We start from the raw sequence: 72,089 nt of genomic DNA, 5'->3' as shown, positions 1-72,089 counted from the left end.
TGTTCTTCACTTAAATTTGTTTGAGCTATCAAGAGCAACATATGAAATTAGTCCCAAAGTGATAGATATTCAATAGGGATATAATAAAAACTTTCATGAAGATCGTTGCAAAAAATAAACTTGATTCTTTGTAATAGTTTTGAGATATGATGATAGTGATATGTGAGTCATGTTGATGAGTAATTATGCTTTAGTAAGAATATTGGTGTTAAGGTTTGTGATTCCCTATGCAAGCACGAAAGTCAATAGCTATGCAATGAAATTACATCCTACTTATGCTGCATTATTCGGTGTTAGTTATGCTTAATACTCGCTTATGAGATTTTTCGTTTCTTGGTTGGATTCTTCCCAATATTTTGCTAGCCTTCATTTGCACTAAGTATGATCACTACTTGTGCATACAAAATCCTTTAAACTAGTTTTTGCCACATGAGTCCACTATACCTACCTATATGCGGTATTCTTTTACCATGCCATCTCTAAATTTCAAAATAAATTTCTCTTTTGTCTTCTCGTGCCGCTCATGAAACGGTAGGGGTGGCTGATATATTTCCATGCTAGATATGTTATTCTCAAGATGAGTGTTTATTCACTTGTCATTGCACGAGAGTATGACAAAGGTATTAGGGGTGCCCAGTCCTGAAATGAAAAATGAATTTACTTTATGTTGCAAATAATAAATTCCTTGGAGAGTGTTGGTATGGAAGGCACCCGTGGATACGGTTAGCCATGGAAAGTGAAAGTATGGTGGAAAAAGGAATGAACTTTATTTTCTCTTTGGGAACCGCCTATGATATATCTAGCATGGAAATTATTGGGAACTACTCGATCGTTTTCGTTGACGGGAAAATCACGCCACCCAAAATTCTTTATCTCAATCTTTATTACTTTGAGCTCTGGCACCTCTACAAATCCTTACTTCCGTCCACGAAGGGCCTTTCTATTTACTTTATGAAATTTTTATTTTACTTGAGTCTCCATCTTCTCTTATAAAGCACCACCTAAGGGGCACTATGATCGTGCTTGAGCATTGGGTGTAGCTAATATGCGAGTGTGTTTCATGAATGGATCAATGATTGAGCATAATGGGCTAGGAATAACTTGCTTTAGTGTTGATATTTTGAAAGACATGGTTGCTTGTTGATATGCTTGAGTATTAAACTCTTCATGTCAAAACTAGACTATTTCTTTGAACCATATAAAAGTCCAAATGTCCATGATACAAAGAAAAGAAAATGTGATGAACATGTTAGGCAGCATTCCACATCAAAAATTCTGTTTTTATCATTTAACTACTCGAGGACGAGCAGGAATTAAGCTTGGGGATGTTGATACATCTCCAACGTATCTATAAGTTTTTAGTGTTCCATGCTGTTATATTATCATTCTTGGATGTTCTAGAATCATTTCATAGCAACTTTATATCGTTTTTCGGGACTAACCTATTGACATAGTGCCAAGTGTCAGTTGTTATTTTCTGCTTGTTTTTTACATCGCAGGAAATCGATATCAAACAGAGTCCAAAAGCAACGAAACTTTTTGTGGATTTTTTTGGACCAGAAGACATCCAGTGGGCCAAAGAAGTATCGAAGAGGGGGCCCGAGGTGAGCACAAGACACCAGGGCACGCCTGGGGGCCCAGGTGCACCCTGATGGGGTGTGCCCACCTCGGTGACCTCCCGCACCACCTCTTTGCTCTATAAATACCCCAATATTCCAGAAACCCTAGGGGAGTCGATGAAAATCAATTCCAGCCACCGCAAGTTCCAAAACCACCAGGTCCAATCTAGACACCATCATAGAGGGGTTCATCATCCTCATTGGTGCCTCTCCAATGATACATGAGTAGTTCATTGTAGACCTACGAGTCCATATTTAGTAGCTAGATGGCTTCCTCTCTCTCTCTCTCTCTCTCTCTCTCTCTCGATTCTAAATACAATGGTTTCTTGGAGATCTATTTGAAGTAACTCTTTTTGTAGTGTGTTTGTTGGGATCCGATGAACTTTGAGTTTATGATCAGATCTATGTTTTTATCCATGAACGTTATTTGAGTCTTTTGGTCTCTTATATGCATGATTACTTATAGCCTTGTATTACTTCTTTGAATCTCTGGTTTAGTTAGGCCAACTAGATCGATTTTTCTTGCCATGGGAAGAGGTGCTTTGTGATGGGTTCGATCTTACGGTGCTTGATCCCAGTGATAGAAGGGCAACCAACATGTATGTATCGTTGCTATTAAGGATAACAAGATGTGGTCTATTTCTACATAAATAGATCTTGTCCACATCATGTCATCATTCTTATTGCATTACTCCGTTCCTCCATGAACTTAATACACTAGATGCATGCTGGATAGCGGTCGATGTGTGGAGTAATAGTAGTAGATGCAGGCAGGAGTCGGTCTACTAATCTTGGACGTGATGCCTATATAATGATCATTGCCTGGATATCGTCATGATTATTTGAAGTTCTATCAATTGCCCAACAGTAAATTTTTTACCCATTGTATGCTATTTTTCTCGAGAGAGGCCACTAGTGAAATCTACAGCCTCCGGGACTCTTCTTTATTATACTTGCCTTCAAGATCTATTTCTATTTGCTTTTATTTTCCGATCTTTTAATACAAAAATACTTTTGCTGTAATTTTTAGTTATTTATTTTATCTTGCGTTCCCGCGAGATCTATTTATCCAATCTACTACAATTTTACCTATCTTTTTACCCGTGAGGGATTGACAACCCCTCTCTTACGTCGGGTTGCAAGTATTTTTTCTTTGTGTACAGGTGCTATTTATGTGGTGTTGCGTGGTTCTCCTACTGGTTCGATAACCTTGGTCTCATAACTAAGGGAAATACCTACCATTGCTGTGTTGCATCATCCCTTCCTCTTTGGGGAAATACCGATGTAGTTCAAGCAAACATCAACAAGCGAGGTCTAAGCTTGGGGGAGTTGATACGTTAATTTTTCATGATGATTTTATATTGATATTTGTTGCATTATGGGCTGTTATTACACATTATAGCACAATACTTATGCCTTTTCTCTCTTATTCTACAAGGTTTACATGAAGAGAGAGAATGCCGGCAGCTGGAATTCTGTGCTGGAAAAGGAGCAAATATTATAGACCTATTATGCACAACTCCAAAAGTCCTGAAACTTCACGGAGAGTCATTTTGGAATTAATAAAAAATATTGGGTGAAGAAAGCACCAGAGGGGGGACACCTGCCATCCACAAGGGTGGAGGGTGCGCCCTACCCCCCTGGGTGCGCTCCCCTACTGTGTGGGCCACCTGGCAGGCCCCCGATGCCCATCTTCTGCTATATGGTGTGTTTTGAACTAGAAAAATTCAGAAGGAAGCTTTTGGGACGAAGTGCCGCCGAATCGAGGCGGAACCTGGGTAGAACCAATGTAGGGCTCCTGCTTAGCTGTTCTGTCGGGGAAACTTCCCTCTGGGAGGAGGAAATCGGAGCCATCGCCATCACCAACAATCCTCTCATCGAGAAGGGATCAATCTCCATCAACATCTTCACCAGCACCATCTCCTCTCAAACCCTAGTTCATTTGTTGTATCTAATCATTGTCTCAAAAGCTCAGATTGGTACCTATGGGTTGCTAGTAGTGTTGATTACTCCTTGTAGTTGATGCTAGTTGGTTTATTCGGTGGAAGTTCATATGTTCAGATCCTTGATGATAATTAATACTCCTCTGATTATGAACATGAATATGCTTTGTGAGTAGTTATGTTTGTTCCTCAAGACATGGGAGAAATCTTGTTATAAGTAATCAGGTGAATTTGGTATTTGTTCGATATTTTGATGAGATGTATGTTGTCTTTCCTCTAGTGGTGTTATCTGAATGTCGACTACATGACACTTCACCGTGATTTGGGCCTAGGGGAAGGCATTGGGAAGTAATAAGTAGATTGATGACCCACAAGTATATGGGGTCAATTGTAGCCTTTTCGATAAGTAAGAGTGTCGAACCCAACGAGGAGCAGAAGGAAATGACAAGTGGTTTTCAGCAAGGTATTGTCTGCAAGTGCTAAAATTGTAAGTAGCGGAGTAGTTTGATAGCAAGATAATTTGTAACGAGCAAGTAATGATAGTAGTAACAAAAGTGCAGCAAGGTAACCCAATCCTTTTGATGAAAAGGACATACCAAAACGGTCTCTTATGATAAGCAAAGTGTTCTTGAGGGTACACGGGAATTTCATCTAGTCACTTTCATCATGTTGGCTTAATTCGTGCTCACTACTTTGATAATTTGGTATGTGGGTGGACCGGTGCTTAGGTGTTGTTCTTAATTGAACAAACATCCTACTTTTGATTAACCCTCTCGCAAGCATCTGCAACTACGAGAAAAGTATTAAGAATAAATTCTAACCATACCATTAAACTTTTGGATCCAATCGGTCCCTTACGGAATAGTTCATAAACTAGGGTTTAAGCTTCGATCACTCTCGCAACCCACCATCTAATAACTACTCCACAATGAATTCCCTTAGGCCCAAATATGGTGAAGTGTCATGTAGTTGACGTTCACATGACACCACTAAGAGAATAGACAACATACATATCATCAAAATATTGAACACATATCAAGTTCACATGATTACTTGCAACATGATTTCTCCCATGACCTCACAAACAAAAGTAACTACTCACAAATGATAATCATGCTCAAGATCAAAGGGGTATTAAATAGCATAATGGATCTGAACATATAATCTTCCACCAAATAAACCATATAGTAATCAACTACAAGATGTAATCAACACTACTAGTCACCCACAAGCACCAATCTATAGTTTTGGTACGAAGATTGAACACAAGAGATGAATTAGGGTTTGAGAGGAGTTGGTGTTGTTGAAGATGTTGATGAAGATAACTCTTCCCAAGATGGGAGAGTTGTTGGTGATGATGATGACGATGATTTCCCCCTCCGGGAGGGAAGTTCCCCCGGCGGAATCGCTCTGCCGGAGGGTAAAAGTGCTCCTGCCCAAGTTCCGTCTCGAGGCAACGGCGCTTCGTCCAGAAAGTCCTCTCCTAATTTTTTCTATGTAAAAATGACTTATATACCAGAATATGGGCATCAGAGGTGGGCCGAGGAGGGCAGCACCCACCAGGGCGTGCCTGGGCCTCCTGGCGCGCACAGGTGGGTTGTGCCCACCTGGTGGCCCCCCTCTGGTACTTATTTGCTCCACTAATCCTTAAATATTCCATAAAAAATCCTCAGGATGTTTCAGCTCATTTGGGGTTGTGCAGAATAGGTAGCTTGACGTAGCCTTTTCAGGTCCAGATTTCCAGCTGCCAGAATTCTCCCCCTTTGTGCATACCTTGCATATTATGAGAGAAAAGGCATTAGAATTACTCCAAAAGGCATTATCATACAATAAAACAACATAAATAACAGTAGGAAAACATGATGCAAAATGGACGTATCAACTCCCCCAAACTTAGACCTCGCTTGTCCTCAAGCGAAAACCAAAATCAAAAAACATGTCCACATGCTTAGAGAGAGAGGTGTCGACAAAAACAAAAATTCATACATAGCAGCATCATGTAACTTATTATAACAGCAACAAACTTTAACATAATACTTTTATCACAGAACTTGTATCATAGACTTCTCATCAACAAGTGACAATTCATCACAGCATCGAAGTATAAAGCATAAACTCTATTGGAAACCAACAAACTATGTTCTCAGTCAACTTTGCAACTACAATTCATCATCTTTTGAGGAAGGGTCACGTATCGGAGCCTTTAGGCAAGTACACATACTCAACCATCATTTAGTCTTCTATGATTGCTAACACCCACCGCGTACACATGAGCAAAACGTTTCAACCGGACACATAGAAAGATAGGGGCTTATAGTTTCGCCTCCCAACGCACTCACATCATGGGTGATGTCAACAGTAATAACTCATGCTACCCATATTCAACTGGATATATGTGCCTAGATCTTTCCTCACCACATGATGCTTGCAAAAGAAGAAAAATAAAAGGAATAGAGAGAAAAACTTTGACTCTTGCATGAAAGTAAATACATGAAGGTAAGAGATAGGCCCTTCGCAGAGGGAAGCAGAGGTTGCCATGCGATTTTTTTTGTATGCTCAACCCCTTAGTGCAAGAGAACATCACGTTATATTGCCCCTTGTGATGGCAACCTTTATTATGCATATGTCGCTTTTATTCTTCACCATCACAAATTCATACAACACTCAATTTTCCCTTACACTAAATGATCTCACACTTTTAGAAGCAATTTTTATTGCTCTTTTTTGCACCGATGACAACTTACTTGAAGGATCTTACTCAATCCATAGGTAGGTATGGTGGACTCTCAAACAAGATTTGGGTTTAAGGGTTTTGGATGCACAAGTAGTATCTCTACTTAGTGCGGAGTTTTTGGCTGGCAAGATAGGGGCAAGCACCACATGTTTAAGGATCTATGACAATATAACTTCTATGTGAATATGAACAAACATAAATCATTAAGTTCTCTTCCTTGTCTCACGTCAACAATTTTGGCATATAATATTTTGATGGGTGATCACAATCATAAAAGATTTCCATGATAGTATATTTATATGTGAATCTTCTCTCCCCTTCTTAATTCTTTCATGAGTTGCAACATTGACCAATGTTATGTTTGTCAATCTACAATAAAATTTTCTACTTATACTTTTCCTTGTGTGATGTAATCACTTACCATAAGATTAGCACATGGTCTTTTGCTTTTATTTCCTTTCTTTTTATTGAAACAAGGGAGTAAATAAGGCAAAGCTCAAACTAAACTTTATTATATATCTCACACACGATTACAAGGATTGATCACTAAGCAAACTCTTGAAAAGAAAGGATCAAACTAAACTTGTATTCATCTAATAACAAAAGATAACCATGGATCAAACTAAGAAAGTAAAGGCAAAAGATAGTGGAGATGATATGATACCGGGGCACCTCCCCAAGCTTGGCAAAAGCCAAGGGGAGTGCCCATACCCGATACTCAGTTTTCTTTTAGTGGTGAAGAAGAAGGTGGTGGTGGTGGTGGTGAAGTAGAAGGTTTCTTGTCCTCGGGTTTCCACGGCAGAGGCTCACCATCATAAGAGGAGGAGTGAGTCTCCCAGATCCTGCAACTGGCAGCCAAACTCATACCTTTAAACCTTGCCTCATATTCAAAGACTTGGCCTTGAAGGTCGTGAATCTAGCTATGGAGGAAGTTGATTTTCTCGTTGAGGGAGAAGATGATGTCCTTTATGGACTTGCCATCCACCTTGAGATCACGGGTATAGCCCGCGATCATGAGGTGATTGGCATTGAGTCCATGTTCCACCATCCCCTTGCACTTGAAGATGTCATGCTCCATAGCTTCAAGCCTGGCCTCCACGGATCCAGTCCCCTTGGGACCTTGCACATTGCAGATGTGCAGCACCCCATCGCGCATCTCGATAGCTTGAGGGTGTTGCATCACCTCCCATAGATATGGGTTGATGACGTGTCGAAGAACTTGTCCTTGGAGGAGCTTGAAGCGGCCATGATGGATTGGATCTGACAGAAAACAACAAGAAAAGAAAACAGGAGATTTCTCCGTGATACGAACGTCAACAGGTTCGGGAGGTATATAAAGATTTGTTTTATCTTGGGGAACAAGCAAAATGGAAGAAAAATGGAGTCCGGAAAGTACCCAAGGTGGGCACAACCCACTTAGGCATGCCAGGCATGCCTGGCGCACCCTGATGTATCGTGCCCACCAGGGTCACTTTCCTGTAAGTTTCTTATTTTCTAATTTTCTAAATATTCCAAAACTAACAAAAAAACATTTTGTTTTATCTTGGGGAACAAGCAAAATGGAAGCAAAATGGAGTCCGGAAAGTACCCAAGGTGGGCACAACCCACTTAGGCATGCCAGGCATGCCTGGCGCACCCTGATGTATCGTGCCCACCAGGGTCACTTTCCTGTAAGTTTCTTATTTACTAATTTTCTAAATATTCCAAAACTAACAAAAAACATATTTTTACGGATTTTTCGGAGTCCGTTTACTTACCGTATCACGCACCTCCCTTTTTTCATGATTCTGGAGTGTTCCAGAAGGTTTCCTTTATGTATTCTTCCGGTGTCAAAGTTTGGATAATATTGCTTTCAACATTAATGGGCGTACCTGAGATATAATGTTTTATTTGTTGCCCATTGACAACCTTCGGGTTAGTACCTTCGGCATTATTTATTTTGATAGCTCCGGACCGATAGACCTCCTCAATGACATAGGGTCCTTCCCATTTGGAGAGGAGTTTTCCTACAAAGAATCTGAAACAAGAGTTGTATAAAAGAACATATTCTCCAACTTTGAACCCACACTTTTGGATTCTTTTGTCATGCCATCTTTTAACTTTTTATTTAAATAGCTTTGCATTTTCATAAGCATGGGTTCTCCATTCATCTAATGAGCTAATACCAAATAGCCTCTTTTCACCAGCAAGTTTGAAATCATAATTGAGTTCTTTAATTTCCCAAAATGCTTTGTGTTCTAACTCAAGAGGTAAATGACAAGCTTTTCCATAAACCATTTTATATGGAGACATACCCATAGGATTTTTATAAGCTGTTCTATAAGCCCAAAGTGCATCATCTAATTTCTTAAACCAATTCTGCTGAGACCTATTGACATTCTTTTGTAAGATTAGTTTTATTTCCCTATTGCTAAGTTCAACTTGACCACTAGACTGAGGATGATACGGTGATGCAATTCTATGGTTAACATCATACTTAGCAAGCATTTTATGGAAAGCACCATGAATAAGGTGTGAACCACCATCAGTCATTAAATATCTAGGGACTCCAAACCTTGGGAAAATAGCTTCCTTAAGCATTTTAATAGAGGTGTTGTGATCAGCACTACTGGTTGGAATAGATTCTACCCACTTAGTAACATAATCAACAGCAACCAAAATATGTGTGTACCCATTAGAGGAAGGAAAAGGTCCCATGAAATCAAATCCCCAAACATCAAATGGTTCAACATCAAGTGAATAATTCATAGGCATTTCTTGACGCTTACCGATATTACCTATTCTTTGACATTCATCACAGGATGAGACAAACTTACGGGCATCTGTGAAGAGATGCCAATAAAAACCAGATTGCAATACCTTATGAGCGGTTCTGTCTCCCGCGTGATGTCCTCCATAAGCTTCAGAGTGACATTTCTGTAGGATTTGTTCCTGTTCATGCTCAGGTACACAACGTCTAATAATACCATCTACTCCTTTATAAATATGCGAGTCATCCAAAAATTAATGTCTTAAATCATAGAAGATTTTTTTCTTTTGTTGGTATGTGAAGCTAGGTGGTATGTATTTAGCAACAATATAATTAGCATAGTCAGCATACCAAGGTGTACTATTAGAAACATTTATTGTAGCTAGTTGTTCATCAGGAAAGCTATCATTAATAGGTTGTGGGTCATCAAGAATATTTTCAAGCCTAGACAAGTCATCAGCTATGGGGTTCTCTGCTCCTTTCCTATCACTATGCAAATCAAATTCTTGTAGCAGAAGAACCCACCTAATGAGTCTAGATTTAGCATCTTTCTTTTCCATAAGATATTTTATAGCAGCATGATCAATGTGAACAATTACTTTAGAATCAACAATGTAATATATGAATTTATCACAAGCAAACACCACTGCTAAGAATTCTTTTTCAGTAGTAGCATAGTTTCGTTGAGCATTGTCTAGAGCTTTACCAGCATAATGAATAACATTCACTTTCTTACCAACTCTTTGTCCTAGAATAGCACCAACACCATAATCACTAGCATCACACATAATCTCAAAAGGCAACTTCCAATCAGGTGGTTGAACAACAGGTGTAGTAATTAAGGTTTTATTTAGTGTTTCAAAGGCTTCCAAACAATCATCACCAAACACAGCGGGAATATCCTTTTGCAAAAGATTCGTAAGAGGCCTAGAAATTTTATAAAATTCTTTGATAAACCTCCTATAGAAACCAGCATGACCAAGGAAACTATGAATAGCTTTGATATCTTTAGTACATAGCATTTCCTCAATTGCATCAACGTTGGCTTGGTCCACCTCAATGCCTCTTTCAAAAAATTTATGGCCCAAAACAATACCTTCATTAACCATAAAGTGGCACTTCTACCAATTCAAGACAAGATTTGTTTGTTCACATATCTGCAAAACTCGATCAAGATTGCTTAAACAATCATCAAAAGACTTCCCATAACCAGAAAAGTCATCCATGAAAACCTCAACAATCTTTTCACAAAAATCAGAGAAGATAGCAGTCATACATCTTTGAAAGGTAGCAGGTGCATTACATAGACCAAAAGGCATATGTCTATAAGCAAAAGTTCCAAAAGGACAACTAAAAGTGGTCTTTTCTTGATCAGTTGTAAAACAGGTATTGTGAAAAACCAGAATATCCATCAATAAAGCAAAAATGTGTGTGCTTAGATAACGTTTGATCAATAAAAGGCAGAGGGTAATGATCTTTTCGAGTTGCTATGTTTAATTTTCTATAATAAATTACCATCCTATAGCATGTGACAATTCTTTGTGGAATGAGCTCATTCTTATCATTAGGAACAACAGTAATACCTCCCTTCTTATGGACACAATGAACAGGACTTACCCATCTACTATCAGCTATAGGATAGATTATACCTGCTTCTAGAAGTTTCAATATTTCCGTTCTTACCACTTCTTTCATCTTCAGATTTAATCGACGTTGGTGATCAACAACGGGTTTAGCATCAGGTGAGTGGGACTAATGCCCTTAAGATCATCAAGAGTATATCCAATAGCAGCTCGGTGCTTCCTTAAAGCTTTCAATAATCTTTCTTCTTCATGTTCTGAAAGGTTAGCACTGATGATAACAAGATATATCTTTTTCTCATCAAGATAAGCATGTTTCAAAGTGTCTGGAAATTGTTTTAATTCAAACATAGGATCACCTTTAGGTGGAGGAGGAACTCCTAGAGTTTCAATAGGCAAATTGTGTTTAAGCAGAGGTTGTTGTTTGAAAAAGATTCTATCTATTTCATTTGTTTCACGCATATGCAAATAATTTTCATGGTCTAGCAAGTATTGTTCCAAAGGATCAGTAGGAGGCACATCAATAGAAGCAAGACCAATAATTTCATCCTTACTAGGCAAATCTTTTTTATGAGGTTGTCTACTAAACTTGGAAAAATTAAATTCATGAAATTCATCACCAAAGCTAACACCGACAGTTTGTTTCTCACAATCTATTTTAGCATTGACGATGTTCAAGAAAGTCTAGCAAAAATAATGGGACAAAAGTCATCTTGTGGGGAGCTAAGAACAAGAAAATCAGTAGGGCATTTTATTTTCCCACACAAGACTTCAGCATCTCTAAGAAACTCAATTGGTGATATAGTATCTCTATTAGCAAGTTTAATAGTGATATCTATGCCTTCTATTTTAGCAAGTGCTATTTCATCCTTAATTTCTTGATATAAGGAAAGAGGAATAGCACTCACACTAGCACTCACATAACCCATGATAATAGTGATCTGCTATCTTAACTGAGACAACAGGCATGGCAACAACTAGTCTATGTTTATCTTTTCCTTCAGGTTTGGCAATTCTAGAAGCTTCATCACAGAAGTAAATGACATGCCCATCAATATTATCAACTAAGATATCTTTAACAATAGCAACACTAGGTTCAACTCTAATTTGTTGAGATGGTTTGAGTGTTCTAACATAGCTTTTGTTAACCACAGTTGAAGCTTTACCATGTTCCTTCATCCTAACAATGAAATGTGGTTTTTCAATATAACTAGTGGGAACAACTGGATCAACATTGTAAATGATAGTTTCTTCTTTAGCTTTTACCACTTATTTAACTTCTTCTTTAATTGGTCGATGATATTTGAACCACTTCTCCTTAGGGAGATCAACATGAGTAGCAAAATATTCACAGAAGGAAGCTACTATCTCAAAGTCAAGTCCATATTTAGTGCTAAACTTTTGAAAAGCATCGGTATTCATAAAAGACTTAACACAATCAAACTTAAGTTCAATACCTAACTCTTTACCTTCTTCGAGTTCCCAATCTTCAGAGTTGCATTTAATTCTTTCTAAAATATCCCACCGGAATTCAATAGTCTTCTTCATAAAAGAACCAATACAAGAAGTATCGAGCATGGATTGATCATTATGAGAAAGCCGAGCATAAATTTTTTGAATAATAATTTCTCTTGAGAGATCATGATTGGGGCATGAATATAACATTGAATTAAGCCTCCTCCAAGCTAGAGCGATACTTTCTCGTTCAAGAGGTCAAAAATTATATATATAATTCCGATAACGATGAACTAGATGCATAGGATATTTTTTTTGACAAAATTCCAATTTCAACCGATTCCAGTTCCAAGATCCAATATCATCGCATAGCCTATACCATGTCAATGCTTTTCCCTTCAAAGATAAAGGGAAAACCTTCTTCTTAGCTTCATCTTTGGGAAAACCTGCAAGCTTAAACAATCCACAAATTTCATCCACATATATCAAGTGCATATCAGGATGTTCGGTTCCATCTCCTGCATAAGGATTAGCTAGCAGTTGTTCTAACATACCTGAAGGAATTTCATATTAAAAAATTTAAGTAGGTGCAGTAGGTTGAGGCGCAACTAATTGTGGTTCTGGTTGAGGTGAAGACCCCGAACAAACCCTCAAAGGACTGTTTTCCATAGTAGCAAGTGACAATAAATTTCAGCACGTAGTAATAATGTTTCCTTGACAATTTTCACTTAGCAAGAGCACTTCACTCCCCGGCAACGGCGCCAGAAAATAGCCTTGATGACCCACAAGTATATGGGGTCAATTTTCGCCTTTTCTATAAGTAAGAGTGTCGAACCCAACGAAGAGCAGAAGGAAATGACAAGTGGTTTTCAGCAAGGAATTGTCTGCAAGTGCTAAAATTATAAGTAGCGGAGTAGATTGATAGCAAGATAATTTGTAACGAGCAAGTAATGATAGTAGTAAAAAAAGTGCAGCAAGGTATCCCAATCCTTTTGAGGCAAAGAAAAGGCCAAAACGGTCTCTTATGATAAGCAAAGTGTTCTTGAGGGTACACGGGAATTTCATCTAGTCACTTTCATCATGTTGGCTTAATTCGTGTTCGCTACTTTGATAATTTGGTATGTGGGTGGACCAGTGCTTAGGTGCTATTCTTACTTGAACAAACCTCCTACTTATGATTAACCCTCTCGCAAGCATCCGCAACTACGAGAAAAGTATTAAGAATAAATTCTAACCATACCATTAAACTTTTGGATCCAATGGGTCCCTTACGGAATAGCGCATGAACTGGGGTTTAAGCTTCTATCACTCTCGCAACCCACCATCTAATAACTACTCCACAATGCATTCCCTTAGGCCCAAATATAGTGAAGTGTCATGTAGTCGATGTTCACATGACACTAGTAAGAGAAAGACAACATACATATCATCAAAATATCGAACACATATCAAGTTCACATGATTACTTGCAACATGATTTCTCCCGTGACCTCAAGAACGAAAGTAACTACTCACAAATGATAATCATGCTCAAGATCAGAGGGGTATTAAATAGCATAATGGATCTGAACATATAATCTTCCACCAAATAAACCATTTAGTAATCAACTACAAGATGTAATCATAACTACTAGTCACCCACAAGCACCAATCTATAGTTTTGGTACAAAGATTGAACACAAGAGATGAACTAGGGTTTGAGAGGAGTTGGTGATGTTGAAGATGTTGACGAAGATAACCCTCCCCAAGATGGGAGAGTTGTTGGTGATGATGATGACGATGATTTCCTCCTCCGGGAGGGAAGGCCCCCCGGCGGAATCGCTCCACCGGAGGGCAAAAAGTGCTCCTGCCCATGTTCCACCTTGAGGCGGCGGCGCTTCCTCCCGAAAGTCCTCTCCTTATTTTTTTTCTAGGTCAAAATGACTTATATACCAAAAGATGGGCACCAAAGGTGGGCCGAGGAGGGCAGCACCCACCAGGGCGCGCCTGGGGCCTCCTGGCGCACCCAGGTGGGTTTTTCCCACCTGGTGGCCCCCTTTGGTACTTATTTCTTCAATAATCATTAAATATTACATAAAAAATCATCGGGAAGTTTCAGCTCATTTGGGGTTGTGCAGAATAGGTAGCTTGACGTAGCCTTTTCAAGTCCAGATTTCCAGCTGCCAGAATTCTCCCCCTTTGTGCATACCTTGCATATTATGAGAGAAAAGGTGTTAGAATTACTCCAAAAAGCATTATTATACAATAAAACAACATAAATAACAGTAGGAAACATGATGCAAAATGGACGTATCATAGATGATGGTTGCTAGAGTGACAGAAGCTTAAACCCTAGTTTATGCGTTGCTTCGTAAGGGGCTGATTTGGATCCATATGTTTCATGCTATTGTTAGATTAATATTAATTCTTATGTTGTACTTGCGGATGCTTGCGAGAGGGGTTAATCATAAGTGGGAGGCTTGTCCAAGGAAGGGCAGCACCCAAGCACCGGTCCACCCACATACGAAATTATCAAAGAACGAACGTGAATCATATGAGCATGATGAAAACTAGCTTGACAATAATTCCCATGTGTCCTCGGGAGCGCTTTGCTTTATATAAGAGTTCGTCCAGGCTTGTCGTTTGCTACAAAAAGGATTGGGCCACCTTGATGCACCTTGTTTACTTTTGTTACTTGTTACCCGTTATGAATTATCTCATCATACAACTATCTGTCACCGATAATTTCAGTGCTTGCAGAGAATACCTTGCTGAAAACCGCTTGTCATTTCCTTCCACTCCTCGTTGGGTTCGACACTCTTACTTATCGGAAGGACTATGATAGATCCCCTATACTTATGGGTCATCACATCTTGGTTCCCTTTAGAGGGCTTCTTCCGTGGTCCTAATTTGGAGTTGTGGAATCCAGCATTCACTGTCGTGTCCTCGCCTTCACTGCCATTGTGACGACGCTTATTTCTATCGTGACGTGGTTTCCCGTTTCCATCCCAGACTTCCGAGGTACCGGGGCCTTCGGGGTTGGTGCTTCGACAAGCCAACCAACTGTCTTATCCCGCGCAATAGCAGGTCATGAATGAGGTAAGAGCCGACATCATCCTCGGCTTGTCTTGGCTGAGCTGTCGGGCTAGCCATTCATCCCGGATGCTGTGTTTGAATGCGACTATAACTTTAGCGTCCGGACAGTCGACGATATGATTCTTTTTGGTTAAAATTTGATTCCAAAATTGTTGGGCTGACTCACCGGGCTGTTGAACCACATGGCTCAGGTCTTTGGCATCCTGAGGCCGAACATAAGTGCCTTGAAAGTTAGCTCGGAAAGCATACTCGAGCTCTTCCCAGCTCCCTATGGTGTTTTTGGGGAGGCTATTTAACCAGTGTCTGGCCAGGCCGTTAATCTTGAATGGTAGTTATTTTATGGCATGGAGGTCACCTCCTCGAGCCATATGAATGTGGAGAAGAAAATCTTCAATCCACACGGCCGGGTCTGTAGTCCCATCGTATTGTTCGATATTTACTGGTTTAAATGTTTCGGGGAACTGGTGCTGCATCACCTCATCTGTAAAGCACATTGGGTGTGTGGCACCCCTAACATGAGCCACGTCGCATCGTAGTTCGGTTTCCATTCAGGGCCGGTGCTGCTCCTGAGCTTTATCGTTTTGGTCGAGCCAGGATCGGTATTCGTCCCTTCTAGCGGGGAGGGTGTCCTTTAGATCTGTAGATGGATCTTGCCTGACCTGTTCTAGCGTCCAGGTTGCTCCATAGGTCATATTTGTATTCTGGCTGCGCCGGCTCCTTCCTCTTCGGTGAGCGGGAGCAGGCGGGTGTTCGGCCTATCCAGCCGGCCTGTCCCGTCCTCGAGGGGGCGATCAGGCTGATCTACCTGAGTATATCTTGGTGTGGGCTCAAGAGCCTCATCATCTGATTATGGCAGTAGTTTGCGCTTAGGGTAGCTTTTGGTTTGCTGCTCATAGTCGTACCCTTCTTCGGCTGCTAGGACTTTTGCCCATCTGTCGTTGAGGTTGTCTTGTTCGGCTTTTATCTCTTGCTACTTCTTCTTCAGGCTTCATGCGGTGGCGATAAGCTGTCGTTTAAACTTCTCTTGGTCGAGTGGGTCCTCGGGAACTATGAAGTCCTCGGCTCCAAGGCTAACCTCCTCTTCAGAGAGGGGAGGTAGTTACTATCCTCGGAGTCATTGAGGTCCTCGGGATTAAACTTATCCTCGCGCTCCTCCGAGTCGGCTGGCTGTTGCTCGAGGGCAGTGGGGTCACCGAGGTCCTCCATATTGTCCGGGGTGTCGTTTTCTCCGGTGCCCGTATTGCTTTCCTTGCCTCGGCACCCCTTGGATCATCGGTGTTGTCTTCGACGTTTGGGCGGCTCCTTGCCGGGCTTGTTGCTATCTCTCCAGGGGTACTTTCATCATTATTAGCACCATCGTTGTTGTCTTTGGGGGGTGTCCACCATGTAAACATCATAGGTGGAGGTGGTCGTCCATTAGATGGTGATGGGAGGGGCAGTATCATCATGGGCCATGGCTTCGACGTCTTCGTCCATGTCTTCGGCATCCTCAAAGGCATAGTCCAGCATGTCAGTTAAGTCTTCGATAGTGGCTACTAAGTGGGTGGTGTGTGGGTTGTAAAATTCCCCGTGGCTCGCCTCAAGGCCCTACCGAGCGTGGATCGAGGATGGGCCATTCGTGATAGTCATCATCTAGATCCGATCTAGTGCCTCGTTTAACAGGGTGAGACTAGCCAAATTGGTACATGAGATTTCTTTGGACTCGACCTCCAGCGTGATGGTGGGGTGAGGGGTGAGTTCGGCTAGGGCTGACTCCCGGTCTTCGGACACTAAAGCTACATCAAGGCTCAAAGCCAGATCCGCGGTAAGGAGGGTGAGTCCGGCCGTGATTGACTCCCGGTCTTCGAACGCATTGGTCGCATCTAGGCTTGAAGCCGGGTGCGAGGTAAGAGCTGATTCAGAGATTGGATCGGGAAGAGGTCCCAAAGTCGATGCTTCAGGGCTTTCGGGCGCCTCGGACAAAGCCGAGAGGCCAGTGAAGATCAGATCACCCCGAGTGTCAGTGACGTACTCAAGGTTACCAAACCTGATCCAGTCCTCAGGGGCGAAGCTGTCGACTTGGTCGAGATGACCGGTCGAGTTGGCGTGTAAAACGATGCTACCGTACGTGAAAAGTTGTCCGGGGACGAAGATGTCCTTGGTGTTGATGCCATCTCCGATGATCAGGTGAGCTATCGATCCTTCAGCGATACAATAGTGGAACTCTCAATGAAAGCACCAATGTCGGTGTCAAAACCGGCGGATCTCGGGTAGGGGGTCCCGAGCTGTGGATCCTGGATCAATGGGGAACAAGGGATGAATGAGACAATGTTTACCCAGGTTCGAGCCATCTCTAAGAGGTAAAACCCTATGTCTTGCTTGATTATATTGAAGTGTATAGGATGATTACAGAGTCGATCTACCGCGATATCAGATGAGCTAAACCCTAGGTGAATAGGATGATGGCCGTTGCCCTAGCTTGTATGGACTAAACCCTCTGGTTTATATAGACACCAGGGGTACTAGGGTTACACGTAGTCGGCTACAAGGAGGGAATAAACATGTCGATCTCTAATATTGACTTGGAGTACACACCAAGGCTTCGAGGATTTCCTATCGGGACACGGAGTCGTCCTATAAATCAGCCTTGTAGTAGTGCAGCCCACTTGTCCGGTCCATAAGAGATAGGCTGGCAGCCCGAGGACCCCCTAGTCGAGGACTCCCTCAACTGGTCCAATCCCAAACACGCTCCACATTAGGAAAATTAAGGTGCCTCTAAAAATGTGGTTCGTCAAAAAGAAAGTGATATTCACTAAAGATAACCTGGCAAAACATCATTGGGAGGGCAGCAAAAGGTGTTGTTTTTGTGATCATGAAGAGTCAATTCAACATCACTTAAACGATTGCTAACGAGACTATGGCGCACAGTACACATGGCCTTTAATGTTAGTCCACCTAGTAGCATTGATACCTTAATTTGGGAATTAGTTAAATGGGCTGGAGCCGAAGAGCATCTCCACTCGTGCCCCCAACAGGCCCCCCAGGGCCACTTTTTCCCCATTGGCGCCAACCCCCCCCCCCTAGGACGCCGGATTCCGCCGATTCGGCCATTTTACGGCCCGGCGGTCCCAGGCCGAACCCAGTGCACTGGGGGCGCTTGGAGTCTCCGACGGAAGGCAAAGCGGCACATGGCCACCACTCTCAGGCAAAAAAAAGTTTTTTGCACGTCCAGATTCGCCCCCCGGGCGCACTATCCCTCATGCCGTCGTGCCGATTCCGGCGCCGCCTACCTGCCCACCACCGCTAGAAAGGCTATTTCCCCGCCGGAAAGAGAGGGTTCGCCGCGGCAGCCTCCATCCTGCTCCTGGGCGAGCTTTCTGACGTTCCAGCTGAGGGAGTCTTGGATTAGGGGGTGTCCGGATGGCCGGACTATGACCTTTGGCCGGACTCCCGGACTATGAAGATACAAGATTGAAGACTTCGTCCCGTGTCCGGATAGGACTTTCCTTGGCGTGGAAGGCAAGCTTGGCGATATGATATGAAGATCTCCTCCCATTGTAACCGACTCTATGTAACCCTAGCCCTCTCCGGTGTCTATATAAACCAGAGAGTTTTAGTCCGTAGGACGAACAACAATCATACCATAGGCTAGCTTCTAGGGTTTAGCCTCTCTGATCTCGTGGTAGATCAACTCTTGTACTATCCATATCATCAATATTAATCAAGCAGGAGTAGGGTTTTACCTCCATCGAGAGGCCCGAACCTGGGTAAAAACATCGTGTCCCTTGTCTCCTGTTACCATCCGCCTAGACGCACAGTTCGGGACCCCCTACCCGAGATCCGCCGGTTTTGACACCGACATTGGTGCTTTCATTGAGAGTTCCTCTGTGTCGTCACCTTTAGGCCCGATGGATTCTTCGATCATCAACCACGACGCGGTCCAGGGTGAGACTTTTCTCCCCGGACAGATCTTCGTATTCGGCGGCTTCGCACTGCGGGCCAATTCGCTTGGCCATCTGGAGCAGATCGAAAGCTATGCCCCTGGCCATCAGGTCAGGTTTGGAAGCTTAAACTACACAGCCGACATCCGCGGGGACTTGATCTTCGACGGATTCGAGCCACGGCCGAGCGCGCCGCACTGTCACGATGGGCATGATCTAGCTCTGCCGCCGGACAGCGCCCAGAGCGCCGCTCAGGTGTCCGCTCCGACCATTAGCTCGGAGCCGACTGCGCCAGTCGAGGACGGACGGTTGGACGCCGCCCCAGGAGCCGCAATCTCTATGGCGATAGAGCCGAATACCAGCCTAGTCCTTTGCGAGGCCTATGACTCCAAGGTGCCGGACTCCTTTCCGGACTCCGAATTTTCCGCACCCCTTCCGATCGAACCCGATTGGGCTCCGATCATGGAGTTCACCGCCGCGGACGTCTTTCAGTACTCGCCCTTTGGCGATATCCTGAATTCACTAAAGTCTCTCTCTTTGTCAGGAGAGCCCTGGCCGGAATATGGTCATCAAGGTTGGGATACGGACGACGAAGAAATTCGAAACCCACCCACCACCCACTTCGTAGCCACTGTCGACGACCTAACCGACATGCTCGACTTCGACTCCGAAGACATCGACGGTATGGACGCCGATGAAGGAGACGACCAAGAACCAGCACCTATAGGGCACTGGAAAGCCACCTCGTCATATGACATATACATGGTGGACACCCCCAAAGCAGGGGATGGCGATGAAAAAATGGAGAACGACCCCTCCAAGAAGCAACCCAAGCGCCGACGTCAGCGCCGCTGCTCTAAATCCCGCCAAAGCAAAAACGGTGAGTCCAGCACTGGAGACAACAACACCCCGGACAGTGCCGAAGACAACCCCCTCCAGCAGGATTCAACGCAGGAAGACAGAGGAGCCAGCCCTCATGAGAGAGCGGCAGACAGGGAGGTCGAGGACGACAATTATATGCCTCCCTCCGAAGACGAGGCAAGCCTCGACGACGACGAATTCGCCGTGCCAGAGGATCCCGTCGAACAAGAGCGTTTCAAACGCAGGCTTATGGCCATGGCAAGCAGCCTCAAGAAAAAACAGCAGCAGCTTAGAGCTGACCAAGACTTGCTAGCCGACAGATGGACTGAAGTCCTGGCGGCCGAAGAGTATAAACTCGAACGCCCCTCCAAGAGCTACCCAAAGCGCAGGCTGCTACCCCAACTAGAGGAGGAAGCAACTAAACCTACATCACCAGCGTACGATGCGCCCGATCGGCCACCCCGTGGCCGCGACAGAGAGGCCTTTCGGCCCTCAACTCAAGCCGCACCCCGGCACCGCTCCAAAAATACCAGAGCACGGGGAAACGCAACAGACCTGCGAGACATATTGGAGGATAAGGCAAGGCAAACAAGATCGATCTACGGATCGCGTGGGCGCCCCACGTCACGTGACGATAACCGTCACGCCGGATATGATAAATACGGCCAGGCCGAACACAACAGACAAAGCTCATCCGAGCTACGTCGCGATATAGCCCAGTACAGGGGCGCCGCACACCCACTATGCTTCACAGACGAAGTAATGGATCATCAAATCCCCGAGGGTTTTAAACCCGTAAACATCGAATCATACGATGGCACAACAGATCCCGCGGTATGGATCGAGGATTATCTCCTTCATATCCACATGGCCCGTGGTGATGATCTACACGCCATCAAATACCTCCCGCTCAAGCTTAAAGGACCAGCTCGGCATTGGCTTAACAGCCTGCCAGCAGAGTCAATTAGTTGCTGGGAGGACCTGGAATCCGCATTCCTTGACAACTTCCAGGGCACTTATGTGCGACCACCAGACGCCGATGACCTAAGCCACATAATCCAGCAGCCAGAGGAATCGGCCAGACAATTCTGGACACGGTTCCTAACCAAGAAAAATCAAATAGTCGACTGTCCGGACGCAGAGGCCCTTGCAGCCTTCAGGCACAACATCCGAGACAAATGGCTTGCCCGGCACCTAGGACAGGAAAAGCCGAAATCTATGGCAGCCCTCACGACACTCATGACCCGCTTTTGCGCGGGAGAAGACAGCTGGCTAGCTCGTAGCAATAACATAACCAAGAGCCCTGGCAATTCGGATACCAAGGACAACAATGGCAGGTCACGTCGCAACAAGCACAAGCGCCGCATTAACGGCGACAATACTGAGGATACGACAGTTAACGCCGGATTCAGAGGCTCTAAACCCAGTCAGCGGAAGAAGCCATTCAAAAGAAACCCTCCGGGCCCATCCAGTTTAGACCGGATACTCGATCGCTCGTGCCAGATACACGGCACCCCCGAACAACCAGCCAACCACACCAACAGGGATTGTTGGGTGTTCAAGCAGGCAGGCAAGTTAAGTGCCGAAACCAGAGACAAGGGGCTGCATAGCGATGACGAGGAGGAGCCCCGGCCGCCGAACAACAGAGGACAGAAGGGCTTCCCCCCGCAAGTGCGGACGGTGAACATGATATACGCAACCCATATCCCCAAAAGGGAGCGGAAGCGTGCTCTCAAGGACGTCTATGCGTTGGAGCCAGTCGCCCCAAAGTTCAACCCATGGTCCTCCTGCCCGATCACTTTTGATCGAAGGGACCACCCCACTAGCATTCGTCACGGCGGATTCGCCGCATTGGTCCTAGACCCAATCATTGACGGATTTCACCTCACTAGAGTCCTCATGGACGGCGGCAGCAGCCTGAACCTGCTTTATCAGGATACAGTGCGAAAAATGGGTATAGATCCCTCAAGGATTAAACCCACAAAGACAACCTTTAAAGGCGTCATACCAGGTGTAGAAGCCAGCTGTACAGGCTCGGTTACACTCGAAGTGGTCTTCGGATCCCCGGATAATTTCCGAAGCGAAGAGTTAATCTTCGACATAGTCCCATTCCGCAGTGGCTATCACGCCCTGCTCGGACGAACCGCATTCGCAAAATTCAATGCGGTGCCGCACTACGCATATCTCAAGCTCAAGATGCCAGGCCCTCGCGGAGTCATTACGGTAAATGGAAACACCGAACGCTCTCTCCGAACGGAGGAGCACACGGCGGCCCTGGCGGCGGAAGTACAAAGTAGCCTCTCAAGGCAATTCTCCAATCCGGGTGTTAAACGTCCGGACAACGTCAAGCGCGCCCGAAGTAACCTACAACAAAACCGGCTGGCACGTTCCGAGCAAGCATAGCAGTGCGGCCCCAACCCCAGCCCTCGCCAGATGGCGATAGCGGTACCACGCGTACATAATTACGCTTTGGAAATACCATGGGCATAAGGGGAGGGGCACAACCACGGCACGCCCAGAATGCGGCTCAACCGCACTAGGGGCTCCCTATTCTGCCGTTTCCTTTTTTATATATACTTTCAGGACCCAACTATCCGGAAGGCCTGTCCGGCAATACACTCGCCGAACACACGATGCAACAGCCAGGGAGAGAACAAGCCACGTCAAATGTCCAGGTGGTCTCTATAACGAGCTAAATACCTGTTTTACTTAAAGTCTCGCAGCTTGCCCCTGGAGGGGGACATGTCAAATAATCCCATCTCTTGCTTATCGCACTATTTGTATCGTTCTGCTTTCATAGCAGCCCTTTTTAATAAACAATACATAGCTCTTATCTATTATTGTATTCATCTATTTTTATACAAATATGTTCAGTCATGACATTATGCAACCGTACACTTTGGTACGGCCAATACACCAGGGGCTTAAGCACCCCATAACACGGTGTGAGAAGACCGAACACTCTCATGAGTGCGGCACCCCGAACTTATAGCACTATATGCATCGGCTCCGAATCATGTCTTGGGTCAATAGTTGGGTTTGCCCGGCTCCCATGTTTTGGTACCTTACGTTCCGCAATGTTGGCTAAGGTAGCGCTGGGAGAACTACTGCGATTGTGCCCCAGTTGAGCTGGGTTAACACCTTAGTAGAGAAAGCTAAAACTGACCGTCATGATAGTGCGAGAGACCGGTCGCTGTTCGCGAGGTTTTTTCGAGTCCCTAAAGACTTATGCCGCTTAGAGCGAGGAGCCGGATTTATCTGGCCTAGGCGTGGATAGCGCCCCGAACTCGGTCTTCCGAATACTAGGGGCTTCGCCGAAATTTAAAATTATAGAATTCTATGGCTAAGTGAGAGTGATAAAGCATTATAAGTCCGATGGCCTTGTTCGTTGTGCTGAGCGCCTTCCTAGATGGACCCAAGAATGGGAACAAGAGCGCTCAGGTTTATCCCGAACACCCCAGCACTCGTGGCATGGGGGTAGAAGCCGACGACTTGCATCTCTCAGATTTGATAAACGGCCGCACAGAAGGTAATATTTTAAATTAACAAGCGTTGCTTAGCGCATATGAACAAAGTTTTCAGCGTACAGGATAACAGATGCGAGTCTACTCAAAAATTACATCTTTGGAGCATTCACCCGCTATAAGGCGGGCACCCTTCAGGACGCCCTCATAATACATCTCGGGCTTGCGATACTCCTTGCCCGGCGGTGGCGCGTCCGTCACAAGCTTCTCGGCGTCCATCTTGCCCCAGTGCACTTTAGCACGGGCAAGGGCCCGACGGGCACCTTTAATACAGACGGAGCGCTTGATGACTTCAATCCATGGACAGGCGTCCACCAGCCGCCACACCAGACCGAAGTAGCTCCTAGGCATAGCTTCTCTAGGCCACAGCCGAACTATGAGGCCCTTCATGGCATGTTCGGCCACCTTGTGAAGCTCGACCAGCTGCTTCAGCTGGTTGCTCAGGGGCACCGGATGTCCGGCCTCAGCATACTGGGACCAGAACACTTTCTCCGTCGAGCTTCCTTCCTCGGCCCGGTAGAATGCGGCGGCATCGGATACACTGCGGGGCAGATCTGCAAATGCTCCTGGAGAGCTCCAGATTCGGGTAAGTAACAGGTAATTTACTTTCACATGCTTGCTTTGCATAAAGAATGCCTTACCCGCCGCAATATTTTTCATCGCCTCAATCTCCTGGAGGGCTTTTTGGGCTTTGGCCTTGGCAGATTTGGCGCTTTCAAGTGACGAGGCAAGCTCGGACTCTCGAGTCTTCGAGTCAAGTTCTAACCTCTCATGTTTTTTCACAAGAGCATCGAGCTCTTTCCGCACCTCCGCCGCCTACGCCTCTTGCTTTTCTCGCTCTGAGCGCTCCATGGCCGCATTGTCTTCGGCCTTGGAAAGTGCTTCCTTCAGGTGCCACCTGAGTTGTGGCCCCTGCAACATTCACGTTGGTCCTGTCATTATTTGCAACCAGGTATTTCTATATACATTTACATACGGTATTACATACCCTCCTTGTCCTCGAGCTGCTTCTTGGAACGGCCGAGCTCGTTCTGGGACCGCTCGAGGTTCTGCTTCAATGCGTCGACCTCTGCAGTCAGTGCGGCAGAGGTCAGCAGCGCAGCCTGCATTCCCATATCGACATATTTATGTTAGACTCCTACGTATATCTTTTTAGATCCTTAGTCCGGCTTTTATTTCGAACGCCGAACTGAGCATTAGGGGCTACTGTCTATGCGGTAACATTTTTATATGTTTTGAATACATACCTCAAAGCCTGTTAGCAGGCTGGTACAGGCTTCTGTCAGCCCGCTCTTGGCGGACCGAACCTTCCGAATCACCGCATGCATAACAGTGCGGTGCTCCTCGTCGATGGAGGCGCCGTTAAGCACCTCCAGCAAATTGTCCGGCGTCTCCGGTTGGACGGAGGCCGCCGGCGTCGTAGGCGTGCCTTTCTTGCGAAGGCGCCGTCTACCGGACTCTAGAACCGTTGTCGGTTCCGGAGCGGTGTCCGGCCCAGGGCCGGACTTAGATCCCTCTGGGGCTTTACCCCCTTTGGGCCTGGAGTCCGGGAGGTCGCCTTGCGGCGCCTCCAGGACCACCTCCTCCTGGTTTAGTCCCTTTTGGGACTCCACCTCGGCGTCGTCCGTAGGGAGAGTGGAGGAGGCCGTCGGAAGTGAAGCGCTATTCATGTCCGACGAATCCAGGGAGCCGCTCGACGAATCGCCGAGCTGAGCCTTGGGCGGACTGCATGATTAAATTCGGCGTCAGAAGGTACCATACATTAGAGGAGCGCCATGAGTTATTCTGGTATCCGGATACTTACGATTTTGCCAGGGGCTTGACCCTGGATGGCCATTCCTCCCCGCCGTCTTCGGCATCGGAGGCGTAGTCCGGCAGAAGGGTCCTCCCCTTTTTGGACCCTCCGGCCTCCCCAGTTGGGGCGGCCTTCCTTTTCTTTCCTCCCCCCGCTGGAGGGGGAGAGGCTTCTTCTTCTTCCTCCTCCTCGTCCTCAGAGGCGGAGGGTGCTTCGGGGTTGTCAGGCGATGAATCCGACACCACCAGGCGCCGGGAACTCTTTCGAGTCCCCGTGGCCTTCTTCTTGGCCTTCTTCTCCGGCACCACGTGAGGTGCCGGAACCAGCAGCTTCGTCAAGCGTGCGTCTGCTGGGCCTTCGGGCAAAGGGGCCGGACAGTCAAACTGTCCGGACGTCCTCTTCCAGTCCTGTCAAAGGAGCAGGAGTTTAGATCCTACATGGAGTCAAACTATGAAAATCAAGTGTCCCGTGGAGGACAAAAAGCAAGCTTACTTCGGTGGCTTGGCGCTTGGCGCAGAATCCGCGATCCTCGGTGACGGGAGGGGAGACCTCGGAGCTCTTGAATAGCACCTTCCAGGCGTCCTCGTGCTTTGTGTCGAAGAGCCGGGACAGAGTCTGGTGCTGGGCCGGGTCGAACTCCCACAAGTTGAAGGCCCGTCGTTGACACGGAAGGATCCGGCGGAAGAGCATGACCTGGACTACGTTAACAAGCTTAACCTTCTTGTTCACCAGGTCTCGGACGCAGGTTTGGAGTCCGGTCACCTCTTCTGGACTACCCCACAATAGGCCCGTCTCTTTCCAAGATGTGAGCCGTGTGGGGATGCCAGATCGGAATTCGGGGGCCGCTGCCCATTCAGGGTCACGCGGCTCGGTGATATAGAACCACCCCGACTGCCACCCTTTGATGGTCTCTACGAAGGCGCCCTCGAGCCATGTAACGTTGGCTATCTTGCCCACCATGGCGCCTCCGCACTCCGCTTGGCGGCCGCCCACGACTTTCGGCTTGACGCTGAAGATCTTCAGCCATAGGCCAAAGTGAGGCTGGATGCGGAGGAAGGCCTCACACACGACGATAAACGCCGAGATGTTGAGGATGAAGTTCGGGGCCAGATCGTGGAAGTCCAGGCCGTAGTAGAACATGAGCCCCCGGACGAACGGGTGAAGAGGAAAGCCCAGTCCGCGGAGGAAATGGGGGAGAAACACGACCCTCTCATGGGGCCCAGGGGTGGGGATGAGTTGCCCCTCATCTGGAAGCCGGTGCGCGATGTCGTCAGACAAGTATCCGGCCTTCCTCAACTTTTTGATTTGCCCCTCCGTGACGGAGGAGGCCATCCATCTACCTCCCGCTCCGGACATGATTGGAGAAAGGTTGAGGTGGGAAGTGCGGACTTGGGCGCTGGAGCTCGAGTGCGCAGGGATGGATAAGCAAAGGAGGAAGAAGGCGTAAATGGAAAGGGTGGATCCTTATCCCCTTATATGGGCGGCCGAAACTATAAGCCCCCACCAGCCTAATAAAACTCGCTTATCTCCCAAGCGCCGCGGTTAATGGCGCGGTTGGGTTACCCACGCCCGTATTGATGAGAATCCCGGAATAAGGGGACACGATCTCTGCTTTGACAAGACGTGCCAAGGAAACCGCCTCACTAAACGCGCTGAGGTGGAACAGTAAAATGATTCGAATAAAGGCTTGGCCGTGGCGTGATGTCACGTTGCGGAATACGTCAGCAGATTAGATTTGTTCAGATATTATTCTCTCTACGGTGGTATGTGGAACTTATTTTGCAGAGCCGGACACTATCCTTGTGTTCAACATCTTCTATGAAGTATTCGGAGGAGGAACCCGCCTTGCAATGCCGAAGACAATTTGCGCGCCGGACTCGTCGTCATTGAAGCCTGGTTCAGGGGCTACTGAGGGAGTCCTGGATTAGGGGGTGTCCGGATGGCCGGACTATGACCTTTGGCCGGACTCCCGGACTATGAAGATACAAGATTGAAGACTTCGTCCCGTGTCCGGATAGGACTTTCCTTGGCGTGGAAGGCAAGCTTGGCGATATGATATGAAGATCTCCTCCCATTGTAACCGACTCTATGTAACCCTAGCCCTCTCCGATGTCTATATAAACCGGAGAGTTTTAGTCCGTAGGACGAACAACAATCATACCATAGGCTAGCTTCTAGGGTTTTGCCTCTCTGATCTCGTGGTAGATCAACTCTTGTACTACCCATATCATCAATATTAATCAAGCAGGAGTAGGGTTTTGCCTCCATCGAGAGGGCCCGAACCTGGGTAAAAACATCGTGTCCCTTGTCTCTTGTTACCATCCGCTTAGACGCACAGTTCGGGACCCCCTACCCAAGATCCGCCGGTTTTGACACCGACACCAACCATGTAGGCGGGGCTACCGGCGGCTGCACGCCTCCCATGCCCGCCAGGTGTTTGATGTTTTGTCTACTGGGCAATGGACTCGGACAACGAGGAAGCGCTCGCGGCGCTGCTGGAGGAGGAAGCCGATGCCGATGCCCAGGACAAAGAGCACTTCATGGTCCTCGCCGCTCTGGCCGGCCTGTTCGCGAGAAATGCAAAGCCGCGGTGAGGTGGCTCGGCGCCGGGCCGGTAGAAGGCAAAGCAGAGGCATTGACTGGAGGGCTGCTACTTGCTATATGCCGACTACTTCGCCGATGCTCCACTGCACGGCGAGAAAGTATTTTGGCACCGTTATCGGATGAGTCGAAAGCTCTTTCTTAGGATTGTGAATTCCATCCGGGAGTTCGATAGCTACTTCAAGTACAAGAAGGATTACGCTGGCACACTTGGATCCACCTCACTCTAGAAGTGCACGACAACTATGAGGATGCTTGCATATGGAGCTCCCGGTGATATACTGGAAGACTATGGACGCATGGCCGAGTCCACCACCAGAGTGTTTGTACAAGTTCTGCAGGGCGGTGGTGGCAGTGTTTGGACCATGATACTTGCAATTACCCAATGTTGAAGACACTTCTCGAAGCCTAGCACAGAATGCAGGAAGAGGATTCCCTGGGATGCTTGGAAGCATCGACTACATGCATTGGGCATGGAAAACTGTCCATTTGCTTGGCAGGGGATGTACAAAGGCGCCAAAGGAGCTTGCAATGTGGTACTTAAGGCAGTGGTCGCACATGACCTCTGGATTTGGCACTCCTTCTTTGATATGCTAGGAACTCACAATGACATCAATGTACTGCAGTGCTCGGATGTCTTTGTCAAGCTTGTTGAAGGTCATGCTCCTCCGTTGAACTTCGAGGTCAATTGGCGCCACTACAACAAGGGATACTACCTAGCAGATGGCATCTATCCGAGATGGTCCATATTTGTGAAGACTATCTCAAACCCTGTGCCAGGAGGCAAGAACTCCTACTTTGCCAAGTGTTAGGAGGCTTGCAGGAAGGATGTCGAGCGGGCATTTGGTGTGCTCCAATGTCGATTTGTTGTTGTGCGGTACCCCACTCCGACCCGGTCAAAAGATCAAATGTGAGAAGTCATGACTTGCTGTGTCATCTTGCATAACATGATCATTGAGAGCGAGTAGGAAGAGCCAGTGTTCGACACTAAACCATATTAAAGGCAAGGTCCTCTTGCCCAAGTTGATCACCAGTTACCGGCAACCTAGGCTACCTTCCTGAATATGCGGCAGGTGGTCCGAGACCCACAGGTGCATCAAGAACTGCAGCACGATCTGGTGGAGCACCTATGGAGGCTCAAGGGCAACACGTAGCTCGACGTGTGATGAAATTAGTTTTTATTTGAGTTCAAATTATGAGTTTGATTTGTTGAACTATTTGTTTGTATTGATTTCTGTGATGAACTATGTGATAAAAATTAGTTAGTGTTGAATTTGTGTCGAAGCACGTCGAATATGGGTCAAAATTGGGCCAATTTACGCCGAAAGTGGGCCGAAATCTGCGGATGGGGGCGACCTTCGGGGGTCGGCTTGGAACCCGAGCCTCCCCCCCCCCCCCCCCCCCCCGCCAATTTTTCCGCCGGTTGGCCCCCAGGTGGTGCTATTTCAAGCCCCTAGGGGGCCGAACGAATGAAGATACTCTAAATTAGCAGCGCATATTCGAGTCGGTGTGTGTGCATTAATTTGGGCCACATGGAACTATCAAAACGACATCATTTTTTACAGACAGAACATTACAATTTTTTTGCAGGTCATGTACAAAGCAACTTCGTAGATTCGTACGTGGTCGTTACTCAGTTGTGCTGAAGTCAAGGGGCATATGGCTTATGAGTGCAACCGTTGGGAGAATTCCTTGGCTCCCACCCCTAGGGTGCTCTTGGTGCTCCGAACTCAGTAGAACATTTTTAAATGTTCACAAAATTCGGGAAAAAATTAGCACATTCACACAACATGTATGTTGTCACAAAATTTGGAATAAAAATTCGAAACATAGCGCGAGAAACATATATGACAAATTCGACAGTAAATAGTACATAACATAAGTTGGGCTTGAGATTTGGCCCATTATCACATTGATATCAAATTTGTTATTTTTGTATCTCGAGCAGTGTTTTGATTTTTGATTTAAAATTTGGTGAAAACATGCATTCATGTTGTGTGAATGTGCTAGATTTTTTTCAAAATTTTATGAACATTTTATATTGTGTGGAGCACTCGGGAGCACTCCAAGGGTGGGAGCATCTGATACATTCCTCACGGGCTACAACCGGTTTGGATGAAGGTCCAACAATAGGATAGTTGTATAGGCATCTCGTCTTATTTTGCCGGTTGTGGGTTTTTTTTTAACAACTCTTTTCGAGTTTTTGCAACGCGCTGCATGCTTACTGGAGACTTCAGTTAATAATATTGTTGCATGTATCATTGTGATGCAAAGGGCGGGGCAATCCTCCTTTTCGAAAAAAAAAGACAATATAAACAGTTTCTTTTTGGGGGCTAACAATATAAACAGTTGAAGTCCTCGGTTATACTACATGTAGATAGACTAGCAGCGATTGTGGTATGTCCGTACCGAGCATGCCTGGAGCAGCTTCTAGCAGTTCAAGGCCGGGAACGAAGCCACGTCGTTGTCGCACCGGCTGCAGAGGAAGACGTGCGGGACTTCCTCCGTGTCCGCGACCCCGGCGCACCGCGTGTGCTGCCATGCCTCGCAGATGTCGCAGCACGCCATGCGCTCGCCGTCGTCGTCGTCCGCGCCACATACGCAGTCTACGACCCTGTCTCCGACGTCGCCGCTCCCCTCGCACACGGCAGCCGCTTTCTTCATCTGGTCGCCCTCCTCGGCCGGTTCCTGCTGCTCGCCGACCACCCCTTCGACCACGACGGTGCTCCCCACGCCGATCAGTCCGAGCGCCGGGCTGGCCTCCAGGCCGGCGCCGATCCCCACGACGCACTCGGCCGTGAAGGTCCTCAGGCTGAGGTACATATCCCTGAACAGCCTCTGCACCTCCCACTTGAGTTCGCCCACGGTGGCATGCGCCGGCACGGTCACCGTCTCGTACGGCGGAACCAGCTCCGGGCTCCCGTTCCTCACGATCAAGGTGCAGCAAAGGCTGATGTAGACATGCCCGACTACGCCACTGTTGGTGGCGTTCATGCCTTCGTGGTAGTCCTTGACGAAGTGTTTGATGTCCAAGATCATTCTTACCGCCACTGGGATCGCGCCGAACGCGCCGGTGGTGAGCGCCTGGCTCGGCTCCTTGAGCACGTGCCTGTACAGGTGCACAAGGTCTCTCATGAGCTGTGCCCTGGTGAGATGGAACCGCACCCTCATCTTGCCGTGGCCTGGCGGCACGCCGGCGCCGCCTCCGACCGCCGCCGGGAGCACGCTGGACACGTCCTCCAGGCAGTACTCAAGCACCTTGGTCACCGGGTTCATGGCGCGCCGCACCACGTAGTTGCCAATGATGTGGTTGCCGAGGGACTTGAGCACGAAGTCGAGGAGGCCCGTGTCGCCGATGTAGGTGCGCGCCGCGTCGCGCACCTCTTGCCGCGTGACCCACCGCGCGGCCGGCGCCTCGGACCGGCGGAGTGCGTCCACGACGGCGCGGGCCGCCATGTCCACGCGCTTGGCCGACCACCGGCACGACGCGTCGGACATGATGCCGCGGTAGTCCATCGCCGTGACGGAGGTGGCCGGCAGGCGGGTCCGGAGCTCGAGCATGAAGCGGAGGAGGTCGCCGAGGTTGAGCAGCTTGTGCCCGCTGATGGCCTGGTACTTGGTGACCACCATGGGGAGCTCCTGGCTGAAGCAGGAGAGGTGCGGCACGAGCACGCAGAGCGGTATGGACTGGAGCGCGTGGAGGGACTGCTGGTACGACTGCAGCGCGACGCCGTAGCTCGGGCGGCCGTACATGTAGCCCCACCGCCCGAACCATGTGTCGCCGTACGCGACGCCGTGCAGCAACCTCAGTACCATGTGCCCTTTCCTCGCCGTGTCCACAAGGCTCACCGTCCTTGCAACACACAACATAGGTTCAGTGAGTGCACGTGAGAACTCATCGCTCGCTCATGCAGAGCATATACACATACGTTTGCGATCGACATATACTACGTACGTACGTTGCAACGTCACAGACATACGTATATACCTTACGTGTAAGGCTGAGCATATGCGGTCCCAGAGGTCCATGATCTGGTGGCCGGAGACGAAGTCGGAGCCGCCATCGAAGCCGTGGAGGGCGACGAGGTGGCCGTAGCCGTTGAGGTGCACGATACCGTGCAGCAGGTGGCCCCTGGAGGTCGCCGTCCCTTTTGACGCCTTCTCGGCGGCGCCGCCACCGTGGCTGATCCCGTAGCACAGCCCGTCGGTCTCCACGGAGGATTCCCTCTTGGGCAGCACGAAGTGAAACCTCTTGCTGCATATCAGGTGCCGGCCCCAACCTGCGACATGGCACGACACACATAGGCGACCGATCATCTCCCCGTGACAGACTGATCGCGTGCGTGCGATGGTTACTCAAAGCCTGTACGTATGTACCGATGACACGGCAGAGGTGGCACTGGCGGTGCGGCGAGGCGGCGACCTCCTCCTCGACGACGAAGAGCCTGACGACGGTCGGGGGGTGGCGGTGCAGCTCGAGCTGGAACGACCAGCACCTGGTCTCGCCCTGGACGCCGGCCTCCAGGTGCGCGAGCCCGAGGAGGGTCCTGACGTTGTCCCGGAACGCGCCGGCGAGCTGCGCCGGGTAGCCGGGCTGGCAGAAGGAGTCGAACCGGAACAGCACCTCGCCGCGCTTCCGCCGCCGCGAGCCCCCCAGGCTGATCACCATCTTAGCAGCCATGTCGTCGCACCCGACCCCTAGAGAAGACAGGTGTTGGCGTGGACTGGACCGCGCCGCACTTTATGGTGCCGATCATGCAGCGGTTCCTTCGGCTCCTTCTCACGCGGTAAGTGCCCGGGATTTAGAAAGCTTCGGCGGTCTGGTGAGACCCGAGCTCTGTAAACAATGGACCATGCATCCTTCTAGACCACTAGACATGGCGCTCATTCACAGCATGGCTCTTGTCTCCTATTGAAACTTTGCACACAGCACCTCGCGTTCTCACATGTAATGCTTAGAAAAAAACTTTGCACGACCATCTTCAGGTTGCCAAAATCACCAGTGGAAATGTTGATGGCGAGGCAAATATTGCAGATATCTTATGTCCTAAGCAAAACTAGCATCTAAACCAGTAATAAGTAGTAGATACTGCTCCGATGAACGCCGCAAGGGGTAAAAAAAACATTGATGATCAGCACAGGGTGCTATATGCAAATGCGATGCAACCATATCATCTGTCTAAGATATATGGATGGCTGGTATAAGCATGAAGTAATGCCAACGAAGTACGCCTTGGCTAACTGAAAGGTAGGGCGCAGTAGTTTAAGATGAGGGGAGCCGTTATTTTACATTGTTTAACCGGGACAGAATGGAATGCATGTTCTACAACTTCGGCACCCCGTGGAAGTGTGAAGTCGATGTATATTCATCCGCAACTACCGCCTTCGGAGAGTAGGTGGCCCAAATGGCTATCGTGAGCTATTTGTCAAGTACTAGTACTACTAATACACAGTTTCAATCCTGACACCATGCTGTTTTTCCTAAGCTTCACAATCAAATTCCCACACATGAAGCAGCTATGGGCCTTCTGAAATTCAAAGCGGTGAAAATGCTGCTGTTCTTATCTGTCCTTGCTACCTACCATCTGCCAATTGCTCTGTTATCTATGCTCTGCAAAAAGCCGCAGAGCTTACCATGGAGTACCGCGACCGGGAATGATCTGCGTGATCAGAATGTACACTATGGAGCTGTAATGGTAGACAAGATCGGAGCACCCAGTTAGGCTTGTCCAGTGATGATTCTGCTCTGGTCATTCTTCAATAGATTCTAGGTAACACGACCGAGTGAGCCGAATCTGTAAGGAAGGCGACGTATGCATCAATGCAGCTGCTGAGACTAAACAAGGAGATAAAGTGAACCTCACCTGAGCAAAAGCGTAGATTGCTTGCACGATCCTAGCATAATCTGTCCCAAGCATTTGGATCACAATATCAGCCAAGAGTGTGCCCCACATTCTGTGTGACAGTCAAGTGTAAGCACAGAACAGTTAGTAGGCGACTTACAGGCAAAATACTCCATGTGCAAAGGGGAATTTAATTTGATCAGATCATGGTGTAAGATAGATATTGACAGGAAGAAAAATAAGGCGGTAACAGCAAGGAAAGGTTTATGAAAATATACTAGAGAATATTAGAATAAACATACATTGGTCCAAGTAAACTCATGAAACTCCTAAGGCCAACATATCTAGATGCTGCACGAGCCAAACCCTGCATACATTCAAGAGGACTGTTAAAACTTGACATCTGTATGTACGATCTTCGACAAAAAAACGTGGGTACAATGCCAATATTGATGTACAAAAGCAGCTGCCTCCTACACACTTCGGGCATACTAGCTCACCGAGGAATAGAATGAAGATAAAAAGATGGTATTACCTGCCTAGCTGCAAGAAAGCCAGCTCTGGATTCAAGGTTAACAGCAGCTAATCGGCCACCCTGGAAAAGGTAAAGACATTACTTCTGGAGGATATTATATTAAGATAGTAGTGAATATCAGTTGTAGCATGCAAACACGTTGGTCTAAATATCAAGCTTTGCCAATGCATTTTCCAGATGGGGAAATAGAACAAGAGCTTATACTAGGCAAACGCAGATATGAAGTTCTATCTATTGCGCTAGCGATGGCCACAACATAATTAGAGATTCAGGAGCAACAAACCAAAAGAATCAATTAAAATAGGTATACCTGCTTAACAAGTTCTTTCTTAATCTCATAATTAGCTGTCTCCATCAGCAGCTTTCCAGATAGTCTCTTGGCTAACTACCATAATGGTAAGTAACATTAATAAACAACGGTGTTGTGAGAACTAGAAGTAGCAGAATTTGATCTTCCAACAAATAAACTGTATTTCATACCGATTCATAGATTGTTTTCACGGTCAATGCACTGCCACCCTTCCATATCAAAGAACAAATGAAATTAGCCAAAGAAGTGAAAGGTCACAAAGAAATGAGAAGAAGTAACCACAAATAACCTTCAAGAATGTACTTTCTAGTCCCTTTGCTCCAATCCTCCAAGCAGCGTCAGTAAGCACCTTCCAGTTGTTTACTTCAATGCTAGGGTTTTCTTTTGGAGATTTCTGCTTATCCCATGGAAATGAAAATGATCCTTTCTGACGGCTAAATGCAGAAACAATTTAGTATTCAAGACCACTAGAGTGGCAAAGAGAGAGTATAGGTCTTAGAAGTTTCAAACACAAAAGAAATTAATGAATATGAAACTGCAATAGTGTCGATTACTAGTTAATAGATTGCAGTGTATATAACTATATATCCGTTTAAAAGGAAACAGATTGCAGCGTATCTAGTTACATAGTTTACAACTATATCCCAGGGAAATTTGTGTTCGGGCATCCTTATACTTCCCAAATTAAATGTATATACCTCGAATATTCATCCAGGAGGTGTAGAAATATTTCTGCCTCCAGGTCTGCACTACATAATTTACTGGAGCACTGAACACCAAGTTCTCTTCTTACTTGAAGTAAGACATTCCTGTATGATGGCCTCCAGCCCCTACGAAGAACAATTGTACAAGTACAAAACGTTCAAAAATGTGGCAAACCATATCAGGTCGACTTCTACAGGGTAATTAATCTAATCAGGTATACATTTTTGATGATACAGGGATAAAAGCCTACTTGACTGACCTTAGAACAGAGCGTGCATCTGCAGCAAGATACAAGAACCTCGACTCCAATTTTGAGATGAAAAGATCTCTCTCCTCGATATCATCCAAAGCAACAACAGAAATGGTGTTCGGCCTTTTTGCAATTGATTTTAGCACTGGGCTGAAATAGCTGCAGAATAAGGAGACACAGAACCAAAGCTTATGCTCACAATGTGAAACATTGGAATATTATGACAGGTAGATATTGCGCCACAGCTTTTTGTGGCAGTCCCATTATGCGAACACAGGAAAGTGATCAGGTCTAACTGAATCAGTCAGCACAATAAAGAAAACGCAAGAGAAAAACCATGATGGTTTCAAAAATCAGTAGATGGAAAAAGAAACAAAGGAGATGAAATTTTAATCATTTCCAAATAAATATGATCTAGTTAGCATTACAAAAGTAAATTCACAGATCTGATCCTCTTTGACCATAATTAACTCTTTTGCCAAAGAGTTTAATTAAATTATTTCTAAAACAAAAGTAACACTATTCTGTGTAAATTCACAGATCTGATCCTCTTTGTCCATAATTTGAATGCGGTTAGCGTTACTACTTTGTAATCGTGCACTATATTTACAAGCAACTAGATATATTTGACTAATTCTGCAGCAAAGCATGCTTACCGTCATAACCAACGTAGGAACCAAAAGAGGCAGCCAAAAAGTCCAAAACAACTAGTACATCGCAGCAGATTATATATGCACACTATTAACGAAACTCCAAACTAGCGAATTCAACTCTGTCTCGTGAAACCCATCACTATGATCCAAACCAAACAATCAGTTATCTCAGTGCTAAGCAGTAAACAGCATTGGAACAATCAGTAAGCTCGAGCGCCAGACCTGGTACCATAGAGGATCTCCTCCAGTTCCAGCAGCTCCTCGTCGGTTGCAAGCTCCAGCACCAGCCTCAGCTCCGGGTCAGACATGCCTTCATCCCCTTCAAAAGCTCACAATTACAAGAGCTCAAGCCAACAGCACAGCCCCTATTTGATTACCACAGTACCTTCTGCCGCGCTCGACGAGGAGTATGAAACGGCAGCACAGGCAGGGAGAACGGGCTGGAAAGCCTGAGTCCTGTGGGTTCCACCGGGGCGAGGACAGGACGCGACGGCGGGAGCAGGGCGGTCGGCGTAGGTCAGCGAGGTTGGGGCCCGCCGTGCTGTGGGCGGGAAGAGAAGCGAGGACTGGAAAGTGGAGGTGGTGAGGAATGGGAGGATTTGGGCCGTCGAGACGGCGGCCATTGGCGGCGGCTGCTATCGCCGGCGGGCGGTTCGGTGGGTGGTCCAAAATCCAGACCCGCGACGAGGTTTTGTGGAGCACACCTGTATAAGATACGGCCACGACACACATGGAAATCGTATGGTTTTCCCAGTTTCATGGCAAATGGCAAAGACAATTACGGATTTAAAAAAAAATAGCGAATCAATCTGTGATTGGATGGTTAAAGGGACTGTGATATCCCCAGCCCATCAGTGTTTAAATCAATCAGTCTTTCGAATGTGCTCATATGGATAGAGTGTGTGCGCGCGTTCATAGGGATGAATGTATGCGCGTATATATGAGCGTGTGTGTCTGTACTAATGTTAAAAAAAGAGTAAAAAAATTTAAAGTATAAAATAAAGTAAATACGATTGAAGAGGACTGCCATGTTATTAATTTTGAGATATAAAATAAGTATTTAACAAGAAAATTTTAAGATATAAAAATAAGTATTTAACAAGAAAATTTTGTTTTTAGACCAGAGTCTAATGGGTTCAATCTATTTGAAGAGGACTGCCAGGTTATTAATTTAGAAAAATAAAAGATGAGAGTCATAACAACATGCCCAGACGTGTCGATGACAAACACAACTCCAAGTCCGAATAAACTTATTGTTTCCTTGCAATGGCATGAACAGGAGAAAGATATATATTAATTGTCGCTCACTTAGCACGAGCGACAATTAATATGGATCAGATGGAGTATCTATTTTGGCACGGCCATGGAGCTCATAATATATATGTTTTAGTTTGTTCCTAGGGTTGGCATCCGGCATATGACCGAACTTGCACCCAGCTGGCAACACGGCCTTTAAGTTGTGATCACTCGCATATTGCTGCATGATAGGCCACGTGTATATCGTTTCCTAAGGCCACGCTCTGCATGTTCACACTATGTTTTATGTGTTGTTCTTGAATTGGCTTTAGGGAAATAAATTTAGCTTTTTTAGAATGGTTGCGAAATTTTGACATTTAATGCCAAATTTGTGTACTCTTGTAACAAAACAAATTTAGCTTAGATTGAAATAAAAAGAACTTTAATATTAGCTGGTAACAACCGGTTTAAGGCTCATGGAGTTGCGGAGGTAGGAGTAGATCAATTCGCTGATATGTATGGTGGTGAACGATGAGGTGGTGCTAGCATCGTTAAGGACGTTCTTGGGGATGCCCGGCACCAAAATCTCGCCCGCACGAAACTTAAATCACATCCCAACCAAGCCCGCTTAGAACGGCTAAATCAATGGTTTCCTCTCAGCCAGACTCTTGGCGTGCAGGGACGGGGAACGCAACATCGAAGTCACGCGTGTTGCCGAAAAAACGGTAGGAGGAATTGGGTCACCTTTCGCTGGTTCGGTTGCCCTATTAAGCCCCCCTAGTATCACCACCAAAACTCTCGCCGCCACCACCCCCTCGAGCTCCCCACCCCGAGTGGCTTCTTCATCGATAAGCACGCAAGTGGCGCATCTTCTTCGGTCGGCGATGGTCGCGGTGGTGATCATTCTTCCACCTCTTCTCTCGAGTTGTTCCGTGCCTCCTCCTTGTCACTTTGATAGTTGTAAGTTCATTCACCCCCTTCTCGTTCAATTCAAGATCCGTGAGCATGTGGTATGAGTAGATCTGCAGGTGGTATGGTAGGTTATGTCGTTCTAGTGGCATGCTTGATGATCAGACCATGTGTAGTATGGTAGATAGATAGACATGGTACTGCGTTGAACTTCATGATTAGTCAATGCTAGTTCAATAGATGTGCTAGTGTGTTGGGCTTGAAGATGAGTCCATGCGCAGTATGCATTGTCCTTGTTCAGTAGTCATGATGCTAACCATCGCAGGACATGACCACCAACACCGAAGACCTTCGTCAGGCCATTGTTCTGTTCGAGAACCTGTTTTGTCCCTCCTATGTGAGGACCCCCAACCGCTATTCGAGCATATGCCTCCTGATACAGATCTATTCAAGTGGTCTATTGTGCAACCATCTTTAGTGGCGGCGGTGCTTGCGGCGGATACTAAGGCGACCATTAAGGTTGCAAAGGCATCAATTACTGGGGCTGCGAAGGGGAACACAATCAAATGGCAGACTTTCCTGTCCACGTTCATGCTCAACAAGATGTGTGAGATCATCGTCAGTAGGGTGAGGACTGGCAAGGGTGTCAGGACCGGATTTTTGGGATATTAATTTTCCAGAAAATGGCCCTTGTGCTCACCAGCCCCAGGATTACTGTTAGCTGATGAGACACCAACTTGATACAGAAACTCCAAGCAAAATACATAATATGTAGTACAAGACCATTTTGGCCTATGAGTACAACACAGGGTTTCTAGTGGCTGATGGCAGAAGCAGTTTGTGGTTCATCAGCGTCTATGGGACTCCATTTCCCACAGGAACAGCTGACCTGGATAACTCCTATCTTCGCGAGGCTGCTATCACCATTGCATAGGTTCCGGGGCTGTCATCGCAACGCTCCTCTCCGTGCAAGAAATCTGGCCAAGGCAATAGCCAGGGACAAGCCAGTGAGTACTTTTGAATGTACTCGCAAACATTATGAACACAGGTATAATATAACAAATGATAATCATGCTCTGAAATATTCTATGATCACAACGTCAGTCACAAAATAAAATCCATGATGCACGCAAGCAGGTTATTCATGTACAACATGAATATGCAATAAGGGAGTAGTGATGGAATGCACCGATCGGGTGTCTGAAGCGACGCCTCGAAAGGATAATAATATAAAGCATGCCACAGTCGGGCGTCTGAGCGACACCACAAAAAGGGCTTATAAATAATTTAAATAACAAGTATGCCACAGTCGGGCGTCTGAGCGACACCACATAAAGGGCTTATAAATAATTTAAATGACAAGCATGCCACAGTCGGGCGTCTAAGCGACACCACATAAAGGGCTTATAAGTAATTTAATTGACAAGCATGCCACAGTCGGGCGTTTGAGCGACACCACATAAAGGGCTTATAAGAGAATAATTACAGTGAATATCCAGGAGGTAGAGCCGTCCCAGGGATACCCAATAATTCAAGTAATGTAAATGGTTAGTTCACAATAATAATAATCATAATAATCATATGTCACAGGTCATAATCAATGTTCTGGTTTAGCAGTTTTTCCTCCGAAGACCGACACTAAGACCGACACTTGACCCATCCCAGACTGTAGTCCTTAACCATGGACACGGCTATTCGAATAGATGTAATCTCTGCAGAGGGTGTATCTTTACCCACGAGTAACGGATTCCGTTAGTCCATCAGGACTAATTCCGTCTACGGTCTTTTAATTGAAAACACACCTGACCGCACACACCAGCCTGACTTATCGGTGTCTGGAATCACCCACGACACTCGTTAAGCAAAACTCTAAGTGGGGAGGCTACAACCTCGATTAGTATGGGATCACAAACTTTATAACGCGCGCAAACTAGGGGAGCTACCCCCTCGGCTACAACCGGAAACACCCATGCCCCCAGACCAGGTGGCATGCCTACCAGATGTAGCCGGTATCTTCCATCATGGCCTCCTGTACGATGTGTGCTAGAAAGGGGTTGAAGACTTACTGAACCGTACCCTACCTATGGCAGGGACAAGTGGTAGTACGAAACAAGTATGGGGGTTACTGGAACAAGACTCGATCTACGGCCGACTCAGGAGGTTTAAGTATTCCCTGCATAATTAGCATAACAAATATGTTTCAACCAACAGACAGAATCACCCCTCCTCATACCTCACTATGCCATACCGGACACAACCGTCTCGACGAAGACTGGAGACAAGCTCGTGTCTACCCAAGATAGAGGCTTTCCCGGATTCCTTCCGATAGGCATGAAAGGCATACGAGGGTGATTACTATCACAAGCATATCAAGTTCCAACAGCAAGGAACATTCATTATGCACTCATGAGTATGATCAAATCATCACATAAAATAACGAATACTTCGTGTTAAGGTGGTGTTGTAACCGTATCAACCACCACACAACAATATTATGCTAGGGTTCATAATGCTTGCCTTCAAGAGTATGCAAGTGGGGTGCATTTTCGAAAGTTGCCTTCTTCAAAAATCCTATTTTGAGAAAATTTGAATCAACACATAGTTTCAAAACAGTACAAAAAAGTTGTTTGGAAAATTTTCAAATAAATATGAAAATAAACTAGACAAAATTTGAGAAACAACAGAAAAAGAATCAAATCATTTGGACTTATATTTAAAAAGATATAGCTAGTCAAAATTCTGTTTTTAATAAATAAATAAAAGAAACAGAAAAAGAAAAACGGTTCGGGGGGAGCGTACTCTGGGATTACGCTATCACTTATGCCAGCGTGGATCGGCTCGGGGTCACTGACAGTGGGTCCCTTGGGCCCACTGGTCAGGTTTGACCAGTCGCCCGCCTCCTTTCTCCTCTGCCCGAGCGGAGGCGAGGCTCCGGCGATCGCCGTTGACAAACAGCGGCTTCCCGCGGGGTTCTGAGGGCGGGGATGGATCCACTGGTCCAGGGCGGTCCTCCCGGTGGTCGAAAGGCTGGTGGGGATGAAGGGAGTCACCGGCAGCGAGCTTCGCGACGGAGGTGGCTTCGGGAGGATTTGGGGGCTAGATCTACGGTGGTTCCCGGTCGTGTTTGAGAGATGGGGTGGCTCCACAAGGTCTAGGAGAGTCGAAAGGTGGCGCTGGATGGACCGGGGAGGCTCTGCTTGCGACGAGCGGGACTGGAGGGTGGCGACGGCCGAACTGGCCGGAGACGGGGAAGACGGCCTCCCTCCGTCGATAGCTGGGTGTGGGGGCACTAGGGGGATGGTACGAGGTTGCCTGAGTGTCCAGATGGGCTCGGGGATCCCTATTTATAGCGCGACTAGGTCGGTTCCGCGGCGGCCGGGGATAAGATCGGCGAACCGCCGTTCTGTAGCTTGCAGGGCGACGTGGCGAGGCTGGGGATGGCGGCAGAAGCTAGCTGACGAGCGGGCACTGCTCCAGGGGCGAGCTAGCGAGCGAGAGTGGCTCGAGCGGCGCCGTCCAGGGCAGGAGCCTGCTGTGGCCGGACGCTAGCTGCCATGGCCGGCCTGACGGTGGTGCTGTGGGGCTCCAGGGGCAGCCTGGAGGGTTCTGGTGAGCGGGTGAGGCCGAGGCGTGGCCCTGCGGGCGAGCAAAGGCCAGGGGCGCGACGCGGCGGCTCGGCTGCGCGCGCGTGCAAAACCTGCGCTCTGGGCGTGCCCAAAGCACGCACGCTACGTGTTCGGCAAAATGCCAAGGCATGCTGGGGGCTCCAATCCACATGAGGTTTAGCAGGGTGGGGCTATAGACTAAGGTAGAGTCATGAGACATGCTGGTTTGGCAAAGCAAGCAGGTTCAAAATGCAAACTAGAGTTCATGCCAATCCTGTTCATGCACTCAAGGTGTTCGACAGAATGCTATGGTCATCTAGGCTTCTCTTGGGGTGGCCAAAAACTCCAGATCCTAGTCTCTTTATGTACAAGTGATGATGGCAAGGTTGTTAGGACAAAACCAAAAACTTGTTAGTGCAAGCTTTTGAGAAAACCAAATATGGGCAGAAACTAAAGGTTATTATAGCATGGACTAAAAATGCACCAATGGGTCCAATCTCCTGGACTTAAGGGTTTTGTAGGGTGGTTTATAAGTAGGAGAAAGATCATGGGCACTAGAGTAAAATAAAATAGAGTTGGAGTAGAAAACACCCAACTGGGCCAAAGAGCAAAAGAGGATGATTTGCTCAAATTTTTCAAAGCACACTCATGGGTTTTTGCATAAAATGAATGATATGCATCTACTGACATCTCCAAATTTTTATGTAATTTTTAAAGAAATATTTAAATAGGTTGCAGTGCACCCCACAAACTGATCCAGATTTGAAAACTTGAGGTAGGGCTCAAAATCCCCAAGTGATTAAAAGAGGTTTTTGCATAAAAGTGATTTAGGAACCTCACATGTCATCCCCAAATTTTGGTGGAATTTTTAAAGGAGTATTTGAAAGGGTTGTAGTGCAAATGGGACCCTAAATCTTATAAAAAACATTTTTAAAAGAAATAGAGCTCACGGAAGATAATCATATAAATAATTTCACTGAATAAAGAAATGTTTCTTGAGAGGGTATACAAGTCCAACAATATTTTTGGAAAGTTTTCACTTGGGGTAAAAACTTCACAACTCAGAAGAAAAGAGTGGTTCTGAATCAAAAGAAAATCCAGAAAATAGAAGTTTAATTTACCAAGGCAAAATTTTAATTAATAAATCACGGTTTAATTTTTGGGGTGTTACAACACTACCCCCCTTAAGAAAAAATCCCGTCCTCGAGATTTGCTAAGGGCTGCTCTGTTAGGTGCAAAATGTGCACGTGGATTTGCGATTAGTGCATGTGGTCAAGTGGTTGTGGTTGTGTGTGTGCTGTTGTGGTGCTGCAGGAATAAAAAACTATGTCGTGCAGAGATATACGCTACAACAATTCAGGGAAAAATCTCACTTCAGAGTTTAACGAGAGTGAAAACAGTTAATAAAAATTAACCGCAATAAAAACCACTCACATTAATTGAAACTAAGAATTTAATTCATCGCATAAATTTTAGGATACCATGCATAAGTTGCAACACATAAACAAATGTTGGGACAATAAACAGAGCAGTGACATCTACAACGACAATGGTAAATGGACAAGGTCCTGAGAAAATGTCTCTGGAATTGGGGCACACTCTTCTTCTATCGGGGGAAGCAGATTGACTAGTCGATGAACGCGTCTCTCCTGGTCGGGCCTCAGTGGTTTGCCGATGGCGATCTGAGTATTTAAATCAGCGATGCTCTGGAGGTAAGCCATTACTCGTTGGGTCAAACGCTCTTGAGCGATGACATACTGGGCAATGTTGGCCAGTACTGGGTCTCTCTCGATTCGTCCACCGGGAAAAGATGCTACTTCTCCGGGTGCTGCACGACTCGGGAAGTAATAATACCCCCGTTCACTGGCATAGGGTACCGCGAATCGAAGGCGAGCAAACGCTTCGTACGCATCAGCTTCTATGGCCATTTGCGGAGTCGGCATAGATTTCCCAACAAAGGAGACTTCCGTTGGGTCTTGGTTTGGGTTTGTGGGAGGGATGTGCACCACTACCCAATATTTCGAGGTGGATGGGGTGATCCTCGATTTGAGCAGCTCGTACTAGGTGGATGGGTAGCACTCATGGTACTGCAGGTAAAGTCCCACAATATTTTAACAAAACTACCTGGGGTTGCATCTGGAGTTCTCGGATAAATACTAGGGCTCGACATGGCAAAGAAATGGTTGTGAGAGTTGTGTACCGGGTGAGGGATACTTGGCAAGGTCACGAGGTGGCCTTTTATATAGCATTCGGGCTGGGTTATTTATCGCGGTGAAGGGCAACTAGTTTGTCGGTTCTGCTCTTTGGGGTCGGGGTCAATGCTACAGATACACATATCTCACAAAAGTGATGTATTACTGTGGGTGTTGTCAGGGTGGTTTTTGGTAGCTGTGCCCGGAAATAAAAAATGCAACCGCATGCAAACATATTTATGCATGGCTACTAAAGTCACACAAGCAGGCTGCGATTATTTATGGTGATGCGAGATTACACATTTACAGGGTGTGGACATACTAAGACTCGGTTTATTCGAGTGACTTAGTCTACCTTGTTTATATCTAAGCGGTCGTGCCTTGTGGACGTCGAGGCTTCTCCACGGGTTTCACCGTCGGGGTTAGCTGGATGGAGTTGAGAGGCTTCAGGGTCAGGGTAGCGATGATGACCATCGCGGGGGTTGTTGGCCACAATCCCGTTGGAGCGTGTTCCCGAAAGGCGACGAAGCACTTCTGGGGACACCAAAGTATTTTGGTCGATGGCTGGGGCATACCTCAAGGACTCGATCGGTTGTCCGAACAGCACGACTGGGTTGTCGGCGTCGGGCTCATCTTCTCCTCTTGCCGGGGCTCGGCGAACCAGTTCTCCACGAGCTACGATCAGATCAAGGGTGATTTGATCGAATAGTTCCTCTAGTGCACTTACATAGCGCACCGGATGCAACAATGCAGGATCCGTCTTGTGATCTCCGTTGGTAACCTGGGGTGGCCTACTATACCCATCACGGCTGGGGTAGTAGTAGAACGAGCGATAGTTAACTCTGGGCGACAAGTGCCTGAGTTGAACTATAGCCTCTCGAGCAGCTAGTTGGATGGCTTGTGGCTCAAAGGAAGTTGTCCTTCCGGTGAACCTGTAGGGGCGTTCTGGCGATAGACCCCTACCATAGATGTGCACAGTGGCCCGGAATTGACGGCTCTCACCGCTCATGGGCCCTTGGTACACCACATATTCTGGGGGCTCTTCTAATGCAAAGGCATGGCGGGTGAGGTTTGCTAGCACGGTCACAAAACCTCCAAGGTTGGTTGATGTGGTCTCATTGTGCACAATAGGTCCAGGCATTATAGCTTGGTTTGGGGAAGAGGATGTGTTGTGATGGGTTGAGGCTAGCGTGCCCTTTTTATAGAAAAAGGGGATGGAGTCTTCTTCGCACGCTTGCGAATGAGACAATTTAGGTGTCGGTCATTGGCGCGTGATCAACAGGCTAGGCTGATAGGTTGGGCACCGACTGCCAAAGGGTGTCGGGGTCACTGTGTGGCTATCTTACACGAGAAGCTTGGCCGGGGTTAGGTTAAGGTCTGGCGGGCTGGTTGACCTAGGTTTATTGACCTGGCTAAGATAGGATTAGCCAATGATCAGCCTGGCTCTGATACCAAGATTGTCAGGACCGGATTTTTGGGATATTAATTTCTCAGAAAATGGCCCTTGTGCTCACCAGCCCCAGGATTACTGTTAGCTGATGAGACACCAACTTGATACATAAACTGAAAGTGCAACTATCCCTAGGTGGTTTTGGTAATTCCTAACAACATATAACTCATTGAGCTAATACTATTCCAAGACAAATATTTCAGGAAAGCTCAATGAATGGCATGGCATGGATGAGGAAAGTGGATCCCTCAAAATACTAAGGATAAAAGGATTGGCTCAAGCTCAAAAGCTCAAGACTCTACATTTTATATTTTAGTGATCCAAGATCACATTGCATCTATAGGAAAAGCCAATACTATCAAGGAGGGATGAGGTGTTGCTTGATGAGTTTCTTGCTTCAAGTTGCTTAGTGATATGCTCCAAAAACCCTCAACTACTTTCTCATATACACATATGACCTAAACCTAAAGTCAAACTCCGCCCCACCAATTCTTTCTATCCGGCGCCACCGAGTTTAGATGTCATAGCCACTACCACAAACCCTAGGCAAATCGGTCTCACCGAGATGGGATTGTAATCTCTCTATTTCCCTTCGTAATGTTTCGGTCTAACCGAAGTGAGCGATCGGTCCCACCGAGATTGCAATGTAAACTCTCTGTTTCCTTTTTGTAACATTTCGGTCTCACCGACATGAGCGAATCGGTCCCACCGAGTTTACCTGACCAACTCTCTGGTTAGCTTATTACCAAAATCGGTATCACCAAGTTTGTGTAATCGGTCTCACCCAGTTTGCATGTCGGTCCCACCGAAAACCCTAAGGGTCACATTGTTTACTGAATCGGTCCGACCGAGTTTGTTGATTCGGTCCCACCGAGATTGGTAAATTGTGTGTAACGGTTAGATTTTGTGTGGAGGCTATATATACCCCTCCACCTCCTCTTCATTCATGGAGAGAGCCATCATAACAAACCTACACTTCCAACTTACCATTTCTGAGAGAGAACCACCTACTCATGTGTTGAGGCCAAGATATTCCATTCATACCATATGAATCTTGATCTCTAGCCTTCCCCAAGTTGCTTTCCACTCAAATCTTCTTTCGACCAGATCCAAATCCTATGAGAGAGAGTTGAGTGTTGGGGAGACTATCATTTGAAGCACAAGAGCAAGGAGTTCACCATCAATGCACCATTTGTTACTTCTTGGAGAGTGGTGTCTTCTAGATTGGCTAGGTGTCACTTGGGAGCCTCCGACAAGATTATGGAGTTGAACCAAGGAGTTTGTAAGGGCAAGGAGATCGCCTACTTCGTGAAGATCTACCGCTAGTGAGGCAAGTCCTTGGGCGACGGCCATGGTGGGATAGACAAGGTTGCTTCTTCGTGGACCCTTCTTAAGTGGAGCCCTTCGTGGACTCGCGCAACCGTTACCCTTCGTGGGTTGAAGTCTCCATCAACGTGGAGGTACGATAGCACCACCTATTGGAACCACGACAAAAACATCCATGTCTCCAATTGTGTTTGAATTCTCCAAACCCTTCCCTTTACATTCTTGCAAGTTGCATGCTTTACTTTCTGCTGCTCATATACTCTTTGCATGCTTGATTGAATTGTGTGAAGATTGCTTGACTTGTGCTAAGATAGCTAAAATCTGCCAAAGACTAAAATTGGCAAAAGGTTAAGTTTTTAATTGGTCAAGTAGTCTAATCACCCCCCCCCCCTCTAGACTTACTTCAAGGTCCTACAAGAGGTATCAGAGCTTTGGTCTCCATTTGCTTTGATTTCCATAGCTTTTGGTGATCATAGCCTTGGTTTCATAACCTAGGAGAGTATGGCGTCTAGCGAGGGAAATTATCACCGTAGAGGTCCTTACTTTGATGGCACTAATTTTGCTAGTTGGAAGCATAAGATGAAAATGTATATTCTCGGACATAACCCCGACGTTTGGGCTATTGTTGTTGGGGAACGTTGCAGAAAATTAAATTTTTTCCTACGGTTTCACCAAGATCCATCTATGAGTTCATCTAAGCAACGAGTCAAGGGAGAGAGTTTGCATCTACATACCACTTGTAGATCGCGTGCGGAAGCTTGCAAGGTGATGATGTAGTCGTACTCGACGTGATTCGAATCACCAATGACCAAGTGCTGAACGGACAGCACCTCCGCGTTCAACACACGTACGGGACGGGAGACGTCTCCTCCTTCTTGATCCAGCAAGGGGAAAGGAGAGGTTGAGGAAGACAGCTCCACCGGCAGCACGACGGCATGGTGATGGTGGAGAAGCAGTACTCCGACAGGGCTTCGCCAAGCACACAACGGAGGAGGAGAGGTGTTGGGGAGGGGAGGGCTGCGCCTTGGAGGGTCGTCCAGCTGCCCTCCCCTCACCCCTCTATTTATAGGGGGAAGGGAGAAGGGGGCCGGCCCCCTAGAACCCATCTAGGGGGGGGGGTGCGGCGGCCTAGGGGAGAGGGGAGAGGGTGGCTTGCCCCCCAAGCCAAGGGGGGCGCCCCCTCTAGGGTTCCCCCCTCAACCCTAGGCGCATGGGCCCAAGGGAGGGGGTGCGGCCAGCCCACCAGGGGCTGGCTCCCTGCCCCACGCAGCCCATGTAGCCCCCCGGGAGGGGTGGCCCCTCCCGGTGGACCCTCGGAACCCTTCCGGTGGCCCCGGTACAATACCGGTATGACCCCGAAACTTCCCGGTGTCTGTTTGACAACTTCCCATATATAAATCTTTACCTCCGGTCCCTTCCGGATCTCCTCGTGATGTCCAGGATCCCATCCGGGACTCCGAACAACATTCGGTAGTCACATACTAGTCTTCCTAATAACCCTAGCGTCACCGAACCTTAAGTGTGTAGACCCTACGGGTTCGGGAGACATGCAGACATGACCGAGACGCTCTCAGTCAATAACCAACAGCGGGATCTGGATACCCATGATGGCTCCCACATGCTCCTCGATGTTGTCATCAGATGAACCACGATGTCGAGGATTCGATCAAAACCCTGTATGCAATTCCCTTTGTCAATCGGTACGTTACTTGCCCGAGACTCGATCGTCGGTATCCCAATACCTTGTTCAGTCTCATTACCGGCAAGTCACTTTACTCGTACCGTAATGCATGATCCCGTGTCCAACACCTTGGTCACATTGAGCTCATTATGATGATGCATTACCGAGTGGGCCCAGAGATACCTCTCCGTCATACGGAGTGACAAATCCCAGTCTCGATCCGTGTCAACCCAACAACTACTTTCGGAGATACCTGTAATGCACCTTTATAGTCACCCAGTTATGTTGTGACGTTTGATACACCCAAGGCACTCTTATGGTATCCGGGAGTTACACGATCTCATGGTCGAAGGAAGAGATACTTGACACTGGCAAAGCTCTAGCAAAATGAACTATACGATCTTTTATGCTATGCTTAGGATTGGGTCTTGTCCATCACATCATTCTCCTAATGATGTGATCCCGTCATCAACGACATCCTATGTCCATAGTCAGGAAACCATGACTATCTGTTGATCACAACGAGCTGGTCAACTAGAGGCTCACCAGGGACATATTGTGGTCTAAGTATTCACACGTGTATTATGATTTCCGGATAATACAGTTATAGCATGAATAAAAGACATTTATCATGAACATTGAAATATAATAATACTTTTATTATTGCCTCTAGGGCATATTTCCAACAGTCTCCCACTTGCACTAGAGTCACCAATCTAGTTACATTGTGATGAATCGAACACCCATAGAGTTCTGGTGTTGATCATGTTTTGCACGCGAGAGAGGTTTAGTCAGCGGATCTACGACATTCAGATCCGTGTGCACTTTGCAAATCTCTATGTCTCCATCTTGAACATTTTCACGGATGGAGTTGAAACGACGCTTGATGTGCCTGGTCTTCTTGTGAAACCTGGGCTCCTTGGCGAGGGCAATAGCTCCAGTGTTGTCACAGAAGAGTTTGATCGGCCCCGACGCATTGGGTATGACTCCTAGGTCGGTGATGAACTCCTTCACCCAAATCGCTTCATGCGCTGCCTCTGAGGCTGCCATGTATTCCGCTTCACACGTAGATCCCGCCACGACGCTCTGCTTGCAGCTGCACCAGCTTACTGCTCCACCATTCAACATATACACGTATCCGGTTTGTGACTTAGAGTCATCCAGATCTGAGTCGAAGCTAGCGTCGACGTAACCCTTTATGACGAGCTCTTCGTCTCTTCCATAAACGAGAAACATGTCCTTCGTCCTTTTCAGGTACTTCAGGATATTCTTGACCGCTGTCCAGTGTTCCTTGCCGGGATTACTTTGGTATCTTGCTACCAAACTTACGGCAAGGTTTACATCGGGTCTGGTACACAGCATGGCATACATAATAGATCCTATGGCTGAAGCATAGGGGATGACACTCATCTCTTCTTTATCTTTTGACGTGGTCGGTGACTGAGCCGAGCTCAATCTCACACCTTGTAACATAGGCAAGAACCCCTTCTTGGACTGATCCATTTTGAACCTCTTCAAAATCTTATCAAGGTATGTGCTTTGTGAAAGACCTATGAGGCGTCTCGATCTATCTCTATAGATCTTGATGCCTAATATATAAGCAGCTTCTCCAAGGTCCTTCATTGAAAAACACTTATTCAAGTAGGCCTTAATGCTGTCCAGAAATTCTATATTATTTCCCATCAAGAGTATGTCATCTACATATAATATGAGAAATGCTACAGAGCTCCCACTCACTTTCTTGTAAACGCAGGCTTCTCCATAAGTCTGCATAAACCCAAACGCTTTGATCATCTCATCAAAGCGAATGTTCCAACTCCGAGATGCTTGCACCAGTCCATAAATGGATCGCTGGAGCTTGCATACTTTGTTAGCGTTCCGAGGATCGACAAAACCTTCCGGCTGCATCATATACAGTTCTTCCTTAAGATGCCCGTTAAGGAATGCCGTTTTGACGTCCATTTGCCATATCTCATAATCATAGTATGCGGCAATTGCTAACATGATTCGGACGGACTTTAGCTTCGCTACGGGAGAGAAAGTCTCGTCGTAGTCAATCCCTTGAACTTGTCGATAACCCTTAGCGACAAGTCGAGCCTTATAGATTGTAACATTACCATCCGCGTCCGTCTTCTTCTTAAAGATCCATTTGTTTTCTATCGCTCGCCGATCATCGGGCAAGTCTGTCAAAGTCCATACTTTGTTTTCATACATGGATTCTATCTCGGATTTCATGGCTTCAAGCCATTTGTTGGAATCTGGGCCCGCCATCGCTTCTTCATAGTTCGAAGGTTCATTGTTGTCTAACAACATGATTTCCAGGACAGGGTTGCCGTACCACTCTGGTGCGGAACGTGTCCTTGTGGACCTACGAAGTTCAGCAGTAACTTGATCCGAAGTACCTTGATCATCATCATTGTTTTCCTCTTCAGTTGGTGTGGGCATCACAGGAACGGTTTCCTGCGCTGCGCCACTTTCCCGCTCAAGAGGTAGTACTTCATCGAGTTCTACTTTCCTCCCACTTACTTCTTTCGAGAGAAACTCTTTTTCCAGAAAGCATCCGTTCTTGGCAACAAAGATCTTGCCTTCGGATCTTAAGTAGAAGGTATACCCGACAGTTTCCTTAGGGTATCCTATGAATACACATTTTTCCGACTTGGGTTTGAGCTTTTCAGGTTGAAGTTTCTTGACATAAGCATCGCATCCCCAAACTTTTAGAAACGACAACTTAGGTTTCTTTCCAAACCATAATTCATACGGTGTCGTCTCAACGGATTTAGACGGTGCCCTATTTAAAGTGAATGTAGCTGTCTCTAGAGCGTATCCCCAAAATGATAGCGGTAAATTGGTAAGAGACATCATAGACCGCACCATATCCAATAGGGTGCGATTACGACGTTCGGACACACCGTTTCGCTGAGGTGTTCCAGGCGGCGTGAGCTGTGAAACGATTCCACATTTCCTTAAGTGTGTACCAAATTCGTGACTTAAGTATTCTCCTCCACGATCTGATCGTAAGAATTTTATCTTTCGGTCACGTTGATTCTCTACCTCATTCTGAAATTCCTTGAACTTTTCAAAGGTCTCAGACTTGTGTTTCATTAAGTAGACATACCCATATCTACTCAAGTCATCTGTGAGAGTGAGAACATAACGATATCCTCCGCGAGCCTCAACGCTCATTGGACCGCACACATCGGTATGTATGATTTCCAACAAGTTGGTTGCTCGCTCCATTGTTCCGGAGAACGGAGTCTTGGTCATTTTGCCCAAAAGGCATGGTTCGCACGTGTCAAACGATTCATAATCAAGAGACTCTAAAAGTCCATCGGCATGGAGCTTCTTCATGCGCTTGACACCAATGTGACCAAGGCGGCAGTGCCACAAGTATGTGGGACTATCATTATCAACTTTAAATCTTTTGGCATCTACACTATGAACATGTGTAATATTACGCTCGAGATTCATTAAGAATAAACCATTGACCATCGGAGCATGACCATAAAACATATCTCTCATATAAATCGAACAACCATTATTCTCAGACTTAAATGAGTAGCCATCTCATATTAAACGAGATCCAGATACAATGTTCATGCTCAAACTTGGCACTAAATACCAATTATTAAGGTTCAAAACTAATCCCGTAGGTAAATGTAGAGGCAGAGTGCCGACGGCGATCACATCGACTCTGGAACCATTCCCGACGCGCATCGTCACCTCGTCCTTTGCCAGTCTCCGTTTATTCCGCAGCTCCTGCTGTGAGTTACAAATATGAGCAACGGCACCGGTATCAAATACACAGGAGTTACTACAAGTACTGGTAAGGTACACATCAATCACATGTATATCAAATATACCTTTGGTGTTGCCGGCCTTCTTATCCGCTAAGTATTTGGGGCAGTTCCGCTTCCAGTGACCCTTCCCCTTGCAATAAAAGCACTCAGTCTCAGGCTTGGGTCCATTCTTTGACTTCTTCCCGGTAACTGGCTTACCAGGCGCGGCAACATCTTTGCCGTCCTTCTTGAAGTTCTTCTTACCCTTGCCCTTCTTGAACTTAGTGGTCTTATTGACCATCAACACTTGATGTTCTTTCTTGATTTCAGCCTCTGCTGACTTCAGCATCGAGAACACTTCAGGAATGGTCTTTTCCATCCCCTGCATGTTGTAGTTCATCACAAAGCTCTTGTAGCTTGGTGGGAGCGACTGGAGGATTCTATCAATGACCGCCTCATCTGGGAGGTTAATGTTCAGCTGGGTCATACGGTTGTGCAACCCAGACATCTTCAGGATGTGCTCACTGACAGAACTATTTTCCTCCATCTTACAACTATAGAACTTGTCGGAGACATCATATCTCTCGACCCGGGCATGAGCTTGAAAAACTAGTTTCAGCTCTTCGAACATCTCATATGCTCCGTGGTGCTCAAAACGCTTTTGGAGCCCCGGTTCTAAGCTGTAAAGCATGCCGCACTGAACGAGGGAGTAATCATCAGCACGAGACTGCCAAGCATTCATAATGTCTTGGTTCTCTGGGACGGGAGCGTCACCTAGCGGTCCTTCTAGGACATATTGTTTCCTGGCAGCTATGAGGATGATCCTCAGGTTCCGGACCCAGTCCGTATAGTTGCTGCCATCATCTTTCAGCATGGTTTTCTCTAGGAACGCGTTGAAGTTCATGTTGACATGAGCGTTGGCCATTTGATCTACAAGACATATTTGCAAAGGTTTTAGACTAAGTTCATGATAATTAAGTTCTAATCAAATTATGAACTCCCACTCAGATTAGACATCCCTTTAGTCATCTAAGTGTTACACGATCCGAGTCGACTAGCCCGTGTCCGATCATCACGTGAGACGGACTAGTCATCGTCGGTGAACATTCTCATGTTGATCGTATCTTCCATACGATTCGTGTTCGACCTTTCGGTCTCCGTGTTCCGAGGCCATGTCTGCACATGCTAGGCTCGTCAAGTTAACCCTAAGTGTTTTCGATGTGTAAATCTGTCTTACACCCGTTGTATGTGAACGTAAGAATCCATCACACCCGATCATCACGTGGTGCTTAGAAGCGACGAACTGTAGCAACGGTGCACAGTTAGGGGAGAACACTTCTTGAAATTTTATAAGGGATCATCTTATTTACTACCGTCGTCCTAAGTAAACAAGATGCATAATACATAATAAACATCACATGCAATTATATAGTTGTGACATGATATGGCCAATATCATATAGCTCCATTGATCTTCGGGGCTCCATGATCATCTTGTCACCGGCTTGACACCATGATCTCCATCATCATGATCTCCATCATCGTGTCTTCATGAAGTTGTCACGCCAACGACTACTTCTACTTCTATGACTAACGTTTAGCAATAAAGTAAAGTAGTTTACATGGCGTTATTCAATGACACGCAGGTCATACAAAAAATAAAGACAACTCCTATGGCTCCTGCCAGTTGTCATACTCATCGACATGCAAGTCGTGAATCCTATTACAAAGAACATGATCTCATACATCACAATACATCATTCATCACAACTTCTGGCCATATCACATCACATGATCAATCGCTGCAAAAACAAGTTAGACGTCCTCTAATTGTTGTTGCATCTTTTACGTGGCTGCAATTGGGTTCTAGCAAGAACGTTTTCTTACCTACGAATCACCACAACGTGATTTTGTCAACTTCTATTTACCCTTCATAAGGGCCCTGTTCATCGATTCCGCTCCAACTAAAGTGGGAGAGACAGACACCCGCCAGCCACCTTATGCAACTAGTGCATGTCAGTCGGTGGAACCGGTCTCACGTAAGCGTACGTGTAAGGTTGGTCTGGGCCGCTTCATCCCACAATACCGTTGAGCAAGAAAAGACTAGTAGAGGCAAGTAAGATGACAAAATCCACGCCCACAACAAAATTGTGTTCTACTCGTGCAAAGAGAACTACGCATAGACCTAGCTCATGATGCCACTGTTGGGGAACGTTGCAGAAAATTAAAAATTTTCCTACGGTTTCACCAAGATCCATCTATGAGTTCATCTAAGCAACGAGTCAAGGGAGAGAGTTTGCATCTACATACCACTTGTAGATCGCGTGCGGAAGCTTGCAAGGTGATGATGTAGTCGTACTCGACGTGATTCGAATCACCGATGACCAAGTGCTGAACGGACAGCACCTCCGCGTTCAACACACGTACGGGACGGGAGACGTCTCCTCCTTCTTGATCCAGCAAGGGGAAAGGAGAGGTTGAGGAAGACAGCTCCACCGGCAGCACGACGGCGTGGTGATGGTGGAGAAGCAGTACTCCGACAGGGCTTCGCCAAGCACACAACGGAGGAGGAGAGGTGTTGGGGAGGGGAGGGCTGCGCCTTGGAGGGTGGTCCGGCTGCCCTCCCCTCACCCCTCTATTTATAGGGGGAAGGGAGAAGGGGGCCGCCCCCCTAGAACCCATCTAGGGGGGGTGCGGCGGCCTAGGGGAGAGGGGAGAGGGTGGCTTGCCCCCCAAGCCAAGGGGGGCGCCCCCTCTAGGGTTCCCCCCTCAACCCTAGGCGCATGGGCCCAAGGGAGGGGGTGCGGCCAGCCCACCAGGGGCTGGCTCCCTGCCCCACGCAGCCCATGTAGCCCCCCGGGAGGGGTGGCCCCTCCCGGTGGACCCCCGGAACCCTTCCGGTGGCCCCGGTACAATACCGGTATGACCCCAAAACTTCCCGGTGTCTGTTTGACAACTTCCCATATATAAATCTTTACCTCCGGTCCCTTCCGGATCTCCTCGTGACGTCCAGGATCCCATCCGGGACTCCAAACAACATTCGGTAGTCACATACTAGTCTTCCTAATAACCCTAGCGTCACCGAACCTTAAGTGTGTAGACCCTACGGGTTCGGGAGACATGCAGACATGACCGAGACGCTCTCAGTCAATAACCAACAGCGGGATCTGGATACCCATGATGGCTCCCATATGCTCCTCGATGTTATCATCGGATGAACCACGATGTCGAGGATTCGATCAAAACCCTGTATGCAATTCCCTTTGTCAATCGGTACGTTACTTGCCCGAGACTCGATCGTCGGTATCCCAATACCTTGTTCAGTCTCGTTACCGGCAAGTCACTTTACTCGTACCGTAATGCATGATCCCGTGTCCAACACCTTGGTCACATTGAGCTCATTATGATGATGCATTACCGAGTGGGCCCAGAGATACCTCTCCGTCATACGGAGTGACAAATCCCAGTCTCGATCCGTGTCAACCCAACAGCTACTTTCGGAGATACCTGTAATGCACCTTTATAGTCACCCAGTTACGTTGTGACGTTTGATACACCCAAGGCACTCTTACGGTATCCGGGAGTTACACGATCTCATGGTCGAAGGAAGAGATACTTGACACTGGCAAAGCTCTAGCAAAACGAACTATACGATCTTTTATGCTATGCTTAGGATTGGGTCTTGTCCATCACATCATTCTCCTAATGATGTGATCCCGTCATCAACGACATCCTATGTCCATATTCAGGAAACCATGACTATCTGTTGATCACAACGAGCTGGTCAACTAGAGGCTCACCAGGGACATATTGTGGTCTAAGTATTCACACGTGTATTACGATTTCCGGATAATACAGTTATAGCATGAATAAAAGACATTTATCATGAACATTGAAATATAATAATACTTTTATTATTGCCTCTAGGGCATATTTCCAACAATTGTGTGTATTGGCTTGCAAGGTGAATTCTTTGATGGGAGAGAACCGAACCGTGAAGCTAGTGCGGATGAATTGAAGATGCTACAATACAACGCTCAAGCTTGTGACATCCTCTTCAATGGATTATGCCCCGAAGAGTTCAAAAAAATCAGCCATCTTGAGAATGCAAAGGAAATTTGGGATACTTTGATTGATATGCACGAAGGTACTGACTCCGTCAAGGAATCCAAATTGGATGTGCTCCAAAGTCAGCTTGACAAGTTCAAAATGAAGGATGGTGAAGGTGTCGCTGAAATGTACTCTAGGCTTGCTCTTATCACAAATGAGATTGCGGGCTTAGGAAGTGAAGAGATGACCGACAGATTCATCATCAAAAAGATCCTAAGATCATTGGATGGAAAATATGATACCCTGTGCACATTGATCCAAATGATGCCCAATTATAAGAATCTCAAGCCAACGGAAGTCATTGGAAGAATTGTTGCTCATGAGATGTCACTCAAGGATAAGGAGGAACTTCACAACAAGTCAAGTGGTGCTTACAAAGCCTCATATGAAGCCCCTACATCATCAAGTGAGAAACAAACCTTCAATGAAGAATTGAGCTTAATGGTGAAGAACTTCAACAAATTCTACAAGAGTAGAAGCAAAGAAAGAAGCTCCAAGTCAAGGTCCTACAATGACAAAAGATCTTCCAGTTGAGAGAGCAATTGCTACAATTGTGGGAGACCCGAACACTATTCCAACGAGTGTACGACACCCTACAAAAGAAGAGAAGATTCTCCCAAGAGAAGAAGTAGAAGAGAAGAATCACCGCCAAGAGAGAGAAGGAGTAGAGATGATCGGTATGAACGAAGGACATCCTGGAGAAGCAAGGATTCAGAAAGGAAGGATAAGTCATCAAAGAGCTACACAAAACGAAGACATCAAGCTCATGTTGGTGAATGGGTATCCGATTCCGACTCTGAACATCACTCCGACAGAAGCTATCACTCTGACTCCGAACATACTCAAGATGAAGGTGTTGCCGGTCTAGCACTTGTGTCGACCAACTCCTACGACATATTTGATTCACCAAATGAAGGAATTGGAATATGCTTCATGGCTAAAGGCCCTAAGGTAACACACCCCGAGTATGTTGATTTCAATAGTGATGAAGATGACTTGTTAGATGATGATGATTTACTTGTTGACAACTCTAGTGATGAATACTATGATGAAACATCAATTAATCATGCTAAACAAGATAAAACGAATGACAATGACAAGGAGAAGATTGAGCTTCTAACTAAAGAACTAAACACTCTTAAGTTAGCTCAAGAAACTATCTTAGAAGATCATCGAGAACTTTTAAGGGCTCATGAGAAGTTACGCTTTGAAAAGCTCAACCTTGAGCAAGAGCATGAGTTCTTAAAGGCAATCAATGATGATCTCCGCAAGAAAAGTTCTTCTTACATTGCCAAGCGTTTACTCTTATCTACTTACATGCCTCAAGTCAAGTCCAATAACAAGAACAAAAAGGATTCTTCCTCTAGTAGTAACAATAATCATGCTAAATCCAATATTGTTGCTTCTAGTAATTCTCTTGATTCCACTAATGATTCTCTTAGCCAAGTTACACTTGAGCAATAAAATAGCTTATTGAAGGGAATTATAGAGAAAGGTGTTTACAAGAGCCTTGCCGGGAGTAAGCAATTCGAGGAAATTGTATGCAAGCAAGGAAGGCACCGGAAGAACCAAGGTGTTGGTTTTGAACTAAAGTTCAATGCCAATGGAGTTGAGTGGGAAGAAGATCAATATCCCAAGACGAAGTTTGTTCCTCAACAAGAGAAGTATGATCCTACTTCCTTCAAGGGAACACAAGCTCAAGATGATCTTCCAACACAAGACCACAAGCAAAAAGGCAAGGACAAGCTTCAAGAGGAGATTGATGCATTTGAAGAAGCTCCTAAGGCCTTGGTCAAGTGGGTTCCCAAGACTATGTCAAGTTCTACTTCATCAAGTACAACTACAACTTCAAGGATTCCCATCAAGATGATGTGGATCCCGAATAAGAAGAACTAGAGAGTTCTTGAGGGTGACTCCGCCAACATTCTTCACTCATATCATTATGGCAAGGACAAGTGCAATCAACTTCCACATCTTGCACTAAGTTCAAGGAGTCACAAACCCTCTTGTTGGTAAGGCAAGGAACAAGGTAACCTAATGCTTTCATGGACATCATATTATGTGTGCATCACTCTATGTCTATGGATATACTTGTTTGTTCCTTGTGGGACTAACCCGTGTAGGTATTGAAAGTGCCACTCACTCAAAAGGATTGCTCCAAATGATCTTCATCAACTTTGAGCATCCACATCTTCAACACCTACATGAAGTCATCATCAATAAAAACCCAAGGTTAGTTCATCCCTCTTATGGGGGATCTCACATCTAGGGGGAGCTTAACTCTAAGAATTGAGTCAAAGCAACTCTAATGGTGTGAACACATCAATGCATTATGTAAAAGTGGTAACCCCACTTGAGCTTAAACAATGAGTATGACCTATGATCAAATGTTCTCATTTGACTCCTAAGTCAATATACTCATATATAGATGACCTAGTCATCGCCAATTGTTTGATAGATACTAGAATTGGTAGTGCAAGCTTTGCCACATATTTCATTTGCCATTTTATTGTGTGAGCATGTTGGTTGCATATTTTACTCATTCGAGGACATCCACTTGTTGCTTTGATTGATTGGCTTCTTTTTCTCTTGCCAAGTGGATGAACAAGAATGCCTAAGAACCTTCTCTAGCTATCTATGCTTTTCTTGTCTCAAACTCTATTCATGCTACATCACAAAATTTGATCAAGTCAGATTTGAACCACTCTGAATGAGGAGCACTCGGCGTCCCCGATTCGTCGTGGACTTAAACTTCCAAAACTTCTTTATGTGTTTCGGTCTGACCGATTCTTCCATTTCGGTCATATGAGATCACTAAGTCGATCTAGGTTTTCAATCTCGGTGCAACCGATTTGAACTTTTCGGTCTCACCGAGTTGCTGTAACTGTCAACAGTTATGCATCTCGGTGCCACTGAGTTGTTCCACTCGGTCACACCGACAGGGTCGGGCTATATATACACACGGGCAAAATTTGGAAAACTTTCTCCAAACCCCTTCGCCCGTGCATAGCTCGCTCTACCTCCTAGGTCTCCGGATCGTCGACTTCGTCGCCAGCCGCCTCCAGTTGCTGGTCTCCGCCGCCGTCAACAGAATTCATCCCCAGCGTTGCCGCTGTAGCGAGTTCATCGTCGAACTAGGGTATGGACTCGATCACAGTGCTATCCCCTCCAATTCCTAGCACATTGTGTTCATTATGATTCTTGCCATGATTGAAACGCAACTATCCAGTCAAAACAATCCTTAGATTAGATGAGATTTGAAAATTTAGGGTTAGGTTTCCGCTAAAACCATCTCGGACCCACCGAGTTGAAAAACTTGGTTCCACCGATTCCGCTAACGCCATTGCACAAGTGATTCTCGGTCTGACCGAGAATTGCGAATCGGTGTGACCGACTTTAGAACTTTGTGAAACCCTAGAAGTCTCGGTGCCACCGAACTGTGACTCGGTCTGACCGAGTTCACTAGTTTAGGTTCCAAAAGCTGCTTCGGTATCACCGAGTTCGCAAATCGGTTGATCCGAAATGCTTTCTGTGGAAAACTAAAACTAAGTTTTTGAGTCATTCTTTTGCAAAAATCTCTGCATTTTGTGATGCTCATCCATTCTATCTCAACTACAACTATTCACAGGGTCAGCAGTCCGAGCTTGCAGCATGTTAGACCAAAGAGCCAGCTGCAGAAGGGAAGAAGAGGAAGGAAAGGGTCAAGAAGACCATGGCCAGAGTTGTTGGACAACCTTCCATGATAGAAGAGGAGGAGGAAGAAGAGGTTGTTGCACCAGCACCCAAGGCACAAAAGCTGATGGGTGATGTTATAAGGTCAGGGGCTGCATCATCAAAGCCCAAAGAAGCACCCAAAGCTGCCTCCAAGGCCAAGTCTGCACCTAAGAGGAATACCAGGAGCATACCAGCTGCTGAGAAGAACAAGGCCCCAGTGCCTGAAGTTGCTAAGGAAGAAGATGAAGGACAAGTTCTGAGGAAGCTCAAACCCAAGATTCCATACCACAACGATGCTCATCCAGTGGCTGAGAATATGAAGCTGAGGAAGGATGCAGGGCTCACGCAGTGGTTGTCTGATCCCTATGCAATCATAAGAAGAACTGTTGTTGATTACAGGTTCCACACTAAGGAACAACAGGATTTTTATGAGACTGTGCTGTTGGACAAGAAGCCCGTAGTTTGTGATATGAGGTGGGTAGATTGGAAATACATGAAGGAAAATGAGGATCACTACCCAGGAGTGTTTGACAGCTTTGAGGCTTGTGGAGTTGATGAGTTTGTTGGACAGAAGTTCACAAACTGGAATGATGAGCTTGTTATGCAATTCTACTCCACAGCTCACTTTTATCCTGATGGCAGAATAGTCTAGATGTCTGAAGCTACAAGGTACCAATCAACTATTGAGGAATGGGCCAATTTGATCAATGCCCCAGAGGAGAATGAAGATGACTTGGATGTCTACTCCAAGAAGAAGAAGGATCACAATTCAATGTCACACATGTACAAGGAGATCCCAGGCACGACACTTGAGACTTTCAAGTTTGGGTCTATCCATTTTCTTCTGTCAGGGCTGCCAACGATCAACTGGATCCTAAGGCACACTCTCTTTCCCAAGTCAGGTGACCACAACGTGATCAGAGGGCATGCAATTAATTTGCTACACATATTTGATGTGCCATAGAAATTCAAGGTCATGAGCCTCATAGTTGAGACTATCAAGAGGACAGCAGCAGACCAAAAGAGAAGTTGTGGATATGCCCCACAAATCCATGAGTTAATCAATTCAAAGATGGGCAGAGGCAAATACATGTTGGATAAGGAACACTTTGCTATCTATCCAGATTTTGAGGATAATCAAGTTGTCATGAATGAGAATGAACCATAATTAGTGCAAGCTCAAGAGAAAAAGGAGAAGGCAAAGAAAGAGAAGGCTGCCAAGATGCCAACTTTAGAGGAGGCATCTGAGTACTTTTTGAAGAGCAAGCAGGACCAGCTTGCTTACTTAATAGCATAAACTCTGAGGATTGAGAAGGGGTTGGCCACCCTAATTCAAAACCAGGAGAGCCTAGAAAGAATCATGGAACAAAAATTCTATGACCTCGATGTTAAAGTAACTGAGATTCAGTCAGTTGTGGAGCAGCTACAAGATGACATGCACGAGAGGAAGGGCAAGACAACCACTGATGCATTTGCCAGAGTGCCTAGAGCTCAGAGATCAGCTGCAGTGCCTGTGACAGACACCAGAGCCACTTCATCTGCACCAGCTACAGCTCCAGTGCAACCAGCTCCAGCACCAACTCCTTCAGCTCCATCCACACCTACTGAAGTCTTCGTCCAAGGAGCCATCTCTACACCACCAATAGAAGACCAAGCCTGAGAGACGAAATAGCACTATGCATTTTCTATGAACTTTTTGGTAACTTGTTGCAAAAGGGGGAGAAAAATGTATAGATCATAGGCTTCGAGAGAGAGAGAGAGTTTGCTTTTGTTCTCTCTTGTCTTTGTGGTTGAACTTTATTTGCTTTTGCTTGCTTGAGATACTACGTTATTGCCTGTGAGACATTGATGATCATGTGTTTGATCATAAGCTACACTTATGCTTGTTAGATGATATTGTCCCATTTATCTTTATATGGTCATTCACTTTGCTTGGTGATGAGTGCATGTATTCAATCTTTATTATTTTTTTGAGCGCTCCACCAAGATGTATGTGACATGGAAGAGTAACCCATGAGCCTAATTCCTTGTGCATTTGCAGTCCAAAGCAAATCTTAAACTATGCACAAATTTAGGGGGAGCTCTTGCTTATCACATACTTCTCAAAGCGACGATGTTTTTCAAGCTTATTATCGTTTGTCGAAGCTTTGATCTATATGTTGTCATCAATTACCAAAAAGGGGGAGATTGAAAGTGCAACTATCCCTAGGTGGTTTTGGTAATTCCTAACAACATATAGCTCATTGAGCTACTACTATTCCAAGACAAATATTTCAGGAAAGCTCAATGAATGGCATGGCATGGATGAGGAAAGTGGATCCCTCAAAATACTAAGGATAAAAGGATTGGCTCAAGCTCAAAAGCTCAAGACTCTACATTTTATATTTTAGCGATCCAAGATCACATTGAGTCTATAGGAAAATCCAATACTATCAAGGAGGGATGAGGTGTTGCTTGATGAGTTTCTTGCTTCAAGTTGCTTAGTGATATGCTCCAAAAACCCTCAACTACTTTCTCATATCCACATATGACCTAAACCTAAAGTCAAACTCGGCCCCACCGATTCTTTCTATCCAGAGCCACCGAGTTTAGATGTCATAGCCACTGCCACAAACCCTAGGCAAATCGGTCTCACCGATAGGGATCTCGGTCTCACCGAGATGGGATTGTAATCTCTCTATTTCCCTTCGTAACGTTTCGGTCTAACCGAAGTGAGTGATCGGTCCCACCGAGATTGCAATGTAAACTCTCTGTTTCCTTTTTGTAACATTTCGGTCTCACCGACATGAGTGAATCGGTCCCACCGAGTTTACCTGACCAACTCTCTGGTTAGCTTATTACCAAAATCGGTCTCACCGAGTTTGTGTAATCGGTCTCACCGAGATTATGTTATGCCCTAACCCTAACCATATTGGTCCTACCGAGTTGCATGTCGGTCCCACCGAAAACCCTAACGGTCACATTGTTTACTGAATCGGTCCGACCGAGTTTGTTGATTCAGTCCCATCGAGATTGGTAAATTGTGTGTAACGGTTAGATTTTGTGTGGAGGCTATATATACCTCTCCACCTCCTCTTCATTCATGGAGAGAGCCATTAGAACAAACCTACACTTCCAACTTACCATTTCTGAGAGAGAACCACCTACTCATGTGTTGAGGCCAAGATATTCCATTCATACCATATGAATCTTGATCTCTAGCCTTCCCCTAGTTGCTTTCCACTCAAATCTTCTTTCCACCAAATCCAAATCCTATGAGAGAGAGTTGAGTGTTGGGGAGACTATCATTTGAAGCACAAGAGCAAGGAGTTCATCATCAACGCACCATTTGTTACTTCTTGGAGAGTGGTGTCTTCTAGATTGGCTAGGTGTCACTTGGGAGCCTCCGACAAGATTGTGGAGTTGAACCAAGTAGTTTGTAAGCGCAAGGAGATCGCCTACTTCGTGAAGATCTACCGCTAGTGAGGCAAGTCCTTAGGCGACGGCCATGGTGGGATAGAAAAGGTTGCTTCTTTGTGGACCCTTCTTGGGTGGAGCCCTCCGTGGACTCGCGCAACCGTTACCCTTCATGGGTTGAAGTCTCCATCAACGTGGAGGTACGATAGCACCACCTATCGGAACCACGACAAAAACATCCGTGTCTCCAATTGCGTTTGTATTCTCCAAACCATTCCCTTTACATTCTTGCAAGTTGCATGCTTTACTTTCCGCTGCTCATATACTCTTTGCATGCTTGCTTGAATTGTGTGAAGATTGCTTGACTTGTGCTAAGATAGCTAAAATCTGCCAAAGACTAAAATTGGGAAAAGGTTAAGTTTTTAATTGGTCAAGTAGTCTAATCACCCCCCTCTAGACTTACTTCAAGGTCCTACAGAAACTCCAAGCAAAATACATAATATGTAGTACAAGACCATTTTGGCCTATGAGTACAACACAGGGTTTCTAGTGGCTGATGGCGGAAGCGGTTTGTGGTTCATCAGCGTCTATGGGACTCCATTTCCCACAGGAACAGCTGACCTGGATAACTCCTATCTTCGCGAGGCTGCTATCACCATTGCGTAGGTTCCAGGGTTGTCATCGCAACGCTCCTCTCCGTGTAAGAAATCTGGCCAAGACAATAGCCAGGGACAAGCCAGTGAGTACTTTTGAATGTACTCGCAAACATTATGAACACAGGTATAATATAACAAATGATAATCATCCTCTGAAATATTCTATGATCACAACGTCAGTCACAAAATAAAATCCATGATGCACGCAAGCAGGTTATTCATGTACAACATGAATATGCAATAAGGGAGTAGTGATGGAATGCACCGATCGGGTGTCTGAAGCGACGCCTCGAAAGGATAAAAATATAAAGCATGCCACAGTCGGGCGTCTAAGCGACACCAGAAAAAGGGCTTATAAATAATTTAAATAACAAGCATGCCACAGTCGGGCGTCTGAGCGACACCACATAAAGGGCTTATAAATAATTTAAATGACAAGCATGCCACAGTCAGGCGTCTAAGCGACACCACATAAAGGGCTTATAAGTAATTTAATTGACAAGCATGCCACAGTCGGGCGTCTGAGCGGCACCACATAAAGGGCTTATAAGAGAATAATTACAGTGAATATCCAGGAGGTAGAACGGTCCCAGGGATACCCAATAATTCAAGTAATGTAAATGGTTAGTCCACAATAATAATAATCATAATCATCATATGCCACAGGTCATAATCAATGTTCTGGTTTAGCAGTTTTTCCTCCGAAGACCGACACTAAGACTGACACTTGACCCATCCCAGATTGTAGTCCTTAACCATGGACACGGCTATTCGAATAGATGTAATATCTGTAGAGGGTGTACTCTTTACCCACGAGTAACGGATTCCGTTAGTCCATCGGGACTAATTCCGTCTACGGTCTTTCAATTGAAAACACACCTGACCGCACACACCAGCCTGACTTACCGGTGTCTGGAATCACCCACGACACTCGTTAAGCCAAACTCTAAGTGGGGAGGCTACAACCTCGATTAGAATGGGATCACAAAATTTATAACGCGTGCAAACTAGGGGAGCTACCCCCTCGGCTACAATCGGAAACACCCATGCCCCCGGACCAGGTGGCATGCCTACCGGATGCAGCCGATATCTTCCACCATGGCCTCTCTATACGATGTGTGCTAGAAAGGGGTTGACAACTTACTGAACCGTACCCTACCTATGGCAGGGACAAGTCGTAGTAAGAAACAAGTATGGGGGTTACTGGAACAAGACTCGATCTACGGCCGACTCATGAGGTTTCAGTATTCCCTGCATAATTAGCATAAAAAATATGTTTCAACCAACAGACAGAATCACCCCTCCTCATACCTCACTATGCCATACCGGACACAACCGTCTCGACGAAGACTGGAGACAAGCTCGTGTCTACCCAAGACAGAGGCTTTCCCGGATTCCTTCCGATAGGCATGAAAGGCATACGAGGGTGATTTTCGCACTCATGAGTATGATCAAATAATCACATAAAATAACGAATACTTCGTGTTAAGGTGGTGTTGTAACCGTATCAACCAACACACAACAATATTATGCCAGGGTTCAGAATGCTTGCCTTCAAGAGTATGCAAGTGGGGTGCATTTTTGAAAGCTGCCTTCTTCTTCAAAATTCCTATTTTGAGAAAATTTGAATCAACACATAGTTTCAAAACAGTACAAAAAAGTTGTTTGGAAAATTTTCAAATAAGTATGAAAATAAACTAGACAAAATTTGAGAAACAACAAAAAAAGAATCAAATCATTTGGACTTATATTTAAAAAGATATAGCCAGTCAAGGTTTTAGTCAAAAATCTGCTTTTTAATAAATAAATAAAAGAAACAGAAAAAGGAAAACGGTTCGGGGGGGAGGGGGGAAGCGTACTCTGAGATTACGCTTTCACTTATGCCAGCATGGACCGGCTTGGGATCACTGACAGTGGGTCCCTTGGGCCCACTGGTCAGGTTTGACCAGTCGCCCGCCTCCTTTCTCCTCTGCCCAAGCGGAGGCGAGGCTCCGGCGATCGCCGTCGATGAACAGCGGCTTCCCGCGGGGTTCTGAGGGCGGGGATGGATCCACTGGTCCAGGGCGGTCCTCCCGATGGTCGAAAGGCTGGTGGGGACGAAGGGAGTCGCCGGCGGCGAGCTCCGCGGCGGAGGTGGCTTCGGGAGGATTTGGGGGCTAGATCTACGGTGGTTCCTAATCGTGTTTGAGAGGTGGGGTGGCTCCGCAAGGTCTAGGAGAGTCGAAAGGCGGCGTTGGATGGACCGGGGAGGCTCTGCTTGCGACGAACGGGACCGGAGGGCGGCGGTGGCCGAACTGGCCGGAGACGGGGAAGACGGCCTCCCTCCGCCGATAGCTGGGTGTGGGGGTGGTACGAGGTTACCTGAGTGTCTAGATGGGCTCAGGGATCCCTATTTATAGCGACTAGGTCGGTTCCGCGGTGGCCGAGGATAAGATCGGTGAACCGCCGTTCTATAGCTTGCTGGGCGACGTGGCGAGGCTGGGGATGGCGGCAGAAGCTAGCTGACAAGCTGGCACTGCTCCAGGGGCGAGCTGGCGAGCGAGACTGGCTCGGGCGGCGCTGTCCAGGGCAGGAGCCTGCTGTGGCCGGCCGCTAGCTGCCATGGCCGGCCTGACGGCGGCGCTGTGGGGCTCCAGGGGCGGCCTGGAGGGTTCTGGTGAGCGTGCGAGGCCGGGGCGCGGCCCTGCGGGCAAGCAACGGCCAGGGGCGCGACGCGGCGGCTCGGCTGCGCGCGTGTGCAAAACCTGCGCTCTAGGCGCGCCCAGAGCACGCACGCTACGTGTTCGGCAAAATGCCAAGGCATGCCGGGGGCTCCAATCCACATGAGGTTTAGCAGGGTGGTTCTATAGACTAAGGTAGAGTCATGAGACATGTTGGTTTGGCAAAGCAAGCAGGTTCAAAATGCAAACTAGGGTTCATGCCAATCCTGTTCATGCACTCAAGGTGTTCGACAGAATGCTATGGTCATCTAGGCTTCTCTTGGGGTGGCCAAAAACTCCAGCTCCTAGTCTCTTTTGGTACAAGTGATGATGGCAAGGTTGTTAGGGCAAAACCAGAAACTTGTTAGTGCAAGCTTTTGAGAAAACCAAATCTGGGCAGAAACTAAAGGTTATTATAGCATGGACTAAAAATGCACCAATGGGTCCAATCTCCTGGACTTAAGGGTTTTGTAGGGTGGTTTATAAGCAGGAGAAAGATCATGGGCACTAGAGTAAAATAAAATAGAGTTGCAGTAGAAAACACCCAACTGGGCCAGAGAGCAAAAGAGGATGATTTGCTCAAATTTCTCAAAGAACACTCATGGTTTTTTGCATAAAATGAATTATATGCATCTACTGACATCTCCATTTTTTATGTAATTTTTAAAGAAATATTTAAATAGGTTGCAGTGCAAACCACAAACTGATCCAGATTTGAAAACTTGAGGTAGGGCTCAAAATCCCCAAATTATTAAGAGAGGTTTTTGCATAAAATTGATTTAGGAACCTCACATGTCATCCCCAAATTTTGGTGGAATTTTTAAAGGAGTATTTGAAAGGGTTGTAGTGCAAATGGGACCCTAAATCTTATAAAAATCATTTTTAAAAGAAATAGAGCTCAAGGAAGATAATCATATAAATAATTTCACTGAATAAATAAATGTTTCTTGAGAGGGTATACAAGTCCAACAATATTTTTGGAAAGTTTTCACTTGGGGTAAAAACTTCACAACTCAGAAGAAAAGAGTGGTTCTGAATCAAAAGAAAATCCATAAAATAAAAGTTTAATTTACCAAGGCAAAATTTTAATTAATAAATCATGGTTAAATTTTTGGGGTGTTACAAAGGGCTTCAAGGAGGTGCATCTCAACGTTGTTGCCAAGAAGGTCTTTGAGTTTTGTGTCACGAAGGTGACCTCAACGCAAGTCTACAACCACCACATGAAGTGGAGAGCTAGGTGGATCCATATGTCCAAGATCAGAGACCTCAATGGCGCTCCATGGGATCAGGAGACCTTCATGATCCTGTTGGAGGCAGAGCACTACCAAGACTACATCGCGGTTAGCTAACATACCACTTGTTTCACTTATTTTGCTTCCCTGGCATGCCAATCACAACTAACAGTGATGTGTTTCTTGCTTAGAACCACCCCAAGGATGTTGAGTTTCTCAACACTACCATCCAGAACTACTCTTATATGTAGACCATCTTCTCCTGCGGTCTGGCTACCGCCAAGCATGGCATGGGCTCTAGTGACCCTCTCGGTTCGCCCATGCCTGAGCATCCTAAGACCCAAGAGTCAGAGGACATCATCCTTGATGTCCCTAAGAAGGTTGGTGCTAGTGACCATTGTCTTGTTCATGAGAGTAGAGGACAATGTGTGACTTGATGGAGGAGGATCTCAACGTCTTTCCAGCATGATCGATGTCGTGAAGTTGGTAGCATCCGCCATCAGGGAGAGCAAGCCTGTCAACGTCCACCCTTCGCTCTACAATGTTGTCATGAACATGGGTGGCATCAGTGAGGAGGCTTTGATGCGGATCTTAGCCATCTGTTGTACAATAGGGCACAAGGTCTTGGGTTCATTGGGATGGGAGAGCATCATAGGACCCTCTTTCTTAGGATATGGTTGGACAGGTCTGATGGTGGTGATGACGTGCATGATGATGATGATGTACATTTTGAGGTAACTAGGCCTTTACAACACTTATTGGCCTGTATATTTCGATGAGTTCGTATATACTAGCCCCTCATGGTGATGGTGAACAATGGTAGGATTACACTCTTTTGAATGTGGTGGTAGGATGACGCCATATTAATTAGGACAAACTTGTGCTGCTTTTCAGGTATATGACCATGCATGCCTATATTATTTTTGTTCCATATGTTATGTTTCTTTACCTGGTGGTTGAACTTTTGCTCTTATGTCTTGGTGGACGAAGTGATATGTGGTGTACTCAGGGAAGATTCTAGAAGTCTATCATTCATGACAGGCATACCATGAACAAGTGAATGTTTGTAAAAGTATTTGTCAGGGGCAGAGCTACAGTGTTGGGCCGGGGTCAATTAACCCCGATGCCCTCGGCCCAAACACTGTTACGTATATAGAGCCCATAAAAAATAATACATTGAAAAGAAAATGACCCCAGTCCAAAAAGGCCCCCTCATGGCAGCATTCGGCCCAAATAGGAACACATGCGGCAGGCCCAGTGGCCACTGCCGATCGATCCAGGAAAAGGATCGATCCCCTCATTCCCAGCGCCGCAAATAATGAACCACTTGATCGATCCTAGAAAAAGGATCGCCCCATTCATGGCTTCACGCCCTCGTCCTCGTGTAGCCCTGGCTCTCCTGTGTTCGTTGAACCGCTGCCGCCCCCAATCTCCATTCCTCACTCCTCTCGTGCATAAGAAATTCAAGATTTATTCTGGAGATTCCATCTGTAAGTGGCACTAAAATGGATTTCTTCATCTAATGCTATTCTCCAATTATCTCAGGGTTTGTTCGATGTGTTGATTTATAATTGATTGAAGGTTTGGGTGGGTTATCTAATCATGTGGATTACATAATCTTGATTAGTTGCATCCCATCTTCCTCGAAAAAAGTCACATCCCACCAAGATTGTAAGGATGTGATATATTACCTTTTGAAGATGAAATATCGTAGAGGTCAAGAAAATTTACGGTAGCTACTTCTGTAATCGAAGCTTGTTTTATTAAGATTGGCAACTATGATTTATTATTCATGTGAGGTTACCAAAAAAACATTATAGACATGTTACTTAATACATGCTACCCATTTTTTAGTCATATATATTATTGTTTTGTTTTTGAGGGAGTACATTAGTGCTACTTGTTTGTTTTGACCCTGGCGACCTTTTATCCTGGCTTCACCCTTGATATTTGCCATAGAAGATTTAAGACTAGGCGGGAGCAAAGGATGATTACTCCAAGTTCGTGCTCAAAGAGAAGACTAGTCATGAAGTAGGCAAGCGTGCAAGTTAGATCGGCAATGTGGGTTGAAACACTCCACTTCATCATCATTGTGGTGTTGCTTTTATCATGTGATTGTATGCAAGAGAACGAATTATGGTGGTAGCAGATGGTAAGCTCACCACATTGGGATACAAGGTTACTAGATTTAGCCGAATGTGTGGAAACCATGTGTCTTTATTTGCTGGTTTTATTGGGTTTTTTCCCTTATGTTTTTTCTTTTTCTCTTTCCTTTTTATTTTGTTTTTCCACTTTTAAAAGCTGGGTAAATTTGTAAATACGTGATTATGTTTTCAAATTGGGACAGTTTTCCGAATACATGTGTTTTTTCAAATTTTGTGAACATTTTTAAATTTAGAAACATTTTTTAAATCCAAGAACAATTTCAAATTCATTTTAAAAAAAATCATGAACAATTTTTAAAATTCGCAAACATTTTATAACTCATGAAATATTTTTTAATTGTCAAAAAAATCAAAACTGCAATATTTTTAAAACTGGTGAACTTCCAATTAAAGAACGTTTTTAAAATCATTTTTCCAAATTCATGAATGTTTTCTGAATTTTTTATTTTTTTTAATATTAGTAATCCATTTTAATAAATCCATGAATATCTTTTAAAATTCATAAAGATATTTTTGAATTCACCAAACATTTCAAAAAAAATCAAATCTATCGAAAAACCTGAGCCATTTTTTTAGCAAGCAACTGTTGTTTTTTTAAGCCAGTGGCGTAGCAAGGCGGGCAGTGCTACTTGGCCTGACCCATAGCGCGTTACATCGAATGTAGCAACTGTGCATTTACCACAACTAAAAAAAACAACTGTGTATTTACCCTTGAAAAATCAACTGTGCATTTGCTTGACATTCCGCGTGGGCAAATCCTATTCGGCAGCTTTAGCGCCTCCTACCCATCTTTTTACAAACAGGCGCACACGCCCCCCCCCCCCCCCCCCTTCGCATTGGGCCGGCCCATCTACGTTTTTTCCATGTTTTGAAAAAAGCAAAAGAAGTGCAAGTGCAACGTGAATCGAACCGGCCACCTCCTACAAGTGACCACCTAGCCACCACACTTCATGTGATTGTGTACATATGTCTCATTCCTTTCTTTTTTCCTTTTCCCTCTTCCTTTTTTCCTTTTTCTTTTTTCTTCTTCTTGTTTGATGATCTTTTTAAAAATTCATGAACTTTTCCTTCAAAATCGATGAACTTTTCTCAAAGTTGATGGTTTTCTTTCAAATTTGATGATTTTTTTTTCACATTCGACGCACTTTTTTTCAAATTTGATGAACTTTTTTCAAATCGATGATTTTTTTTAAAATTTCATCAACCTTTTTAAAAAAATGATGAACTTTTAACAAATTGTGAACTTTTTTTCAAAATCAATTAACTTTTTTTCAAATTCGTGAACTTTTTCCTTCATAATTGATGAACCTTTTCCAAAATTGCCAACTTTATCGAACTCAGTTAACCTTTTTGATTTTTGGATCTTTTTTCAAACAAAAAATCTCAGAAAGTCAACTGGTCAGCAGTCAATCGTGGCCGGTTAACCTTTTCTTAAATCTAGATACACTTGCTTTATTGAATAATGATGTTCATAGGAATACTATCAAGGTGTGGCGGGTGTATAAGCCACACATGGAGCCCAAGCCCAAGACCAAAAGCATACTTAGCAAGGTTGTGTGCCTCGACATTAGTCTCTCGCCCCTCGAAGATGAAGGAGCATTGCTCAAAATTTCTAACTGTCTATATAATTTCCTTGACTATGCTGGCTTATGTCCCTCCAGTTTGGTTCTGAATATCAAGAACTACACCTTGGCAATCAGAAGCAATAACATCATGTGTTAGCTGAAGATCCGCTGCTATCGCAAGTGCTTCACGACATGCCAGAGCCTCTAATGTCGTTGGGTCAGAAAT

At 46.0% G+C, this 72,089-nt stretch overlaps 2 protein-coding genes across 3 annotated transcripts; both read right to left on the bottom strand.

Moving 5' to 3' along the window:
- Window positions 1-30,086: 30,086 nt before the first annotated feature.
- On the bottom strand, window positions 30,087-32,728 carry LOC123116259 (PHD finger protein PERSISTENT TAPETAL CELL 1). Its single transcript, XM_044537241.1, has 3 exons — window positions 32,234-32,728; window positions 31,845-32,136; window positions 30,087-31,709 (listed from the first exon to the last, which is right to left on the bottom strand). Exons 1-3 carry the CDS (start codon window positions 32,535-32,537, stop codon window positions 30,287-30,289), a joined length of 2,019 nt encoding a protein of 672 aa, XP_044393176.1. The 5' UTR covers window positions 32,538-32,728; the 3' UTR covers window positions 30,087-30,286.
- A 366-nt stretch (window positions 32,729-33,094) lies between these two features.
- Window positions 33,095-36,894, bottom strand: LOC123112157 (uncharacterized). Of its 2 annotated transcripts, none has more exons than XM_044533082.1 (11): window positions 36,538-36,894; window positions 36,375-36,462; window positions 35,509-35,658; window positions 35,243-35,374; window positions 34,834-34,978; window positions 34,715-34,753; window positions 34,545-34,619; window positions 34,235-34,294; window positions 34,002-34,066; window positions 33,721-33,811; window positions 33,095-33,651 (listed from the first exon to the last, which is right to left on the bottom strand). In XM_044533082.1, exons 1-11 carry the CDS (start codon window positions 36,773-36,775, stop codon window positions 33,607-33,609), a joined length of 1,128 nt encoding a protein of 375 aa, XP_044389017.1. In that variant the 5' UTR covers window positions 36,776-36,894; the 3' UTR covers window positions 33,095-33,606. The 2 variants fall into 2 exon arrangements, with proteins under 2 accessions (XP_044389017.1, XP_044389016.1); XM_044533081.1 differs by having other exon boundaries at window positions 36,375-36,471; window positions 36,538-36,892.
- Window positions 36,895-72,089: the final 35,195 nt, after the last annotated feature.

The sequence above is a fragment of the Triticum aestivum genome, chromosome 5B (assembly GCF_018294505.1).
Source record: "Triticum aestivum cultivar Chinese Spring chromosome 5B, IWGSC CS RefSeq v2.1, whole genome shotgun sequence".
Lineage (NCBI taxonomy): Eukaryota > Viridiplantae > Streptophyta > Magnoliopsida > Poales > Poaceae > Triticum > Triticum aestivum.
This window is presented reverse-complemented; position numbering and strand designations above follow the sequence as displayed.

Coding starts and splice junctions, on each gene's coding strand:
- LOC123116259 (XM_044537241.1), bottom strand. CDS start 32,537: ATGGCTGCTAAGATGGTGATCAGCCTGGGGGGCTCGCGGCGGCGGAAG. Junction 32,137..32,233: donor CCACCTCTGCCGTGTCATCG/GTACATACGTAC, acceptor GCCATGTCGCAG/GTTGGGGCCGGCACCTGATA. Junction 31,710..31,844: donor TGCTCAGCCTTACACGTAAG/GTATATACGTAT, acceptor GTGTGTTGCAAG/GACGGTGAGCCTTGTGGACA.
- LOC123112157 (XM_044533081.1), bottom strand. CDS start 36,775: ATGGCCGCCGTCTCGACGGCCCAAATCCTCCCATTCCTCACCACCTCC. Junction 35,375..35,508: donor GATGCACGCTCTGTTCTAAG/GTCAGTCAAGTA, acceptor TGTTCTTCGTAG/GGGCTGGAGGCCATCATACA. Junction 34,979..35,242: donor CTCCTGGATGAATATTCGAG/GTATATACATTT, acceptor TTCTGCATTTAG/CCGTCAGAAAGGATCATTTT.